Here is a 67895-nt window from a genome sequence, read left to right as displayed (position 1 = left end):
CAATAAATTTTTATTGATTCTGATGACCGCTGGATTTCTCCATTCCAGTCTGGGGCCAGGCCCACGCTACCAGCCTATTGTCTAGAGGCCCTCAAGCCTCACATGTGTATCAGAGCCGATCCGCTCAGCTCAAAGATCGGGCTCCAGTCAGATTATTCAATCAGGCCGGCCCAGCTCCTTCGGCCCAATGAACAGATCCCCTCTGGGCCTAGTCTTAACCTTATCTTCCGGCCCAACTCGAAACCAGGAAGGAATTCAGCCCATTCGCCTTGTGGGACCATCCGCATGCGTGCCCGGGGAGAATCAAAAGCCGTTACGCATGGGGCAGCGATCTGATTTCCTCGTACGTCCATATCAACGTGACAGGGATAGGTGGCCCAATGACATACATTCTGTTACACGTCACTAGCGGACAAAAGAAAACATATAAAAGGAGAAATACTCTCCTCTAGGTCTAGACTTTTTCCAGTTTTACAGAACCCATTGTAAAACCCTCTTTTCTGGATCTCAGATCATCAAGTGGCGCCGTCTGTGGGGATTCCACTCTAAACAAACCCACTGAGATCCATGATGGCTAATCACAACGAAGACAACGTCACTCCAAATGACCTGAGCTCTGCCCAAGAGGGGCAGCAGTTCTCCTTTTCCAGTCCTACAACTCCAAACAATCAACCGCCCATCTCTTTCAACCCCTCGCCAAGCCTGGCAGGGAATGCTTCTGCCGTTACCTTGTCCAACCAGGACCTCCAAACCATCACCCTCCAACTACAAAACACTGCCCACTGGCTGGGGCAGATAATGCAGCAATGGGGCCTTAGCACCCCAGCAAACGTATTGCCAATGGTAGAGGAGCCCCAGACCAATGACCCTCAACCATCCCCAAACAGTTAGTCGAGAAACCGAAGAGAGGGAGAGAAGAGCTAGGGAAGAGGAAGAACCAGAGGCCAGGGTTCATGGAAGGAGGATGAGAGAGATGATTGAGAACGATGGGGCCGACAGTTATTCTGCCGGAACAACCAGGTGGACGAGAAGCGAAATGGAAGAGGAAGAGTACCACCTGGAGAAGAAACCCAGGCAGGAGGAGGAAAGTGTAGACCAAAAGCTGCGAAAAATGAGAGAGCAGCTCTTGGCCGAGTTGGGAACGAAGGATCAGAACCAAACTCTCCTGCCCACCTCTTCACCCTTCTCGAAGTTGGTGCAGCAAGAGACTGTTCCCAAAAAATTTATAATGCCACCTACGGTCGCGTACGACGGAGCTGGGAACCCCCGAGAGCACGTCTTGAACTATAAGACCTTCATGGGGCTGCAAACTCTTTCAGATGCCTTGATGTGCAAGGTATTCCCTACGACGCTCTCGAAGCCAGCACGGGCGTGGTTCAACAGCCTTGAGGGTGGAAGTATCAGCAGCTTTGGAGATCTGGCCACTCGCTTCATCAGCCGGTTTATCGCCGGGGGCCCGCAGATAGGAAGACGAGTTACCTGGAGACGATCAGGCAGAGGAGAGACGAATCGCTCAAGGAGTACGTCGCTCGTTTCAACATGGAGGCCCTGCAGATTCCCGAACTCGATGAGGGAAGGGCGGTGGAGGCCATGCAAAAGAGGACGACCTCTGCCGAGTTCTTTGGCTCATTGAGCAGGAAGCCTCCGACCTCACTGGCCGAGCTGATGAAGCGGGCTGAAAAATACATAAGGCAGGATGATGCCTTGGTGACAACCAGGTTCGCCAGGGGAGCGACAGATAAGGGAAAAGCACCGGAGGAAGGGAGGCCAGAAAGACACGAGAAAAAGCATGGCAAGAGGCCTGAGCCTTGCAGACAACCCTGGGAGCAAAGGGACCAAAGATCTCTCCCTCTTCGGGTCTCAGAACAGAGGCCACTCCCTCCGTGGGTTCCAGAGAAGTCGACCCACTCAATGCCTCTAGAGCCGAAGTGCTCATGGCCGTCCAAGACAAAGAGTTCCTCCAATGGCCCAGGCCTATGAAAACGGAAGCAAATCAGCGAGATCCTGACAAATATTGTCAGTACCATCGCACGCACGGCCACGACACTAATAACTACTTCCAGTTGATTGCTGAGATCGAGAGGCTGATAAAGAGGGGACACCTCAAGAACTTTATAAAGAAACCGAAAGGACAAAGGCCTCAGCCGAACTCAGCAGTGCAGACACTCAGGAGAATGGGAGCAGGGCTAGTGAATGATGGGTCCAGTGGAACCATCAACATGATCGTTGGAGGAATAAAAGGTTGAATGAGCTGGTGAAGCAGAAGAGGTACTTTCCTTAGAATATTTATGAAAAGAACTTCTTGTACTAGGAAAACATGAGTAAATGGAATAACACCATCTTATAACAGTACAATGATTATCTCTATTATTGTGAATATTAACTCTCTCAGAAAAAGAAAAGAACAGATATCAGAAGACCTCCTTGAGACATAGAGACCTCCCTGGCGCAAAAACGATCAGGATCTCGTAAGATCTCCTGGAGCAAAAACGGCTGGCGGGATCACCAAGATCTCCCCGGAGCAAAAACGGCCAGGATCCCGTAAGATCTTCTGGAGCAAAAACGGCCGGCGGGATCACCAAGATCTCCCCGGAGCAAAAACAGCCAGGATCCTGTAAGATCTCCTGGAGCAAAAACGGCCAGGATCCTGTAAGATCTCCTGGAGCAAAAACAGCCGGCGAGATCATCAAGATCTCCCAGGAGCAAAAACGACCAGGATCCCGTAAGATCTCCTGGAGCAAAAACGGCCGGCGGGATCACCAAGATCTCCCTGGAGCAAAAACGGCAGGCGGGATCACCAAGATCTCTCCGGAGTAAAAACGGTCAGGATCCCGTAAGATCTCCTGGAGCAAAAACGGCCAGGATCTCGTAAGATCTCCTGGAGCAAAAACGGCCGGCGGGATCACCAAGATCTCTCCGGAGCAAAAACGGTCAGGATCCCGTAAGATCTCCTGGAGCAAAAACGGCCGGCGAAGATCTCAAAGATCTCCCAAAGCGACAAAGGCTGGGATCCCCAAAGAATTCTCCGGCGTCGTATGCTCCCAGCAAACAGCGGTATACAATGACAACACGCAAAAATAACTCATAAGAACATAGTTCCGACCTCACATAAAAGATTGGGGCAAGGGACCCTAAACGAAAAAGCTAAATTCCGACCTCCCAAAGGAGCTCGAGTCATAAGGTAAAGAGACTTTGATCTCACACAATAGCCAAAAGCGCCAAAGCACCATGTCGATCTCAAGAAAATAAGCTCGGTACTGGTAAATCCAATAGGCAGACCGAATTAAGGCGAGGCTACAAGTTTATAAAAGAAAGCTGAAGCCGAACAAATAAGCAGTCAGACTGAGACATAGCCCATATAAGGCTCGACAAGAAAACAAGAAATTAAGTCCAACTTCACAAAGGAGCTCGGGGCATCAAAGTGAAGAAAGTGAAAATCCGAACTCCCGAGCTCGCGATACAGGCAGCGTCACAGGCTACAGGCATAAAAGCCTAAGCAAAAAGCAAAAAACCGAGCTCCCAGCTCGGATGAACTCGCGACATGAATAAAGATAAAAGAAATAATAGAGAACTGAGCTCCTTCTATGAAAAGGCCCACAAATGTAGAAACACATAAAAGGATAAACGAAGGCAAAGGACCGTGCTCACAGCTCGGGTTAACTCAACATAAATAAACATTTAATAAGGATAACCCAGGAAGAGAAAAATGACAAAAGACTGAGCTCTCTATCCCAGTAGAGCACGCAGCTCAAACTGTACTGACTGCCAGAAGGTTATCTCCAAAGGAACAAGATATTATGTATCCGAGCTCACAACAAGGACGAGGTTGTGAGTCAAAAACAGAAATGCCCTCATGGGAATAAGAAAAACTCGTAAGTCATAAGCTTAACCAGACTCCGAGCTCTTAGCCCGGGTCAGTTCGACTAGCAAGGTCCCAGTAGAGCCAACTCGGTCCCTCAAATGAGTAAAATTGACAAAGCCAGAAGACAGTCTGAGTAGAAAATAATGATGAGGCACAGGCCGAGGTGAAATATCATTCATCATCAAGAACACATCTCCAGATCGCCATACATTTAAACACCAAAGTAAAGAGATAAAGAAATAACGCAAGTAAAGGACGTTTTGACAAAAACTGTTTTCGAGCTGCACGGTCATTAATGGAGCCCAAGTATATACCCCTTCACCAGCCATGGAATAACTGCTGAGGAGGTAAAGGGGCAACCCGACGAGAAATCCAATGGCGTGAGCAGATGAGACCCCAGTTTCAGTTCTTATCAAATCAGAACTAAAAGCAAAAAGACCAACTCTGCTCAACACCTTTAAAGGTACATGATCTAACTTATTATTATTATTAAGCAAAGGCTGTATGCCCGAGCTCATAGTAACGAAGTAATAAGAGAAAAATGAGGATGTCCTTACATGAATCATAAAAACTCAAAGGTTGAGAGTTCAGCCCACTGTTAAAAATAGAGCTCATGGGTACGGCTAGTCCAGCTCGGAAAGAGCTTACAGATAAGAATGCCTTAGTGAAATAGATAAATTTATAAGTCAAAAGTTCAGTGAATTGATAGAATTTTAGTTCTGATGGGCTTGAAGGCAAAAAGGAAAAATAGATTTGCGAAGCACATAGTTTAAGTATTACATTTTTAAAAAGTAGAGGTAAGAACAGCTCAAAAATAAATGAAAAACACAAAAGAATTCAAATAAGCAAAAATAAAATTTCATTAAAGGTGAAGGAAAACTTACAATCTAATCATCTAAGATTATTGGAGGGAAGATTGTTATCAAAGGACTTACATTTCTAGGCGTTTCACTATTTACATTGTTATTCTCTATACTAGCATTTGCATTACCGCTTGTGGGAGGTCTGGCGCCCTCTTGCTCAGATCCCCCATCACCCACATAAAGTACAACCTCCAGCCCTGGAGGCCCGGTATCTTCGGCAGCCCTTTCATCCTCTTCTCCTAGCTCAGTGTCCTTATCCGAGGGCCCAGCTGAAGTATGAGAAGTTCCCTTAGGCAAGGGCAGGTCATCCTCTCCGTAGAGAACATCCTCGCCATCAGAGTCCACCTCAGCAGCTTGGAGCTTCGCTAGCGGAGTGGAAGGAGCCTGTCTGGCCTCTCTTAAACCTCGATTGAAGCCAGACACGAACATGTGTAGCTCTATCTGGAGAGACTTGGAATGCTCCCGAGCTGCCGCAAGGTTGCCCCTAGCATCACTGGTTGCAGATAGATTCTCCTCCAGGCGTGCCTCCTCAATCCGGCGATCTATAGATTCCCGGAGAGAGTGGTCGCGAGCATCCACCTCCATAAAGAGGCCCATCACCTGATACAAAAAGACAACCATCAAGATAAAGAATTCAAAAAAGCTAAAGCGAAAATAAAAAAGGGGAGTAACTTACCATCAAGAGCATTTCCCTGATCGTGTCTCCAAGCTCCCCTCGAGGTCGAGACCGAAATGCAGCCTGCTCCCTAGTGGAATTGGCTAGAAGACCAGTAAGGGCAAGCAAGCGTGGGTCTGAAGCCTCTGTGACGCCGCCAAACATCCGCCCCTTAATGATTTTGGCAACTATGCTCGCAGGAGACTGATGAGTGATGTCCTCCGCGTTTAAGATGTCGTTGTCAGAAGCAGACATCAGGGGCACCATGGGAACATCCTTCTCCTTCTCGAGAGGAGGGAGAGCTGGAGCTGCCTTTTTCTTCTCAAGAGGAGGGAGAGCTGGAGCCGACCCCTTGGAAGCCCTGGATTTCTTCCGAGTAGGAGCAGGGGCAGGCTCTTCAGAAGGAGGAGGACGCTTACTTCCTACCTCCTCCACTACGACCTCATCATTAGCCGGACCGGACCCCCCTTCTTCAATCACAGGGGCAACTTCAGTAACATCCCCCCGAATATCTCCCCCTGCCGGGCTGGTCTCTTTCTCGCCCCCGGGGCCACTGACGTCGGCAAGGCATGTCCCAGGCATCTCCTCAGAAATACCCCCAGAAGGCACAGCCAAATCTTTCTTCGCCAGCTCGACGCCCTCAACTAACCCGATGGCTATCTGGGGAGTCTCCTCCGCTCTTGGAACTGAAACTCGTCTAGATGCTAGAGCCTGGGAGGATGGAACGGCCGAGCTTGATCTGCTGCGGCTGGATGGTCTGGAAGACTTGGCTCCTCGGGAGCTCGACTTAGGAGCTCGGGAAGAGGTCAGAGCAGGAGGTCGGCTAACTGTCCTGGAAGAAATAACCTGGGCCACCTCCTCAGTAGCCTCTGACACGTGTCGCCCAGCTCGGAGGGCATCCAGCACCGCGTTCATGCTTTCCCGAGAAAGAACTAAGTTCTTCGGGGGCTTAATTTGGTCCATTTTGACGTCAGAAGCTGCAAAAAATACGAAATCAGAACAGGTTAGCATAATCTCTAGTAGAAATCACAAAGAACAAGCAAAACGGCTGGATAAGGCACAATACCCGCATCTTGGATATCCCTAAAATTACAGGCGAACATACACTTCTCTACATCATACTTCTTGTCGACGGAAGTCAACCGAAGGTACCCGACCTGCTCGGTGAGGCTCAGCTGGGGCAGGTCATTGCAACCCAGAGAAACATCCTCCCAGTCGAGCTCCACCCCCCACGACCGGCCGGATTCCTTCTTCAGCTCCGAGACTACAAAACCCTCTACCCAGCCCTTTATGGAATCTTTGTAGCCCGTGAGGATGGACAACCCCCCACGGGGGGCAAAGTAATAAAAGCAGTTACTTGCTCTGACAAGACGGAAAAAGGTCACGAACAGACGCGCCGTGGGCGTAAAGCCCCAGCTCAGGCAGATGGATTCGAAGGAACACATGAACAAGATAGAATTTGGGGACAGCATCCGGGGGGTTATCCCGAAATACTGAAAAACCTCGATGAAAAAAGGAGTGAACGGAAAAGTCAGACCGAAGTCCTGTTGTTTAACAAAAAAGACTATGCTACGATCTTTCTGAGGATCTACTAAACCAGGAGGGGGGGAAGTCCGGAAGAACAATCCTTTCGTTACGGTGAGGGGCCCGGATAAGGTAAAGAGGAGTATCCAAATACCTCAGGGAAATGAGCTTAGTTATGGTAGAGGGAGTGATATATGACTCAAGATTAAAAACTTCAGGAAGCTTAGGGATTTCCATGGTGGTAGAAGAGGCGTACCTGAAGAGCGGTATAGCGGATGAGCAGAAGAGAGCGTAGAAGAACAGGGAGCAGGAGAAAGCAAGCGCTCCGAAGAGACAGAGGAAATTCAAAATGTGAAAAAGTAATGAGACGAAAAGTTGCTCTGCACAATTTTGTCCTGGGGTGGCGCGGTCATTATTACTCTCGATATTTACCCCCTCATCAGTCAGGCAATAACTGACGAGAGGGTAAAGGGGCAATTGATAACTGCTGAATTTCTCCACCCCGGTCTGGGGCCAGGCCCACGCTACCAGCCTATTGTCTAGAGGCCCTCAAGCCTCACATGTGCACCAGGGCCGATCCGCTCGGCTCAAAGACCGGGCTCCAGTCAGATTCTTCAATCAGGCCGGCCCAGCTCCTTCGACCCAATGAACAGATCCCCTCTGGGCCTAGTCTTAACCTTATCTTTCGGCCCAGCTCGGAACCAGGAAGGAATTCAGCCCATTCGCCTTGTGGGACCATCCGCATGCGTGCCCGGGGAGAATCAAGAGCCGTTACGCATGGGGCAGTGATCTGATTTCCTCGTACGTCCATATCAACGTGACAGGGACAGGTGGCCCAATGACATACATTCTGTTACACGTTACTAGCGGACAAACGAAAACATATAAAAGGAGAAATACTGTAACAGCCCGGAAACCGAACTGCCACCGGCACTAGGATCCAGATCGACTTAAGGTCGCCGGGACCCGTAGTAAGCCTGCTATCCTGTCTGTACCTGTGAAATCCCATACATGATCATACATTTTCTGTAAAACACATAAAACTTTTCTTCATTCCAAGGCTTAACCTGTGCATGCACTCTCTCTGTTCTATACTAATCCCTACTAGAGCTCCTCATGGCTCTAGGCGGATCACACTCATAATGTTAAGCCTGGTTTTGCTCATAAACATACAACAATATATGTAAACATAAACTGATCATGTGAAAAGAACAAGGGATTACAACTCTTATAGTCAAGCACCATTCTATACACTGTACATATACACCATCTCTATACATTTATATGTCCACACTAGCTATTACAATACTCTGTACTCTTCCTGTACCCTGCTGACCTGTCTCTGACCTCTGAACCTGCACAACTGGAGTTAGGGGAGAGGGATGAGCTACTATAGCCCAGTGAGTAGAATAGTAAATAACAGGTGATAAAACATGCTCTCATGGAATGCAACACATAAGCACATCACCTCGGCCGGACGGATCAAAACTCCCTCTATATCATCTGGGGTACCGGAGTACCATGTGCCTGGTCCCCGTAGGGCTGTTCCAGGTCTTTGTGCCTGGTCCTCGTAAGGCTGTTCCAGGTCTTTCCTCTGAGGGCTAATGAATCCTCACGAAGTCCGTGCCGTCTCACATAAGCAATGTACAAGGAGCAGTGCCAAGTACAAGGATAAATGCAATGCATCATCTTTGTGTACACTAATGCACTCACCCTATAGCATATTCATGATGCATGAAGCATGATAAACTATTCAGTTCTCATATTAAAACATTAAGTTAAATTCCACTCACCTTTAGTTATCTCTGAACTGACTCTGCAGGTTCTGACACTGGACTCACTGCTGACTTCCCTGATTCCTCTGGTCCGTACCTACACAGGTGGACGCAAATGAGGGACTAAACTCACTCAAGAACATCTCTACGAAACTCCCCAAAACCCCTCTAACCAATCCTAAACCATCACATACAACATGCAAAAGAAAGCTGGACAGGGCACTTTCGGCGGCAGGTTCGGCGGCCGAAACCCCACTCCAGAGACGAAACTCATGCATGTTCGGCGGCACCTTCGGCGGCCGAAGGTCTCGTCCAGAGACGAAACTCACACACTTTCGGCGGCCGAACTCCCTCTTTTCGGCGGCCGAAAGTCCCTTTCTAAACAGAAAGCCTAGCTTTTGGGGGCAACCTTTGGCAGCCGAACTGCCTCCACAAGGGGTTCGGCGGCCGAACCTTCCTTCGGCGGCCGAACCTTCCTTCGGCGGCCGAACCTGGTTTTGCCCGAAGGACAGAACCCTGCTCTGTTTCATGCAAACTCTGCCCAAAAACCTACCAACATGCAATCAACTACTCCCAACTAGCATATACACATATATATGCACAAAGGGGTCTAAAACTACCCTAACACCCCAAACAAACATAGCACATAACACTTAAACATGTTTGAACACCACAAATCACCAAAAACCTCACCTAAACCTAAACATGCATACTACCCATACAAACTTCATAAAACCTTTCAAAATCAACAAAGAAGCTCAGGATCTTCACTTACCTCTTACACAACGTGAGGATGAAGGATCCTAACGTGGAGATATGAAGAAAAGCTCTTCCAAAGCTCCAAGCTTCAAAACTTGGTTCTTTTGCTCAAAACCTTCATAAGTCACCAAAACTCTTAAAACTCTTGAAAGATTGGATGAAAATCATGGAAAACATGAAAGTCAACGTAGGAGAGGCTGAAACTCACCTCTGGCTGCAAGTGGAGGAGAAATAACCTCCTTCCACCGACCCTTGGCCCTTTTATAGGTGGCTGGCCAGACCACCTTCGGCAGCCGAACGTGAAGCCGCAACCATGCAATGTTCGGCGGCCGAACCTTTGCATTTCTCCCTTGTTGCTTTTCTTTCAAAACTCACTGCTTTTCACACTTCAAAACATGAAAACAAGTGAAAATACCTTAGAAAACATATGTATTACCCTTCTCGAGGGTTCCGACACCCGAGATTCCACCGGACTACAGGAATTCTGATGCCGGACTCGAGCCGGGTATTACATTCTCCCCCCCTTAAGAACATTCGTCCCCGAATGTCCCTAACACAACATAAACACACAGAAAAGGGGAAAACCTAACCTTAAAACAGATATGGGTATTGCTGGAGCATGGACTCCCGAGTCTCCCAAGTGCACTCTTCTAGGTTGTGGTGGTTCCATAGCACTTTCACCATTGGTATCTCCTTGTTTCTCAACTTTCTGATCTGGGTGTCCAGGATCCGCACTGGCTGTTCTACATAGGTGAGATCACTTAAGATTTCCACCTCAGGTTCACTAAGAACCTTCTCTGGATCTGACACAAACTTTCTCAACATAGAAACATGGAATACCGGGTGAATTCTTTCCATAGAAGCCGGTAAATCTAGCTTATACGATACAGGCCCGATCTTCTGCAAGATCTCAAAGGGACCAATGTACCGTGGGGCTAGTTTACCCTTCTTTCCAAACCGAACCACTCCCTTCATCGGAGACACCTTAAGCAATACCATATCCCCCTCCTGGAACTCTATCTGCTTCCTACGGATGTCTGCATAGTTTTTCTGTCTGCTTACAGCTGTTCTGATCCGCTCTCTGATGATAGGCACTACCTTGCTGGTTATCTCAACTAACTCTGGCCCTGCAAGAGTTTTCTCTCCTACCTCTTCCCAGCACACAGGTGTTCGGCACTTCCTCCCATACAAAGCTTCATAAGGAGCCATCCCTATGCTAGCATGATGGCTGTTGTTGTAGGCAAACTCCACCAGAGGTAGATGCTGCCTCCAAGAACCGCCAAAGTCTAACACACACATTCTCAGCATATCTTCAATGGTCTGGATGGTTCTCTCTGACTGACCGTCTGTCTGTGGATGGAAAGCAGTGCTGAAATCCAACCTTGTGCCCATTTCAGTTTGCAGACTCCGCCAAAACCTGGAGGTGAACTGAGGTCCTCGATCTGATACTATCGACACTGGAACTCCATGCAACTTTACTACCTCGTCTACATACACCTGCGCCAACTTGTCCACAGAGTAGTTACTCCTGACGGGAATGAAGTGAGCAGATTTCGTGAGTCTATCCACAAGCACCCATATGGAGTCTAGTCTGTTAGACGTCGCCGGTAACCCCACTACAAAATCCATAGCTATGTTCTCCCATTTCCATTCTGGAATCGGCAGTGGGTTAAGCATTCCAGCCGGCTTCTGGTGCTCTAGCTTCACTCTTTGACATGTCTCGCAGGCTGACACGAACTGTGCCACTTTTCTCTTCATTGCTGGCCACCAATACACCCTTCTCAGATCTTGATACATCTTGGTGGCTCCCGGGTGAATGCTATACCTCGCATTATGAGCTTCCCTCATAATGTCTGCCTTCAAACTGCTATCATCTGGTACACATAACCTCTTACCGTGCCGAAGAATCCCCTCACCGTCAAATCTGAACTCTACACTGTTGCCCGACTGAACAGTCCTGGCAATCTTCACTAACTCGGGGTCTTCGTGCTGTTTCAGAGCCACTTGCTCTAGAAACACTGGTGTCACTCTCATCTGTGCGAGTAAAGCACCTGTACCAGATAACTGCAACTGTAACCCTTCTTCCACGAGCTTGTAGAAATCCTTTACCACCGGTCTTCTCTCTACTGCAATGTGGGATAAACTGCCAAGTGACTTTCGGCTTAAGGCATCAGCGACAACATTAGCCTTGCCCGGATGATACTGGATCTTACAATCATAATCACTGAGCAATTCTACCCACCGTCTCTGCCTCAAGTTTAACTCTCTCTGACTTAAGATGTGCTGCAGGCTCTTATGATCCGTATAGATCTCACATTTTACCCCATAGAGGTAATGCCTCCACATCTTAAGTGCAAAGATAACAGCTGCCATCTCCAGATCGTGTGTCGGGTAATTCAGCTCGTGCTTCTTCAGCTGTCTAGAAGCATAAGCTATCACTTTGTCATTTTGCATCAACACACAACCTAATCCCACTCGGGATGCATCACAGAACACTGTGAAATCTTCATCACTGATCGGCAGAGCTAACACCGGTGCTGAAGTTAACCGTCTCTTCAACTCTACAAAACTTTCCTCACATTCCTCTGACCACACAAACTTCTGATTCTTTCTGGTCAGTCTGGTCATAGGAGCAGCTATCTTCGAGAAATCCTGAACAAACCTCCGATAGTAGCCTGCCAAACCCAGAAAACTCTTGATCTCTGTCACTGTAGTGGGTGTAGGCCAGTTGGCTACTGCCTCTACCTTTTTGGGATCTACTGCTATACCGTCCTCTGATACAACATGTCCCAAAAAGGAAATGCTCCTTAACCAGAACTCACACTTGGAGAACTTGGCATATAAGCCATGCTCTCTCAAGGTTTGCAGCACTATCCGCAGATGCTGGGCATGGTCCTCGGCATTCCTGGAGTACACCAAGATATCATCAATAAAGACGATCACAAAACGATCCAAGTACTCCCTGAAAACCCTGTTCATGAGATCCATGAATGCTGCAGGGGCGTTAGTCAACCCGAACGGCATCACAAGGAACTCATAATGCCCATATCTGGTTCGGAAAGCAGTCTTGGATACATCTCCTTCCCTGATCTTGAACTGGTGGTATCCGGATCTCAGATCTATTTTCGAAAAACAACCTGCTCCTGCCAGCTGGTCGAAAAGATCATCGATCCTGGGTAAAGGATACTTGTTTTTAATAGTGACTTTGTTCAACTGTCTGTAGTCGACACAAAGTCTAAGAGGTCCATCCTTCTTTCTGACAAATAATACTGGAGCACCCCAGGGTGAGGTACTCGGGCGGATGAAACCCTTAGCTACCAAATCCTGTAACTGCTCTTTCAACTCTCGCAACTCTACTGGTGCCATCCTGTAGGGAGGAATAGAGATCGGTCTGGCATTGGGCATCAACTCAATCTCGAACTCTATTTCCCTATCCGGTGGTAGTCCTGGAAGCTCTTCAGGAAACAAATCTGGGAAGTCTCTAACAACTGGTACTGAGGCTGGTTCCCTAACCTGACTGTCTAGCTCTCTCACATAAGCTAGGAACCCCTGACACCCCTTCCTTAACATTCTACGAGCCTGGAGGGCTGATATCAAACCCCTAGGTGTCCCTCTCCTGTCTCCTCTGAAGACACACTCTGACCCATCCTGGTCTCTGACACTGACTACTTTGTCTCTACAGTTCAGGGTAGCATCATACGTAGATAACCAATCCATCCTTAGAATGACATCAAAATCTGTCAACTCTAGAACCACCAGGTCAGCTGGAAGGTATCTATCCTCTATGCACACTGGACTGAACCGACAGACTGACTCTGTAACAGCCCGGAAACCGGTACCCTCTTTGTAACGGCCCAAACTGCTCGGCACTAGGATCCAGATCGACTTAAGGCCGCCTAGACCCGTAGTAAGCCTATCCTGAACTCTGTGTACCTGTTAAAATCCCATACATGATCCGACTGGACTATTACTTTTTAAAACTTGTCTTTAAAACTACCAGACTTAACCTTTAAAACACTGTACTATAGGTCCAATCATATGAACCAAATGCTCAGATATACTAATCTGAACTAGCCCTCTGGCTATCTATAATACACCAGTGACACGTTACCAAGTAACCTCCATGCACTATGCGCACAGCAGCACAGAACCCACTCTGTAAGGGTCAGCATATCATAAGTTAACTTGGTTACCATAGAGTCACAGGAATCAAACCTGGTCTTCTCTATATGCCTCTCTATGGATCACAGGAATCAAACCTGGTCTTTCCTCCGCACTGGTCTTGGGTCAAAGGAAGTAATCCCTGTCTTCCCTCACAGTTATAATTCACTGGGTTTTCGAAACACAACATATATTAAGCCTGGTTTGACTCATTGCTCATCATTAAACTGAAAACAGGATACATGCATAGACAAGGGATAAAACATACTATAGGCAAAAGCACATTCTAATACATTTATACCTTAACTGACTAACTTTTACATCACTTTACATATATCCCTTGACATACATCATGTCCACACTATACTATTACATATGCAATCCTTTAGCAACTCTGATGCTTCTACCCTTCCCAGCTACTCTGAACCTGCAAAACTGGGATTAAGGGAAAGGGATGAGCTTCTAAAGCCCAGTGAGTAGAAACACTGAAAACAGTTCATTCATACGCACTATATATGAAAATGCATCACAACACAAACATCTCAATATATCTTGGATTAGACATGACCCCAAAACTCCCTCGACGGGCTATTGAAGTCGCCTTGGTCCAATCCCCACTAAGGTAGACATGACCCCAAAAATACCCTCTGTCAACACTGGCCCCCCCAAAGGAGCTACACAGGGCATTCCAACAAGTAATTGCCCAACTGACCTGACACAATGACAGGAGCCGAAGCTTAGGCTATTGGAGTCGCCTGGGTCCACCTAATCTCTGATCACATAATATGCAATGCTTCACATTCGTGATTCTAATGCAATCATCCTAATACATATCATAGCATTCATGATGCATGAACTATGCTAAAGCATTATGTTTCTTTAATAAAAGATTATGTTTAGTTCTACTCACCTCTGCTCCTCAAGCAGAAACCTGACTGACTCTGCAACTGCTAATCCTGACGACCTCCCTGAACTGTCGGGTCCAATCCTACACAAATGGACTCGAATGAGGTGTCACACATATTCTTATTAACTCTTAAACAACTCCCCAAAACCCCTCTAAAAACTCATAAAACAATCACATAAAGTATGCATAGGAAAAGCTAGGCAGGACACCTTCGGCGGCACCTTCGGCGGCCGAATGTGCTGGACAGATCCGAAAGTCCATTCTTTCGGAGGCAACCTTAGGCAGCCGAAACTGCCTTCACAAGGGGTTCGGCGGCCGAATCCTCCCTTCGGCGGCCGAACCTGAGTTCATCCAGAACTCAGCTTCATGCACAACCATTTCCTGCCAAGCACCAACTCTACACAATCCTGCATACACAACTCCTCAACTTGCAGATACTCTGGTATATGCTCAAAGGGGTCCAAAACTACCTATTAACCCCAACAAAACAGCAACTATAACACATAATCATGCTTACACCATTAAAACATCAAAAACTCAACTTTAAAACCTAAACATGCCACTCTACCCTTAACCTCGTAAAAAGCTATTAGAAATCATTAAAACAAGTATAAAGACTTCCCTTACCTCCTGAAATCAGAAGCTGGACAACCTGAACACCAAGCTATGCACCAACACCTCTTTTCCTTCACCAAAACACCAAAACTCTCTTCTTTTGTTTCAAAACGTTCTAAACACTTTACCACCCTCAAACCTGTGCATGAGTGATTAAAAGTGTATAGATGAGTCATGGGAGACGTGGCATAACCTCTGGGAAGCTTAGGAGGTAACATCTGTCCCAAAACAATGACTAAGGAGTGCCCACACAGTGGCTGGCCAACTCAGCTTCGGCTGCCGAATCGCATGCAAAACCATACAACTTTCGGGGGCCGAACATAAACTTCGGGGGCCGAACATTGGGCACTTTCGGCGGCCGAACTTAACATTCGGGGGCCGAACATGACAGAAACTCCTTTGGCCATTTCTCCCGAAAACTCAACTATTTCCTAATCAAACCGTGAAAATACTTTAAAACATTTTAGAAACCTTCACTCTACCCTCAGGAAACCTCTGACATCCTTGAATCCCACCGGACGGTAAGAATTCCGATGCCTGGTTTAGCCTGGTATTACAATCTACCCTCCTTACAAAAACATTCGTCCTCGAATGTTAAAAACAAACAAAGAACATCAAGCTCTTAAACTACTCGTAAACTTCACAGCTTCCGCTGCGCTACTCTGATCATTACTCCTCTTTCTCTTTATCTTTTCTTAACTTTCACTTTCTAACTCTCAATAGGTGATACTCAAATCTCTGATCATATCACAATAATAATAAACTCTTTTATCAAATCAGCTAGTAGATCATTCTTAACTAAACTAATCTCTTGGTGAAACTCTCAGTTGGTACAATTGGTACTCACTCTCACCAGACTATTCCCTTAAAGTGGGAGGTCAAGGGTTCGAGCAGTGGGGGAGGCGACCTAATTCCCAGAGGAAGGAATTGGGCCAAATCCACTCGGGCTAGGGCGGGCCGTAATGGCTCCCCCGAGGGACAAATCCTGCCTGGAACCCGTGAGGGTGAAGGGATGTTAAGAGCTGCTCACAGTGGCTGGGCCCAGAGGAAGGTCACGGGCTGTGAGCGGTAACAGGGCCGGTCGTACGGGGCCGGGCTGTTACAGACTCTACCAAAGATGGATCACATTTGGGTCCACTGACCCAGAGAGGACACTCTAACTCAGACACTATCAAACCCAACCTCTCTGCAGCTCTAGAAGAAATGAAAGAGTGAGAAGCACCGGGGTCCATTAAAGCATACACCTCTGAACACCCAATGATGAGATTACCTGACACCACCGTGTTCGACGTGTCTGCCTCCTGCTGAGTCAGGGTGAAAATCCATGCTGGGGCTGACGGCCCTGCACCTCGGGAACCCATCCCTGATGAAGAGGCTGCCCCTCTTCCTCTTCCTCTGCCACTGCTTGGTGGTATGGCTGAAGCTACTGGCTGTACTACACTGCCCGTACTCATCTGCTGGGATGGTGCAACCAAAGTCGCCTGAGGACATTCCCGTGCATAATGTCCCTCCTGCCCACATCTATAGCAGGCTGTGGATCCCAACTGACAAGCTCCTCTATGCTGTTTGCCACACCTCTTGCACACTGGAAAATCTGCGCCAGAACTGGAGCCACTACTCATTCCCAGACCCGACTTAAGCCTGTTCCAGAACTTACCTCTCTTTCCTCTGAATTTCTCCCATCTCTTCTTACTTGCACTTGCTGTACCCTGTGAGGAGGAACCTGGTTTAACACCAGAAGACTGTGCCTTGACTACACCTTGACTTAGGGCACTGGCCTCCATCTTTCTAGCAGCATCCACAATAGAGTGGAAACTTTCCTTCTCCGCATGAAGAATCAAAGAGAAATACCTGGGATGAAGCCTTGTGGCATATCTCTTTGCCTTCTTCTGATCTGTATCATATGCCTGACCGACATATGGCAATAATTCCAGGAACTTATCTGTATATTCATCAACGCTCATCTCCTCCGTCTGTCGCAACTGCTCAAACTCCACAACCTTTAGTTCCCTGGAACTGTCAGGAAAAGCCCATCCAGCAAACTCGTTGGCGAACTCTTCCCATGTCATACTCTCAAGTCTCGGGTCCACATAGTTCTTGAACCATTCTCTAGCTTTCTTACACTTTAACGTGAACCCTGCCATCTCAATGGCTCTACCATCATCTGCTCCCAACTCACTTGTTATCATTCTGACTGCACTGAGATACTCAAAGGGATCATCTCCTGTATTGAATTTCGGAGCATCCAACTTTAAGTATTCGGTCATCTTCACCTTACTTCCCCCTGAAGAACTGGGTTGCTGTGCTTTCACAACAGGGGCTACTGGTTCAGGAGGTGGTGGTGGAGGAACTGGTTCCCTCACTTCAGGCTGTACTAGACTTGGATGAACAGGTGGGGGTGGATACATATGATATGGTGGATAAAAGGAAGGATAGGGCATATATGGCATGTAGGGTGGATATGGGGCAAAGCTGGAGTAATCCGACGTGCCTCCCATCGGATATTCTGGGCCCTGTGGAAAGGGTGGATAGCCAAACCCCGAGGCCTGAACGCCTCCCTGGGACTCCCCCATACCTTCTTCTGACCTTCCTACACCCATGCTTACATCTCTACTCTGATCTTCTTCCATCACACCTCTTTCTTCTACTGACCTTCCCCCTCTGCTTACTCCTCTCCTGCTCTCGTCAGAAGATCTTCTAGGATCTCGTGACGTTCCTTCCCTGCTTGACCTGTGAGATCTTGCCCTTGGCAAAGCAGGTGGACGAGCAGCTGTACCCTCACTTACAGGTGGGACTCCAGTCAATCTCGCGGATCGACGAGTTCCTCGCATCTTCACTCTCTGGCAAACAACAAATCACATAACACATCAGCAACACATCAAAAACATGCACATGCATAACTCAGGGCATGGCACATCAGCATAACATCCTATCCTCGTGGACATGTTTTTCCTATGGTGCTTGACCTACTAAACCTCTCTATGAGCCCAACTCTCTCTCTCTATAGGTCCGACCATGTGAACCTAGGGCTCTGATACCAATCTGTAACAGCCCGGAAACCGAACTGCCACCGGCACTAGGATCCAGATCGACTTAAGGTCGCCGGGACCCGTAGTAAGCCTGCTATCCTGTCTGTACCTGTGAAATCCCATACATGATCATACATTTTCTGTAAAACACATAAAACTTTTCTTCATTCCAAGGCTTAACCTGTGCATGCTCTCTCTCTGTTCTATACTAATCCCTACTAGAGCTCCTCATGGCTCTAGGCGGATCACACTCATAATGTTAAGCCTGGTTTTGCTCATAAACATACAACAATATATGTAAACATAAACTGATCATGTGAAAAGAACAAGGGATTACAACTCTTATAGTCAAGCACCATTCTATACACTGTACATATACACCATCTCTATACATTTATATGTCCACACTAGCTATTACAATACTCTGTACTCTTCCTGTACCCTGCTGACCTGTCTCTGACCTCTGAACCTGCACAACTGGAGTTAGGGGAGAGGGATGAGCTACTATAGCCCAGTGAGTAGAATAGTAAATAACAGGTGATAAAACATGCTCTCATGGAATGCAACACATAAGCACATCACCTCGGCCGGACGGATCAAAACTCCCTCTATATCATCTGGGGTACCGGAGTACCATGTGTCTGGTCCCCGTAGGGCTGTTCCAGGTCTTTGTGCCTGGTCCTCGTAAGGCTGTTCCAGGTCTTTCCTCTGAGGGCTAATGAATCCTCACGAAGTCCGTGCCGTCTCACATAAGCAATGTACAAGGAGCAGTGCCAAGTACAAGGATAAATGCAATGCATCATCTTTGTGTACACTAATGCACTCACCCTATAGCATATTCATGATGCATGAAGCATGATAAACTATTCAGTTCTCATATTAAAACATTAAGTTAAATTCCACTCACCTTTAGTTATCTCTGAACTGACTCTGCAGGTTCTGACACTGGACTCACTGCTGACTTCCCTGATTCCTCTGGTCCGTACCTACACAGGTGGACGCAAATGAGGGACTAAACTCACTCAAGAACATCTCTACGAAACTCCCCAAAACCCCTCTAACCAATCCTAAACCATCACATACAACATGCAAAAGAAAGCTGGACAGGGCACTTTCGGCGGCAGGTTCGGCGGCCGAAACCCCACTCCAGAGACGAAACTCATGCATGTTCGGCGGCACCTTCGGCGGCCGAAGGTCTCGTCCAGAGACGAAACTCACACACTTTCGGCGGCCGAACTCCCTCTTTTCGGCGGCCGAAAGTCCCTTTCTAAACAGAAAGCCTAGCTTTTGGGGGCAACCTTTGGCAGCCGAACTGCCTCCACAAGGGGTTCGGCGGCCGAACCTTCCTTCGGCGGCCGAACCTGGTTTTGCCCGAAGGACAGAACCCTGCTCTGTTTCATGCAAACTCTGCCAAAAAACCTACCAACATGCAATCAACTACTCCCAACTAGCATATACACATATATATGCACAAAGGGGTCTAAAACTACCCTAACACCCCAAACAAACATAGCACATAACACTTAAACATGTTTGAACACCACAAATCACCAAAAACCTCACCTAAACCTAAACATGCATACTACCCATACAAACTTCATAAAACCTTTCAAAATCAACAAAGAAGCTCAGGATCTTCACTTACCTCTTACACAACGTGAGGATGAAGGATCCTAACGTGGAGATATGAAGAAAAGCTCTTCCAAAGCTCCAAGCTTCAAAACTTGGTTCTTTTGCTCAAAACCTTCATAAGTCACCAAAACTCTTAAAACTCTTGAAAGATTGGATGAAAATCATGGAAAACATGAAAGTCAACGTAGGAGAGGCTGAAACTCACCTCTGGCTGCAAGTGGAGGAGAAATAACCTCCTTCCACCGACCCTTGGCCCTTTTATAGGTGGCTGGCCAGACCACCTTCGGCAGCCGAACGTGAAGCCGCAACCATGCAATGTTCGGCGGCCGAACCTTTGCATTTCTCCCTTGTTGCTTTTCTTTCAAAACTCACTGCTTTTCACACTTCAAAACATGAAAACAAGTGAAAATACCTTAGAAAACATATGTATTACCCTTCTCGAGGGTTCCGACACCCGAGATTCCACCGGACTACAGGAATTCCGATGCCGGACTCGAGCCGGGTATTACAAATACTCTCCTCTAGGTCTAGACTTTTTCCAGTTTTACAGAATCCATTGTAAAACCCTCTTTTCTGGATCTCAGATCATCAGATTCTAATATTTTAAAATTTAATTAAAATATTTTAACATTAATTAAAGTCCGATCATTTTATATTATCAAATCAACAAAATATTATTAGTTAATCGTTTCGATTGGATTTTATTAATTTTTGGGAAAATTACTTTTTAGTCCCTGAGGTTTAACGTAATTAACACTTCTGTCCCTCTATTTTGACGATCCAACACTTAAGTCCCTCACTTTCACTTCCGTCCAAATTCGTAGTCCTTCCGTCCAAAACAGCCGTTTGGGACACGTGAATTGACAAAATTAACCCTCTTCCTTCTTTGTGGACCACTCGAGGCGAAAATGAGTGCCGATCGCTAGCGGATGCATGACTGATCTGTCTGCAGCATGCTCGCCCGGTGATACTTGCCTGACTGCAACGGCCGCGACATGGACATGGAGCACGTCGGTCCCCACGTTCGTAGAGGTCGAGATCGAGATGGTCTCGGTTTGGGCTTTCGTCGTGAGCTGTCATCAACAAGGTGAGGTCCGAGTTGGCTCAGCGCCGACAGAGGCGCAATCGTTGCTCGATCCGCCGGTTTAGGGGCTGTCGACCGACATTGCACGGACGGCATACACAGTGGTAGCAGGATGAACCTAGCAGCCTCGACGTCGCCGGGGAGGAAGTTGCTGTGTGAATCGGCGATTTGAGGAAGACCGAAGCAACCTCTCGTGAGCTATCGACGATGAAGGCAGCCAGAGATGGTTCGTAGCGCCGACGGTGGAGCAATCGTTGCACGAACTGCTGGAACTCGGGCTGGCGGCAGCATTTGGCGATCATCGGGCGTACGGCGTGAGAGGGGCAACGGCGAGAGCATCTTCTCAAGGTAGAAGATGGACTCGCTAGCCAAATTTAATTTTATAATTTATTGTTAAAATTAATTTTTTAATATGATTAGAAATTTAAATAAAATTATTTTATTTATAAATTATTTTCATTTACACTTCTTCTTTCTTCTTCTTCCTTTTCCTTTTCTTCTTCTTCTGCAACTTTCTTCTTCTTCTGCAACTGGAGAAATGCAACTGGAAAAAACATGAAAGAGAAAAACAAAAAGGAATTTCACATTAAGAGAAGGGTATTTCTGGAAAAAATTATCATCTCTCACTTTTGACTCTTTGACCAAACGGATTAAATGGACGGAAGGACTACGAATTTGGACGGAAGAGAAAGTGAGGGACTTAAGTGTTGGGTCGCCAAAATAGAGGGACAGAAGTGTTAATTACGTTAAACCTCAGGGACTAAAAAGTAATTTTCCCTTAATTTTTTTATTAAAGCTAAATCCAACAAAATAATTTTTTTTTAAAAATTAAATGTTAAACATAACTGAAATAAATATAAAATTAAATTAAAAATTAAAAATAATTTAATTACATCCGTTATTTCATTTAAATTAAATATTATTAATTCCTAGTGTCATGCTCTTTTATATAAAATTATTCGAATTTTATAGATTGGGTCTACCTAATTTTATTTAGAAATTTATTTTTTTAGGCTTGATTTTAAACTGAGTCTTGTATCTGTTTCTTTATTTTTAACTACAAACTATGTATCTTTATTCCATCTAATGAAATATTTTGTGGTTTAAAAAAAGGCCTGTGACACTAGTGGCTGTATTTTTTTATAGAATTTCTGAGTGGCCACTGTGAGCCCGACGCATAAGATGCTATATAATTAGCCATGATCTCAATTATCTACTGCACCAAAATTCTTATTTAAACCGTGTTTTATAAATTTATAATTTTAAATGAGAAAAAATTCACAAGAAAACTTGTACATTTATATTATGAAATTTATATGGATATGGGGTTGGATAAGGTTTTTCTTTAGCAAATATCTAATATCTGCCTAGTAATTTGGAAGTCGCTTCCTCTCCATGCAACTTTCCACGCATTTTTACGATAAAAGAAACTTTCCACGCATTTTATGGTGGGAGATGGGCCAGCCAGAGTCCCACTACATGTTAGTTGTAACGTCAGTGTCGGTCTGGAGTCCCATTTATCACTCGCTCACAAAAGGACACAGCCCACACTAAGGTCTATAAAAGCCCACCAACTACAAACTGCTAATACCCTATGATAAAAAATGAGGCGTACATATCTCTAGTTTGTGTGTGAATCGAACCCCATCTCACCTCGACCGTCCATTTTCACGGCCATCCAATGGTGTTAGATTCACGCACAAACTCGTGATCTGTCTCGTCCACGATGCCATACCCCCGGCTGCTTTTGGCGCCATTTCTTCTTATAATTTTACGATTTTCCCTCTAATTTTCAGGAGTCGTAGAAAAGGAGAAATCAGTCAATCACACTGTTTCAGGGAAGTAATCAGATCAGATGGCCGGGGAGGAGTCAACAAGCGCGATCATGGATGATCATGAGACCCTGATTTCGACGACCGACGTGGAGCTCTTGAAGAGAGCTTGGCGTAATGAGAAGGCTGCTCCAGAGATTCTTCAGTACGAATCTTCTCTGGTTCAGAGAATCAAGGAGCAGATTGAATTGGTGGTATTGTTTGTTTAAACAAACCTATTTTTTTTGTCATTTAACCAGAAGAAGAATCTAATTCAGTACTATTTCATTCACTCTGTTATTTTTCGAACAATCGAATGGAAAATAAGTTGTAGATTTAGCTATTTTATGAAGGTTGCTAGTATTTTAGATTTTAGGTTCCCCACATGTTCAGGTTTGAGTCCTTCTAGTAACATTCATTAACGGAGATGACAGTAGGAGTGTGAAATTAGCTATTCTGTTTTTTGAATTGGAAGTTGTGTGAAATTTGTATGTTTTATATGCCTATCTTAGCGATAATTTCAATAAATTTAGAAATTTATAGGCAAGTTGGAGTTATTTGAAAGCCTGGAAAGTATTCTATTCGTGCTAAATTTTGATGCGAATTCGGTGTATCTCTACAGGAGCAAAACGTGGAGATGTTTGAAGGGGACGGAATTGATCCCCTTACCGTGTCACTTTACCAGATGGACCTCGATAGGACTCAATTTCTGTTGAGATCGTATCTCCGCGTTCGCCTCCAGAAGGTGGCTACATATTATAATGTTCTATTAGTTTGTGTTTGGATGGGCGAAGTTGAATCTGCCACAAAATATCCCATCCCAACTGCCAGTTAAATTTTGCTTAGCTATTTATTTATCAAGCTAGTGTTGTTGCAGATTGAGGAGTACCTGTTCCACATTTTAAAAACTGATGAGCATCTGAACCGGCTCTCAAAGCCGGAGCAAATGTTTGCGCGAAGGTGAAGACATCAATTTCTTCATTTACTCATGCTGGTAGCTTGTATTTGGGGGCATGCAATTGTGAAGAAATTGTGTGTTTGCAGGTGCACTGATGATCTGGGAAATCATCTGGATGAGACTGTTCTGTCAAAGTTGCCTGATAATTATCAGTCTGTACTAAAGCAATCCATAACGAGCGAAGAGGATGATATGGGTAATGGTTAAAATTTACCGTCATTTTTTATTTCACTAAACTTTACTGCCATTTACTATATATGTTGAATCACTTTTATTTAGTCTAGATGCATTCAAGGCAGCTTCCCATAACTGGTTTACAACTTATAATAATTAAAAGCTTTGTATTTAAATTTGTTGATTTCAGAATCTGCATCCCCAAATTTATTATTCAAGTAGTTCTAGACTTCTAGATGTGGGTTTTCTGTAAAACATTTAGTGGCCCCCTCAACCAAATTATGCATGTTCTGTAATGCTTTAACTTCTAGTAGCCTAATGAAGAGAAAATTATTTGTGGGCAAACTTGTTCTGCTTGTAGCCTACAAAATTGTTAGTATTTCAAGCATCCTGCTCAACTTTTTTTAATTGGGATATGGGATCTATAATTTCGCTAAATGAGGTTATTCTTTGATGATAATGGCAGTCCAGTCAGATTGTGCATGAAATGTGCTAGCTAAGCCAATCACAGGATGTGACCTGTTAAGCATAAACTTGCTGCTCTTATATCTTATTGATTCCTGAGTTGTCATTTCCAATAATATTACCCAAAGGGTTCAATTAATCTGTTAATTGGTTTTTGGATGCTTTCACGAGTTTACTCTTTGAAATTGAGGCCAATCTAGTCAGATCCAACTCTTGCAATGACCTTGCTAAGCCAATCGTAGGAAATTTACAAATGCACTGTGTTTATTGGAATTTCTTGTCATGCAATTTAAGGCACTACTTCCTTGATTTGTCATCATTCAAGCAATATATGATGTGGACATCTTAAGCATCAACATATAAAGGCATCTACAATGCCTGGGAGACAGAGGAGAAGTCATTTTTATTATTATTAATGTTGAAGGCTACTTAGTTCATTTTATTATTGAAATGAATACAACTGCTCAGCAGCATCTGAAATCTTGTGTTAGATTTCACCTTGGTCTTTGGATTTGAGTAGAATTTTTTCTCTATTTTTGACTAATATTTATAGCTACATATAATCAACAAAATTATTGTTGTTGTTGTTGCTACTGCTCCTGCTGCTGACATTATTGTTGTTGTCGTGGTGATTTACTGTAGTGATTTTATTTAAAAAGGGTTTTTGAAACACAAGACAGATTTCCTAGCTTGTTTCTGGGATAAGGTTCAACAAGCGGCTGACTTGTCTTTCCTTGGTTTTACTCATCATATGCATATGGGAGACACATGTTCTAGCCTCTATTTTGTTTAAATGAGTTTATCTTCACCAGTAAATCTATAAGTTGTAATTCATCTGGTTTGTGTGATGGATGTACAGTGCCGGCACCACGGTTGGACACATTCGTTATCTGCAAAGCCAAGCAGTATCTCTCCAGTATTGACTTTGAGCCAGAGTATAGGTAACTTGATGAGAATGAAAAATATTTGAGTCTTGCCTACTTTGTTATCTTTTGAAAAGAACAGTGATTTATCTGCTTGCTGGCTGATCAAAATTTCCATTCTGGCAGCATGGAAATTACAGAAATGGAGCGAGATTTACTTACCTTTGCATGTTACAAGTTCATAAAGAAGCCTTTAGAGAAGGGGAAAATAGATTTGGTCTAAGCATCCAGCTATTGTATGGTATAGTTGTCATAAAGGAAAAGAACTATCAGCGATGGCGCAGGTTTCTCCTTTAAATGATTTCATCATATTACTTGTCAAGTTTGGTTATGTATTAGCAGCCTATGGCAATCTTGGTAACAAAGTGCTTATTTATTTTACAACTCGAGTCTCTAGTAACCAATCTTTTGCTCATCTTTGTATAGATGATGGTAACAAAGTACTTACTTATTTCATCATGGATCAGGGTTCGGAGATAGACCGGTTCAGTTTGAAACTAAAAACCGTCAATTTCAGATTGATTAGAATCAATCTTAGAATGGGCCAGAATTGAATTCTTTAGTCTAGTTTTCAAATTTAACAGGAACCGAATCTTGGATTGAAGCAATCCTTTGATCCGGTCTTGATTAGTTCAAACCCTTAAATTGGAATCACCGGTCTTGATTGCTAGTAAAAGTTTGGAGCTTGAGGATACGAATTCATTACCTTTATATCTGCATGTCCTGAATTTGAATATGAAAAGTGATCCTAAGCTCTAACATCTTATCTACATCAAATTGATGAATGCAAAGCTCGTTTTCCACTGCAACCTTTAACTTCAAAGTTTACAATATAATAGTTTTATTAGGATAGTTGGTCGGGATGTGTTTAATCATACTAATAGTGATAAGCCACTGACTAAACTTATAGCCTCATATAATTATTATTTTCTTCCAGTTTCTTAAATAAATTGCCTGTGCAACCATATGAGCCCGTAAGCGTGCTCTAGATGTCTATACTTTGTGGTGCCTTGCAGCCAAACCAAAATCTTGCATTCAACATTACCAAAGAAGAAATAGCTTGTATTGAACGAAAAATTATACACCACAAACACATGTAATAATGTTACTGGACAAAACCCAAAAAAGAACAAAGAGAAGGTAAAACACCTGATAAAATTGCAATTTCTTATATAAACATTTATGTAATAGAAAATTAATAAGAAAAAAAATGATAAATAAGTAGATAAAACTATTCAATTAAAAATACTCATTGTAAATTTTTTTTATATTAATGGCAAAAATCTTATTAAGTTTTTTTTCTTAAAAAAAAAAGAGTCCTAAAAATTGCTAAACAAAGAGACAAAATCATCAAAACATACACCGCCCTTGTCATCCCCGCCACCCAACTTCATCATGGTCTCAATGTCATTATCGCTGACATCAAACCCAGCCCACTGCATGTAACTCTTCAAATCATCGCGGCTCAATTTCCCATCCCCATCTTTGTCTATAAGCTTAAACACATCTTCCAAAACCTCCTTATTAGAACCCCTCGTCTTTCCATTAACATCCAAAACACGCTCGAATTCCTCGTACTCTACGAACCCATCTTTGTTAAAGTCCGCCACAGACATCATAAACCCTATAACATCATCGTCGACGTCAACGCCGCCGCTGGACAATCCCACGTAGAACCTTCGGAGGTCATCTCTGCTTATCTTCTCATCATGGTCTGTGTCAATTATATCAAATGCTGTCCTAAAAACCGATGTCGGTTTGGTGCTGACAGAGGGAAACATTGGTTTTTTTTTTATTGGTATATTGATTGATGAGCTTAGGATTTGGGGGAAAAATGAGAAAGCTGGCTTGTTATATATAGGAGAGGTGGAAAAGTAAGCTCAAGCGAATTTGGAGCTCCACTCGAGGAGACCTGTTTCTCGTGCTCTCATAGACTCGTACAGCAAAGTTCGGCGATATATCAGTAAGTTCCTTCATATATATATATATATATAAATTAATTTTAATTTTTAATCTTCCACTTTTTGTTTTTTAAATTAATTAAACTAAAAACTTTTTTTTTTTGCCGAAAAAACTTTTTATTTTGATATTTAACTAAATTAGAAGTTTTTATTCCTATTTATTTATATTAATCTTCAATTTAAATAAAATTTTGAAAAATAATTAAAAAAGTATGAAATTTATTAAAAATGTGACTTCCACAAAAATTACAAATTTATGCTTTCTTTTAAAAGATTCAATATTTTGGTCTATTTTTTTTATCCTTTATAATTTATATCAATCAAGACTAAATTTAATTAATTGCTACAATTAACTTATTTTAAATTTTATTATTACAATTATTTATAAAGTTTATATAAATTTTAAATTCTTATTTTTCTATACTTAAATTCTTTTAATTAAAATTTTGTTTTATTACAATAAAAAAACGTTACTTTCACTTTATAAAATTGAAATTTTAAATAATGATTTTAATGTGCAATGAAATATTATAATTTTTTAAATAAACACAAAAAAAATCCTTTTTTCCGTTTAATTTGATTTATATACAAATTGATTAACAAATAAAAAATAAAAAATAATAAAATTTGTACTCTATTTAATTTATTGATAACTATAATGTATCACATTTTAAATATTCTTTTAATTAAAAACCAATGGTTTTTTATGAGGAAAAAGTTTAATGTTCATCTATGTAATTAAAATGATGATAAATTTTAATTTTAAAATTTTATATAAATAAATTTTCAATGAAAAAAGTGAGTACAAGAAAATAAAAGAAATGTATTCAAAAAAAGAAGAAGAAATTTTAACTAATACATACATTGTTAATACCTTTTATAAAAGCAATATAATATTTATATAATATTAATAATATATGTGATTATATATGATGAATTTAAAAATATTTATCAAAATTTATCCTAAATTAGGAAACTAATTCTTTTGTATATATATTATTATAAATGGTGAATTTTAAAAATATAATAAAATTATATTGTTCTTTTAAAATGAAAATGAGGTATTCAACCATTAATATTCATATTTATGATTCATTTCAAAGATTGTGCTAGCAATTTTTAATATTTTTATATTTGTATAATTAGTTGGAATGTGTAAATGGAAATCAAATTTCATGTTTAAATTAACATGATAAATATATTTATACATTTCTAAATTATATAAACTCAAAAATAAATACATTTTATATATAAACATTAAAAATTTGTTTAAAATTGATAAAAATAAATAAATATTGTTGAAAATGATAAAATAATGTGCAACGCACATACTAAAAAACTAGTTTATGTAGTTATTGATTAACCAAATTTTAATTCGTAAAATTAAAATTATAATATAAACTCAAATTATTGTTTTAGCCAAAAAAAAGAAATTTTAAATAAAATAATTTCTTTCTAGATCCTTCTAGGAAAAGATTCTCTCTTTCTTCTAGAGAGCTTCTTCAGTCCTTAGGGGCAGGGAAAGTCGTTGTGGCCAATCTCGTTTGTTCCTTTCCACTCTGATGGAATTATAAATAGTTTTTCTTTTTTTTTGTTGCAGGTTGTGAAATCTATGGAAAACACATTTATATCATTTACTTAGCCTTCTAGTGATTTGTTAAGTCTTATGGTGATGGTTGCTGGACAGATTCAGTTCTGAAGAAGTTTTGCTGCGTTGTCTCGGACTCGATTTGGTGAAACTTTTGTCGAATTTGACTCAATTTAAGAGTTTTCTTTTTTACAAGGACCCTTCCTTTTCTCTGCATGTTAAGTTGCTTTAAAGACCTAAGGAAATCATTACTCCTATGTCCGTTATCAGCAAGTAGGCCATGTAGCCTTTTTAGACATAGTTTTGTTTCATCTTCGACATTGCGAAGTAGTCCTCCTCCTCCTTATATTTGGTTCTTTATTTTTCCTTCTTTTAGATATCCCTTTTATATGCTCGACACCAAAGTGAAGCCTCCCTTGTATATATGTTATGAGTAGCCTACCCATGTCTACTACTTGCTTGCTGTCTTATTGATGTTTTCATGTGTTTGAATGGAGAAATATCTTTTCGATGACACCATTGAGTTGTGTATGTGGTCTGCAGTGGGGATGATCCCTTGCAACAACATGTTACATTTAGAATTTCCTGTGTTTTGGACGTTTTGACCTTCTATGTTCAGTTTTTCTTTAAAATGTGGGTTGATTTCTTTATATATTTAGGTTTAGACTTTTTATCCATGCATATTATTATCTTTGAAAAAAAAAATTACTAAGACTACTAGTAATATGCGGTGAATTTACAGATATGAGAAAAAATATTTAATTTGATTTATTTTAAGTTAAAATGTAACATGCAAATTCACCTGTTTTATATGGAATTTATTACACTATATATAAAGAATACTGTATCCACCATAAATTTTGGGATGAAAAGTGAACATTATTCTAAAATAGCCTAAATAATAAGCAAACTGATATTCCAGAAAAATGCTTATCTCATGATTGAAGACCATTCGATGAACCAATTGATTGTGTTGGAATCGAACGTTGCAGCAAAATTGAGCATTATATAGGCCTATCAAACAAGAGAGGAATTTCGTCCAAAGAAAAAAGAAAGAAAGGAAGCAGATTAAATGAATTTTTCATGCACTATCTTGAAAAAATGATAGAGTGAAGTAAGTTTTGGAAGAGTAGAATTTTAAAAGTTCTGGTTAATTTTTTTCTCTAAAATATAAATATATAATTTCAGAACTTAAAAAGAAAATTATATTATTCTCTTATAAAAACGAGGTGTAACACATTGCAAGCCCAATGGGTTCCTATTGTGGAGAGATGTGGGCCTAATGACTGGGCCCATCTGGATTTGAAATAGAATTTGACTCACCACTGGTGGGTTGGGCTGTCTTGTAATATCCATCACAAGGGGGAGGACTTTTTAGTAATTTGGAAGGACGAAAGCAAAACCCTACTAGCTCTACAACTCCTTCCAGTATATAAAGCTTCTCACCGTTCATCTTTCCTCGATCACACAGAAGGCGAAGCTTATAGCAGAAATTGGAGAATCTTCCTTTTGCTTATATTTCTTCTCTATTGTTTATTTTCTTTCTCCTGCGTTATTGGTTATTTGTTTAAAAATGGCTAGGGATGCCTCTTAGCAGGAACCTTTGATCCAATTTCAGTGTTTTTGGGGTTTCTTCTTACTTTTTATATTTTTAAGAAGAGGCTAAGATTTGATGCAGGTGTTGAGTCACTTCGCCATAGTAATCCACAGGCGCAGTGAATAAAATCCTGCAAGATTTTTTCCTCAGTTGTTTCTTCTTTTTAGCAACTTTATTTTATTTTGTTGGAGAATGGGGCTCCGATGATGGCATGGAATCTTTGAGACCTGAATTCATGTAATTTGATGAAAATTACAAGCTTAATTACTGAGGACCCCATTAGTTATTTATTATGTGTCTAATGATTTAAGAGGTTTCATATAGAGATAAGTGTGTAGATGATGAACATGCACTGGGCTCTGAGCAAGCTTTTAACAGCTGGCTAATTTGATGCATATTTGCAGCCTAGAAAGCTATGTCTGATATCTTCAATTAATTTTATGTTATTTTTTTTTAATTTAATTTTTATATCCAAATATAAACTTAAAGCTCCAATAGAGAAGTTACTTCTGCAATGGACGCTATTCGGGAAGTGGAATCGAATTTTATCTCGTTGGCTCACTGGCTCTCGGAAGCACGGGGATGAGATTGAAGGAAAGCAGTCGTCAATTTAAAAGAAACTGTTAATATTATGGACGAAGGAACTTTCCACGAAATGTTTGGCCACTAAAAACATGCACGGTTTGATTCTAATTTGAAGTTGGACTTGTGTGATCGAAATCAAATTTAAAATCTGAATAGATTCCACAGAAGTATGTTTTGAACTAAAATGCTTTCTTCAAATTGTATTTGAGATAGCATCAAAATTTCAAAGTAAAAATTCTCTAAAACGATAAAAAAAGAAGGTCTACTTTGAAAATTCAATATTTAACCTTTCTTAGGTTTTTTTACCTTAATGAAAGGTTTAATAACTTAAAATTATGCTTGGAAGATAGCATGAAAATAAGGTTTCTAAAAGTTTTATAACCTTCCACAAAATTAATTGTAAATTAAGGGTTTTTAAAGTAAGTTTTAAAAAAAAGTTTAGCTTGTAACAGTTTTCATGAATTTTTAATTTTAATAATTAATAATTTTTAATTATTTGATAAGAATATTTTTTAAATATTTATTTAAAGGTTTTTAAGGTAGAAAAACTTAATTGGTGGATTCCAAAATTAAATTTCGAGGTTTGAAAATCTTCAAATTAGTGGGAAGAATATAATTCTGATGGGTTGAAAAAGAGAACTATTTAGTTTGGGAGAAGGTTGAGTTAAAAAGAAAGGTTTTTCAAGTAAAATTATTCATGATTTTTTAAGTTTAGTATTTTATTTTTATAATTTTAATTTATTTATTTTTATTATCTCATTATTATTATTATTTTAAAAAATATAATAATATATAGTTTAACTGTTATAACTATATTTTATTTTATTTTATTTTTAAAAAATTTCTTAAAATTCATATTAACATTTAGTAAAATTCAATGCATTTAAAATGGGTATAATTAAAAAATTAATAAAAAATTATATAATAAATAAAAAATTATGAGATAAGAAAGAATATTTTTTATTTTAAAAAATATTAATTTTATAAAAATATGTAAAAATTTTTAAGAAAAAATCTAATTGTTGTGTTGAAAATAAATTTGAAAGTTTTGAAACACTTTAAAAAAAGTTTTAAAAGTTCACTTCCTTCAAAATATAAATTAAGGCTTTTAAATTTTGACAAAAACAATACATTCACCCAAATATATAAATGTCCTAATATCTTAAAAAAACTTTATCAAACAATAAAACATTATAAAAAAAAAACTTTCTCATAAAAATATACTTTTCAAAAATCTTATTTTCAAAGATAGGGTAAGAATTAGAAAGAAAGAACATTAATAGGTTTAATTCGCTAAAAACGTTACGATAGTTGGATTTGTTCGTCAAGCTACGGACACGGATCGTTCATGCTCCTCCGTGTCTCTTTAACTTCAATTCATTAACCATTTCCAAAGATAAATTCATTCATCTGGAAACAGAGATGAGAGGAGGAAGGGGGAAAAAAAAACTGAATTTTCAAATTCTCTCTCCTATTCCGATACCAAGTAGAGAAGAAAAAGGAAGTAAAAGAAGGCAAATTTCCATTTCTCAAATCTTTTAATTTAGTTTAAATTATTTTCCTCTAAAATGAATCCAAACGAAAGGCTGGAGAAATTGGTTTTTAAACATCAGCACATGAACAATTTAACATGAAGGTCGAGTAAGAGAGCAAATATGGCTTCTGATAAAATCAGCAATCACTGTTATTTGTACTAAATACTACAAAAGAAAGTGAAAAATCATTTTCTCGTATAGGCATTTTGTTTTCTATCCTAGCCCATAAGAACTATGCTTCGAAAAAAAAAATTAATGAAGCTGTCTGTTGGCATCAACGGACAGGATTGGAAAAGAAAATGACAACAAAATATACGAAAAACCCGGCAAGAAGAATCCCCCCATATATATAAGTTTGTGAAGAGTGAACTGGATATTTGTACTCAATTTCACAGCATTTCATTTTCTCCCTCTCAGTTCGCAAAACATGTTCCACATACCTGCAAGCATGCACAAGTTTCTATTAGAATCAACCACAATACCCGCTACAATTTAGAAGTGCATCATTAGAGGCAGATAAAATTAGTCCGAGAAGAAAGCTTACTGCTGTGTAAACATAGAGCTCTGAAGAATTTCTGAACTATTCAAATGTGCATCTTGTAACCGGTGATCATATAACAAAGAAGACAGATCTACTAGCTGTTCCTCGAGTCCCTGTGTCATTAATTTTGTTGGAAACAGCAACGTTATAATCTCCCTGTACCTAAAGCAGTTAGGTGGTCAAGATTGAGTCACTTACATCCAGGTATTTTTCCAATCTGTCAACTAATTCATGCGGAAAAGGTTCAGGCAAGTTGGTCGTCTTCTTGTAGAATTTCTCTAACCACAGTTCTGTGGTTGTCTTGTTTTTCTTGCCTTTCACAGGCTCGCCCAGAGGGGTTTTCAGATGTTCAGCAGCAAAAGCTTGCACAGCCTGCAAAATAGAAGGATTTCATAAGCATTAAATTATGAAAATAGTAGTCATTTGTTTGCTTAATGATGCATCAAAACCAACTTACCTCCGAAGTATCACGAATTCTGCGGAGAGCAGAATCCACGCGTGCATATATTGTGTTCCTCTGACAAATATAAATGATTTAGACATAAGTTAAAAGATGGAATCTATCAAGTAAATACAAATTAACTAACAGAGATGTTAATAAGGATCAATAAATTGCTATTCAACATGACCAAATCTAGTTGCAACCAGTTCTTTTAGTGATAATAATTTTTATTTAACTTTATATGCCCAAAGAATTTTGCCGAGAATTTAGACTTACCAAAGCAACATCCTTTAGCAATTTACTAATTTTTGAAGCATTAGAGAATGGCCCAAATGGATGACAACCAGCTGCCCAGAGCCAGTTTACAATTGGCCTTTCATGCAAGTGAGATGCCTTCTCATATGGTGCACTCAGCCCACCAACAGTAGAAGCAAGTCCAGCCAATATGTGTCTCTGTGCTAATGATGGAAGGGCATGCCTTCTCTCTGTCTCTGAAACATAACTGTCCCAGGAAGCAATTCAGTAAGATATATATCAATATTGAAATGTTTTGGAGAATAATATATAAAAAAAACAGAGAATGTGAGATCTTTCAATTTGTCTATGAAGAACACAAATATTTTGCTACATATAATGTTTATAGACAATTAGACTATGCAAGAAATATGAAGTGGCAGCAGTTCTTTAGGAGCAGAGCCTGATCCTTTAATCTGTGGGAGCATCATAGATGGCCAATGATGTCATCCTTCTGTTACAAATATATCAAGTTTATATATACCATGGGACATAAGCATGCATCTGCAGTGCGAACTTGGCAAATCAGAGAGGCAAGGATAGAATCAAACATGGCCAATAGATACAATATGTTACAAGAAAAGTAAACTTGCAAATTGAATGATGTCCGTGAAGTTCCTAAATTGTCGCTTGATTGGTGGAAATTTAATGCATTGAAGAAAATATGGAATTGGACAGCTACACAATGTCAGCCATGCTTTGTTGTAGGAATGTACAAGTTAAAGAAAACTAGAAATACAGGTATATAACCATAGCTAACTATTACATATTATGAAGGCATAAGGTTTTGAATGTGAAGACAATACCAACCATGCTACTAAGTAGAAAACTTTGATTAGTGTCACTCACCTCAAAGGTATATTTTCATGCTGATGCTGAAGTACAATGACAACATCATTGCTTGTCCAAACAAGGCTTTCATCTTCCATCATAAGCTGTGGGTCCACGTCAGCCAATGACAGCACAAAACTACACCACAAAGCAAAAATTAAAAGAAGGTATACCAATCATTTAAAAATTATTGACTGAAAAATGATAATAGGCCGTCTCTTTCCATCAAATGTGCCTAGCTGTGGTTAGGAAAGTAAAACTGCTTCACAATTTAGTTAAAAACAGCCACATGAACACAATTTACCAAAAGCCTGTGTGTCCAGTCAAGGAATGAATCAGAAAAAGGAAATCTATAGAATTGCAAGGCTTGCTCCTATATTAAGTTGGAAAAGCACAATTATACAATTTTAAAGTTCAAAGACCACATGCTCACACTGGAATAACTCTTGTTCCATAAGTGCGGTATAGATCCCCTTGTTTCTTCTGTGCTTTCTTCATCTTCTTCTTCTTCTCCTTGCTGAGTCTTGAATCATAACTAGCCCATAAAGGTTTATGCTTAACAATGGAGTCACCTGAACTATCAGATTCATCCATCCAGTTCTGTGGGAAACATGATTCATTTTAGCATAGAGTATATTCCCAAAATATAGTAATTAAATAACAATGATTAAGTGAAGAAACCCTCATCTATCCCAAGTAAGTATGCATTTCAACGGTTATAAACAGACCTGACGGAGAAAAAATTTACTTGAAAGAGACGGATCAGCCAACTCAACTAAACCTGCAGCAAGTACATCAGCAGACCGTTCCATCTCCTGCAATGCACAATTCCAAGAACAGTAAATAACAGGCAATAGAGCACATAAAACATCATTAAAAATTATAAGTCGAGACAGCATTATGGTTCAACAAGATTGCAACCAAAAAGGATTTGAGATGTGGCACAAGCAGTTTGAGAACTAAACAAGATTATTTGGGCACTGTCTAGGGAGCATTGAATGTATTACTAGTGCCCCTTGATGATCATTAATGGCAACGGGAAAGCCAAGTCTACCTCATTTTTATAGTACACTTCTGGGAAGAATAAACACTAAATTGTAAACAGTTATGCTTTAAACAACAAACAAATGCATCACAATACATGGTCATTCAACAATGAAACAATAATAGCATTCTTTCAGAAAAAAAAAATGCACCTCTTTAAGTATAGCGCCATCTAGATATGTCTTTGTATGAACATGGAAACGCCCATCCTTTTTAGTTTCTTGCAAAGAATGACCTCGCATTGCTTTTGAAACAGCAATAGCCAACTTCTCATGGCGATGCAATGCATGTGAACCACCTACAATTACAACTTCTTGTCCATCATGAACCATCTCCTTCACCTGTAACAGGGAAGAAAAAACAGATATGTAAAATTTTAAGGCATTTCTCGTGATGGGTTAATAAGGAATCCTGTGAATTTGGAAGAGATGCTCAACTTACAATAGGGGTGCAATTGAATTGAGCGAGCCGAGGTTTGCAAAGATCAGGTTTGTTTATAAAAAAAAAATTAAAAGCTTGAGCTCGAGCTCGATTTGAGCTTGGCTAGTAATAAACTCGTAGTTCAGCTCAATTCAAAAAGTTCGAGCTTAAGCTTAAAGGTCATTTAAAAATGAATTTAACTAAAGATATTTTTTGTTATAATCGTTAACTTTGGACCAGCCCTAACTCACGTAAAAGCTAACTCAAGGGGGAGGAGTGCCTATAGCTCGTATAAGAGGCACATTACCCTTTCCACAACCGATGTGGAATGCCCCTCACGCCCAAAATTTTACTGGTGCGTGACATGATGTTTATGAAAGTCTAACATCGGATGGGAGGCCCTGATACCATATAGAAAAGCTCACCTCTGATTCAATTTCTTCAATATTTATGCTGTAATTATGACCCTTCTCCATAATATTATACCTATTATGGTTTTGGAGCACGATAATTGGTATGAGCAACCTTGTTGCAAGGTCAACAGTCTCAAACCTATATCAACAGATCATTACAAGTAATCAGCTGCAAAAACAAAAGACTCTACAAGTATAATAATGAGATTAAGATGCTTAAGGTTATTGAGTAAAAAGGACTTCATAAAATACCTAACATCTGGAGCTATAACATGCTCAACCGTGGTTGCTATTAAAGCAGCAAGTTGTCCAACAAAAATGTCATGAGAGACATGATCTCTAATTGCACCTAGACCTCTTGGAAACATCACACTACGTATCCGTGGCAATGTTCTAGAACTGACACTTCCCTCTTCAGTTTCAATCTTTCCATATGTGCAAGGTCCTGCTGACAGGTCGATCACAACAAATCTGAACATTATAGGAAAAATGTTAGAGCAAGTAGAGAGAGAGGGCTAGGGTGGAGAGTGCACTTTGATGAAGTTATCAAGCAGTGAATCAAATTCAGAAATTAGTGAATCTAACATATAGAGTACAAAATGTGTTAACTCAATATGAATTGCATACAGGATCTAGGTTATCCAATGTCAAGGAATATCTTCAAAAAGTAATTACAAGCAAGAAAGTAAAGCACAAGGCCAAAACCATCTCAAATATGATTTTCTCCATATACATATGACTTCATTCTCAAGATATACAAATAGTTCAGTGATATTAATACCTGTCTGAACTCAGCCAAACTTGAGTTGCTCCACCTCCATTATATCGATATCGATAAACATAGTTTCCCTCTTGATTACTAATGTCCTCATTGGTCAACGGGGGAAGCTTTCCATACATTAAGCTATCAAGATCAATTTCCTTGTTTCTGGGATCCATTCTTACCTGTACAAGAGATGATAGACATGGATTCGGAAAAATATCTCAGCATTTATACTCAACAAAAAAGTTAATATCCAGATAAAAACGTAAAACAAATGATCTCTATATTTCTACAACAGGGTGGTGAACCACCAGAATGCAAACCATACCTTATCAAAATTGACAATAAAAATTGCATTGGGGACAGGTCTATCATTCTCCGCAGCACTATACCTCATATTCTCCATGTCAAATATGTAAGAATATAATTTGTGAAACACAGGCTCCACGATTGTTGCCTCCACCTCAAACAGAGGCACCTCCCTCCCAAAATCAGTCTAGAAAAATATTGCACACACCAATAATTAGAAACTTACATGAGGGAAAATGATATATATGACATATACCCGTCATTCAACTCACCTCTCTAGCCGTCCCAGCAGGAACCATAGCTTCCTTCAGCGCCTTCTCGAGAGAAATCAGCTCCGGCTGCCCAGCCTATTACAAGAACACAAAGCAATATAACAACTTCCAATATACATAATTAAGAATTCCAAGTTGCAGAGAGCTTACAGGAAATGCGTTAAAAGCAATGTGATGTTCAATATCGAGAGGGTCGCCGGTCTCTAGGCATGAAGGTCTGTGAGATGGAAAGCTAGTTCTCAGAAATTCTTCCAATTTGTGTGCATCTAAGATGAACCTATAGCCTCCATCTTCATTAAATCCAATGAGCACCACATTCACTTCCAATGGAACCTGGAATGGAACCTGCAAAAAAGAAAAAATAAACTCCGATCAACTTAATAGCTGCGGTCAAGTAAATCTCAAAAGACAACAACAGGCAGTATCGATCTTCACCTCCGCGCGAGTGTGGAGCATGCGGCGGACGTCTGAACGGACGCTGTCTCTGACATCGTGAAAGGCGCCGTGGTGCCACTGAGGATGCCCTGGGTCTCTCCGAAAGGCTTGAGGTGCCGAGTCGGACTGACTCACGAGCAGACTCAGTGTGAGGATCGACGCGTAATATAGAAATGAGAAGCTCGAATTTGACTTGTTAGACATAACTGAAGAAGAAATGAGCAGGAATTCTTAACTTGGGAGAAAAAAAAAAATGAATAGCCGATCATCAGCAGCTTTACCAGCGTGTTTGTCTGCGAGAGAACACTTTTAGGCTGCGTTCGGTATGAATATACAAATAAAGGTACAACTCCGAATTGACCCATTATAACTAGCAGTCCACTCAGTTTGAAGTCGGATCTTTATCGACCCGGTTCCGCCATATCCGATTTGGATCACAATTCCCGAAATCAACTTGAGCTCATTTTTTTACGGAAAAGTAAAAATATCTATCATTTTATTGATTTTTTTATTTTTAAATTTTTCACTTTAAAATTAATAGTATGTCACAATAATATATTATAACATGAATTCAATATTAATTTATATGAAATATTATTTTAATACAAAATTAACTATATATTTTAAAATAAATTATAAAAGTTAAAATGAAAAATTGATAAAAACATAATATATTTAATATATTTTTAAAAAAAATTATTTCATTAATAAATTTAGTATATAATTAATGTTTTACCACCTCAGAAAAAAAGTTTTTTTTTAAAAATAATATCTTCATTTACAGTCTCTCTTTTAGTCACATAATTTGAAAAATAATGTCACGTTCTAACAAACAATGCAACAATATAAAACTTCAATCAAAAGTCTTGGATTGAAATTAAAATCCTTTAATTTCGCATATTATTTCCTTTTTGAATGGCATTTCCTTTTCATTTGGTCAAAAGAAATATGGATAATGAGAATGGAAACTGAAAGATAAAATTGAAGTAGATTTCAATCAAATTAAACTAAACTAATTAAAAAAAAAAGAACATACAAATTTTTGAGCCTCTCACAATGAGGAGGTTCAGCTCTATATCCATATAGATAAGACTATGGCGTCCAAATATATATATTTTGGGATGAGGAGCAGAGGAGAAGCAGAGAATGTGAGGAAGAGCTTGAATAATCAATCAGTGTTCGAGAGCACTTCGGATGGAGAGTGGAGGGTCTTGCACTGTGCCTCTGGAAACAAGATCGTGATTTAAGAATAAAACAATGACTGTTATATCATCATGAAAATGGCGTCGAACCTTCTTGTCAATCCTACGAAGATCTGAATATCGCATCTCCCTTTTTCTTGCTGCTTCTTGGAGTGCAGCCTTCACAAGTCTTTTGGCACTTCCCTGTATTAATGCAAGTTCAATGAGCAACTACACACCAAGCCCCACATAATTATGAATGATGAGTATTAGATAAGTTCTGCACTAAACAGGAAAAAGGAAGAGAACAGAAGCGAGAGAAAACAGGAAGAGACAGTTCTTTTAACAGCATCATAAATTCTTTCTCATACTACATAGTTGATAGCCTGTAGCTGATAGCATGTCTTAATTAAATGCACACTCAACAATATCCCCAATATGTGTTCAACCATGATATCTTTTATAGCCATTGTATATACAAGGAAACGAAGGTTGCATTTTTCAGTTGCCTTCTCTGTCAAATAAAAGAGGCCATAACCCATGAGTAACCTATGTGAATATGCATGGTAGAATTGTCCAAAACGATGCATTTCTTCTGAAAGAAGTTCTACTCTCATCATCAATAATGATTGATTTCTTTGCAAAATGCACCAAAGTGTTCTTTAGAATATTTGAGAGAAAGCTTAAACGTTGAAGGGTTTAGCAACTAGAATAAAAATCAACTTCAGTGCACAGAAGAAGGTTGAAATAGAGGAGCAAAATCTTACTGCATGTGGATGACTATGGACAATATCCACAGCTTTTTCATTACTCAAGTGTTCCCAAAGCCCATCAGATGCAAATATAAGGAAGGAGTCATTTGGATGGAGAGGATGAGAAAGGATTGTTGGATTAGCACTCAAGACAGGCATGTTCATTGGTTCAGGGAGTCTGAATTTTGCATTAATTGGTTCTCTGTTATACTTTGCATGCTTCATATACACGTCGCCTATAGATCTGGAAACCTGCAACAAACACAATGATGAAGATTGTGACATAAGATCTCTAGTCACACAATGACTTCCACATTAACATAAATCTCTCAGAAAATCAGGGGAAGGGAGAACGGAGACTTGAATTCCTTTTCGTGATCAAATACACTTGTTTACTTAAATAAATCAACAAACAATACATCACATAACTTCCAGCTATATAGGCCATGCAATTTATGTATTAGCAGAATTTAGTAACTTAAATGATGCTGAAATTCTGAAGTTACTAGAAAAAAAAAAAAATCAAGCAACTTATTAGCTTTTGTCTTTTTCCCAAGAAATCATCTCACAGCCTGAAATGCCTTCATTGCATATCCTCCAGTGCAAGAAATGACAGTGAAATTTCTTTGCAGTAATCACTGTAATAAATGGTTCATTAGTTCCCAGAAGCATTTACAACTGAATCACTTATCATTAACAAAATAATTCTGATCTTCAGTTCACATCCCAATGATTGCATAATTTCTCAGGACTAGCACAAACATAGAAATAATATTTAAGATAAGAGGACATGTCAAAGAATGTAAGAAACAGCTTGAATTTCAAAAAGCATAGTGTGAAGGATAAACTGGGTTTCTGAAATAACCTGAATAATCCCCTTTACTCTCCAAACTCCATGCTTAAGGACAATAATCTGGGGATCATTTGGATGTAATTCCTTAAGTTCCTGCCTGACAGCCTCATTGTTTGCATTATGTTCTGTTGATAACTGAATAGCAGCAATTTCTCCAGTGTTACCAACTTTCTTCCCCAACACGACTCGAGAATCTCCCAAATTTGCCACAAAGAGGGTCTGCTGAAATATGACTCCAACTAGACAGCAAGATCCAGTAGTTGCAATTTGGGGATAAGTATCCCATATCTCAGACACAAGAGCAGTAAACCCTTCTTCAGTTGCATGAAATGCTCTTTGAATAGTCTCAGCAGTCACAACTCCTTGAGCCTCAGCTGATATGGCTGCATAACCACAAAGCCTAAGAATGCCAAAACAAGACCAGCTCCTCATTCAAAGTTAAAACAACAAGAAACATTTCCTAAGAAAGGGAATGACAGAATATTTTTTGTGAATCCAGTTTCTGTAGCAGGTGTTTTCAAGCATTTTGAATTTTGGTAGCATTTTCTTAGCATTCAAAAGAAAGAACTTCAATACGCTTCAGTCCTTTAGTGCATAAAGAAGAAGAAAAAGTAATTAAAAAAAAACTATGTAAAAGGTTATGTTGGTAACTTTTTGAAACCAAAAATTCCTCTCCTATGTGCTGAAATAGAGCAAATTGTAATTAACCACACTTTTCCAAGTTTCAGCTGTACAGTTATCTGATACTCTGAAGCCTGAACAGTTATTCAATCAAAACAAAATCCGCATGGAAATATTCTCAACAGTTATCTGATACTCATAACAGGCTCAACCAAAAATCTGCCTTCCAAAATCTCAAGGGGAAAAGAAATAAAGAAATTCATTGGAAATCACTGCTAACAGTTCCAATCCATGAACCCACAAAAGTTTACTGAAACGTGGCTGATTCAAAACCACAAAAGAATCCAACTAAAAAGGGGGACAGGGGAGTGGGAATCCATATAAAAATGAAGAGGATTAATCAAATTTGAATAATAACAGACCTTGAAAGTTCCTGAACAAATGATCACAAACATAGCGAGAGGCATCAGGGCCACCATGACCATCATAGACGCCAACAAAAGTCCCAAAGGATCCAGATTCGATCTGGCTCTGATCCTCGAGTACTTGATTAGCTTGCACAACAGCCATTGAAAAATCTCCAGACCCATATCTCCCAATATCTTTATACCAAAGCAACCCGTCTTTCCCTTCCCTACCAACAGACTCAAACTTGCCACTTGTGCGGCTCTCATGCCCAAACGGCCTAAAGCATGAAGAAAGCAGATTCATCAATGCCTGAAGCATCCCACATCTCTCAGTTAAGCCAACTCCAATCTCCTCTCTCAAGATATCCCAATCTCGGTAGTTGACATAATGATCCAATTTATCTTTGACAAGAAAATGGGTATGCAGGATAAGAAGAGAGAAAGGTGGTGGTGATGATGGAGGGTTGTGCCCGGTAGTAGAGGGACAGGAAAAGGGTCACTCCATTGTTGGGTAGAAGGAGAAAGGAGGAGATGGTGTGGGGAAGAGTCTTGTTGGGTGTTGTAATGCCTTTTGTTTGTATTCTGGTGTGTATATAACATTAACCATCTACTTGATATACGCTAAAAGGCAAGTGTTCTTGCAATACCTCTGACTCTGAGCTTTCTTTCTTTAATTTTATGCATTTTCTTTTCTCGGAATTCTTTTTCTGTCGCTTTTTTTAACCTGCCAAGTGAAATACTTTAGAAAGGATCCCACTTTCTGTGATTCTCACCTCTCAAGCTTTAGCCTTTGGCTTTAGGTGACTTGCCCCGACTAATTTTTAGCTAGTTACTGTCCACTCGCATGAAGAAGACCATTAATGAATTACTGAAATTTCGGTCAAAATCAAGCTAGAGAGAGCTTCTAGAGATAGGCCTGACTTTCAATATTTTTTTCCGTGTTGCTTTGAGGATTTGAAAAAAAAAAATAGTAGACTTGCTTATCAACAAGGTTGATTTAGTTTCCATAATGAATAACAATCGTCTAGGAAGCAAATTCCAGAATCTATGATGTGTCTGCTTTCTGTAGGTTTTTTAAAGAGAGAGAATAATCTCCCTTTCTGATTTTCTTCTTCAGAGATCAGTCCCTTCTCTTTGCTGCTTAGAGTGTAGCCTTCTCTGGTCTCTCCAAGCAAGAGAGCGTTTTTCTAACACGAAACTTTAGTTTTATTCTCTGAGTGTTTATGATCACGTGATTTCCTTAGTTTCATTTTTCTCTTTTCTAGTGTGTTACCGAATGCTCGTAGTAGAATATGGTTTCCAAGATTCCAAGCTTAAAAGAATTTATTAGCATAAATTAAATCAAACTAAACTAAAGACTCAAGCTGACTAAAGTAGATTCTATGAAATTCAAATTTTTTTAATAGTAATCATGACAATTTTGCTCCTTTGACTTTGATTGACAGGAGTGGCCTAGATGACCTTCATAAGTAGAGGCTCTCATTCAAGCATCACTACTTGGGGACTGAATTAATGGGGGAGGAATCTTACCACTCAACTATAGAAAATAGATTTCGTCAAGCCAATTTGAAAATTAGCCACGCACCATAGGTCACCATCTCAAATCTTTTATGCTAGGAAATCAGGAATTTGTCAAAGGATATATAATTAATCATCAAATTATTTATTGATTAATCAAACTTATTCTCCTTTGAATTTCTAATTATAAATTTAGGGATAAGTTTTAAGTTTTTTGATATCTTGCAAGTATAAGTTTTAAACGTGTGAAACTACTCAAGCCATCCCATTTGGTTGAAAAAATAAAAATAAAAATAAATTCCATTAATGGTAAAAGAATCATATTTGTGGAGACAATAGAAATACAAAGATTGTGACGTGCACTTGTTTATTTTTATAATTGCTTATAAGAAAAAGTTTTATTGTATAAATTTGACATGGAAAATAGCTAGTTTCTTGTTGATTATATGGAAAACAAAGACTGTGTCGCTGTGTTTCCTCTCTTCGGAGCTCTCTAGAGCTGGGTCTCTGCACACTTGTTGAAAGCTCCGAGATGGGGCAAGCATGAGATGGGGCCTATAAGGTGGCAACTTTAGGAACATAATTTCTAAGGGATTCGAAAAATTGGGGACCATCCATGAATTTGGACAATTAGCCTTGGCATGAGAGGTTTCTTGTTATTGTTGGCTGGTCTCGTCTTGGGTTGTACAAGTAGCCCTAGTCTTCACTCGTGTTTTTTTGGCTATCGTAACCATCAACATTTTGGGTGACAAGTGGCAACTTTCATTTGGAATATACATTCATTTTTTTTTCTTGCATGATTATATGGGAGAGAGTTGAACTCGAAACTCCTCCTAGTTCAATAATATACAATTATCACGGCTATATTTAAGATGGTCATAATCAAATTAAGCAAAAATAAAATTAAAAAAAAAAATCAAAGATAATGGCTAAGGACATGGTTAACCGATCATGAAATCAATTTTGAGATTCTTAAATTTTTATTGGATTGGTTTCCTTCTAGGTTTTAGCCTCACTAGCCATTACTTGTCTAAATCTGTTGGGGAGGGGAGAAATTCAATTCCACATGGATTATTTTAAGTCCATAATTTATATAAAAAAATAAATCTATTTTTACATATTTATCTATTTATTATTAAGTTGCCATTTTTTACAATATACGTATGTAAAATAGCAGGAATACGAAAATCTTTATGCTGTATAATGGAACTAACCTAGTCTATAGGCTTCTTTTTAGTCTCAATTTTTTTTTAATGATCTGATTGGTGGCTGTAAATCAGTCAACTTGAAGATTCCCACACCTTAATCATCAAGTTAATGCCTATTAAACGTTGAAGTTCAAGACTAAAAAAAGCGTTCAAGAAAAATCATTTAGACTCTTAAATTGGTAATAATACCTGGTCCAACTTTAGTTTCAGAATATTCCTTCATCATACATCACAGTACAAAAAATTAATCTCTTAGAGTTTGTAGCTGTTCTTTGTAAATAATATCGTCTATAACAATTAAATCTAAGTTCGAGAGTTTGGTGGGCGTTACAAATGTACCCAACACTTAAAGTTCACAAGCTGGTTTTTTTGATACCCACATTTTGGGCCAACTTGCCTTAGAGCCTGCAGTGTGGAAGCCTCTTTCATTATATGAGAAGAGGTACGGGTTTAAGGAGGGCCAACAATTGCATGGCCTTCCCCAGCTTATTAAGTTCTCATGCAAATTGGATTACACGTCCCTTTGAATCATGAATTATTAATTTATAATCTATATATAAAAGTACAAATAATGGGTAATTTTGTCTAAAGCTTTTAAATATATACATATATATTTGATCTTATAAGAGGCGTCAACACTCAAACTTAAACTTTTATTTAAAATCGACATATTTAAATTCAGCTAAAATCTAAATTTGCAGGATTGGAAATTTGGAATTACAGTTCATATGTGATGGAAAATAAGAAATGGCAATTTTAGCTCTCCAAGAGAAACACTTACAACGTATAGTATTTGTTTGGCCTAATTTATTTCGCAATAAAAAATGTTTAATTTCATATCAATTGAGAAAAGAGGTAATTTACCTTCTTGTATGGGTTCCAAACACTCTGCCTCTTAAACTAACTTGTGGAAAATTAGATCGGATTCAAATTTAACTTGATATAAAATTTTTTAAATTAAAAAAAAAAATTTCATTTCAAAAATTGAAATAAGAGGAATCAACTGAATTAAATACTTCCACTAAATCAAAGTTGAGAGAGTTGACGAATGTTCATCGGTGAAATATCATTCAAGTCACCGTCGGTTAGGCGATTTGCGATGATGACATTAGCAGCATCAGAAGGATGATATGGATCCCAGAAAACATACTTGGATCTGTCTACACAAACTTTAGATGTTGGACCGCAGGGTACTAGGCCACCGAATCTCCCAGCCACATAGCAGCAGGATGCATTTCCACTCTCAAACCCTGCAACACATGAAAATCCTCATCTTATCAGGAATGATTCACCACAACTTGCAAAAATATCACAAGTAGAATAAGGAAACACAGGGTGAATTAAAATTTCATCACGGAACTTTGCCATTATCAATAATCTGGTCCCTATATTTTCAAAAAACTCTCTAAAACGTCCATTAATTTTGATTCTAGGGATGAAATGTTTGACATAATGAAAATTTAGAGGCCATTTAACAAGTTTATGAGAATGTAAGGACCAGCTTATTAGTAATGGAAAAACCCAAGGATGAAATTGTAATTCACCCGAAAACTTTCATTTGTCTCTCTCTGACCATATGATTTGTAATTTTGCAGAATGTCTTCTACTATTCGATAAACATCTGCATAGATGAAATTGGATCCCACCAGACTTGTTCTACGCTCTTCGATTAGTCTTCTCAACTCTTTGTTGTATAGCTGAACTAACTGATTCTGAAAACCAACACAATCATTTCCTGCAGAAGGATTTGTGTCTCTTTCAAATGGTATGCATCCAATAGGACCCACATTTGCTACTACGATTTTTCTAGCACCCAAATTGTAGAGTCTCTGCAAGTAGTACAGAAGTCAGAAAGTAGCATTTTAGCATTTCACACGGACTAAGTGCAGAGGATTAAGAAAGAGTTGCGAGCAAATTTTATACCGTAAGTTGTAGTCTGAATCTTGCGATCATGGTGTTCACAAAGACTTGTGGAGGAATTAGCTCTCGCTTGGGGACTAAGCCCACAGGTGTGAAGTAGTTGTTAATGAAATCGTTGGAGCCAATGGTAACAGAAAAGAGAGCCCTCTGAATCAGATTAAGAGCTGCAGGAGCACCAATGCTTGAGATTATGTCTTGCCTGTTGTTTTCGAAGTTATCAATCTGTGCATCCAGATTTATTCGTCCACCCTATGGACAAAAGTTAGCTATGGTCAATGGCAAAAGAGACACATGCGCGCACATTTAAAATCCCAACAACCAACCAATGACCCCACTGGAGCCAAATGCTCAAGAACCGGTTACAGTGCCCTGCAAATTTGCAACTATAGCTTCTTTGCTGATTTGGAACCTGGGAAGCTTAGCAATGGAAGGATTTATTAACATTCTAGAAGGGTTTCAAACTTACAAAAATCTTTCCCGTGAGATTGAGAATTCCACCTCCACCCGAAGCATAATTGACACCCTTTAGAACAACAGGTCCTGCTGTTGTGGGAGCCAAGTAAGGAGGAGTGAGATCTTCAAAGCCCACTTCCTGACCTGTTAAGACAAAAAGATTCCAGAGCAACAAGGCAAAATTTACTCAAGTTACATAAAAGTACTAACAAGAAGAAACGAAACACAAAGTTAACTTGCCTATAATATCAACAATGGTCCTTCCATTGGTGTATCGACCTGTTGGCCTTCCAAAATCAATCCCATTTGGGAAATAATTGGCCTTTGAAAGTGATATTATATAGTTGTTATTTCCAACATCAACCAAGGAATCTCCAAAAACAAAATTTGCACTAAAATTGATTGCGATACAGATCTCTGATAAAAGCAAGATGATCAGTACTTGAGATGCAATCCTGATGACTCTTTTACGGATCAATAGGAAACCCATTTGCAAAGAACAAGGAAAATTTTCTTCAGAAAGAAACTAAGATGTTTGTGCCGCCCAATCTCTGAGGTCCCTTCTTTAATATCCAAGGCCACAAAGGAGCTAAGCAAGAAAACTATCAAGAACGTGCTAGGATCTTACAGTGCTTTAAATGTCTTGTCAGACTAAACTTGGATATTCACATATATAGATTTCTTGGTGTATCAAGTGGACTAGTTTGAACCAACGCTGCAATTGAAAGGCTACTTGCACTCAGAAGGGAGAACTTGGAGATGACATTGTTAAGAGGGACAGCTACGAACCTAATCTTTTGTGGACTGTGAAACGGACACGGTTAAACTAGTTTGAGCAGAGCAAGCCACAATCGGAGCCAATTACCATTTCGAGAAATGCTTGTAATGAAAATTTGAACCCAATAAGATACAACCATCAATGAGCTCAATTAATATAGAAACTAACTTGTCAAAGGTGCTATTAATAGGATATTCTATATAGAGTATGAGCCAAAGAACAAGATGGAGCAAAGTATCCACTGATGCAGAAATTCAGTTCAGGACCAATTTAAATAAGTATTTTCTGTTTTATTATTTTATCGATTTTTTTATTATTATTTCAAAATTATTATTCATTTTCTTTTGTTATAGTAATATATAATTAACTATTATAATACTTTTCAAATTAATCTGTCATTAATTATTATTTTTTAAATAAATATTCAAAATATTTTTTAATATTTAATAAAATTTAATATTTTAAAGATAGTATAATTAAAAAATTAATAAAATAAATTATTTTTTTAATATATGTGAAAAATTTATATTCAAAAAATAAATTTTTATAAAAAATAATAAATTATTTAATTAAATCATTGTTATTCTCATCTCTTTTTCATTCATTAAAATATATTTTTAATGATATTGTTATTGGCATTTTACAAATATAAGTTATCAATTAATTATTTATGATTTATTACTATAGAATTGACTTTTAATAATATTTACTGTAAAAAAAATTATTTCCGTCATTTTTGTAATCTGTAAATTTATAAAAAAAATATTAAAATAATATAATATTTTAATACAAGATTTACTATTGAAATTTATTTTTTTTTAAATATTCTAATCCATTAAAAATTATTTTTGTATAAATAGATTAGTAATTAAGTGAAATAAATAAAAAATTATAACCAAATAATAAAAATGGTATATAAAAATAAATTAAATAACAAGGAAATAATCTAAGAAAAAATTTAAGTGGAGACTTGAATTTAAAATCTTGAAAATGAGAAATAAATTTTTTAAATTGAAAAATAATATAGAAGATGAGAGATTAAATAGTAAAATTTTTTTTAATAAATGAATTAAAGAATTTAAAATTATAAAATATAACAATGATTTAATTAAATAATTTTAAAATAAGGATTAGCTGATAAGTTTTTTAAATATGTAAGGATTTAATGATAATTTTTTATATTTTAAGAAAAATTATCTACATCTTAAAAAATTTCAAAATTTTCAGAAGGGGCATGACCATGAATGGGTCTGTCTCTGGTTCCATACATCCCCTTCCTTTCACCAATTTTGTATCTAAGTGCGGTTCATCTCCAAAATTAGTGTATGCGTATGGTGTTCATTACTAATTCTAATGGATTTTTATTTTATTTTCCCAATGCATGGCATTAAATTTCTTAGAGGTTAGAATTTCATATTTACGAATGCAGGTCGAATACAGACTGATTTAATGTAAATATAATTTAATTTCAAAATTAAAAATACTTAATTTTATATAAAAAAAATATTTAAAGATGTTGATTTAGTTGAAATAGAGGATCTCACTTTCAAAGTAATTTATCAATTTTAATTAGTATTGTTAACAAAAAAGATGGTTAACTCCTGTTTAGACTAGGATAGTTACTCGGCCATTAGAGCTCTAATGAATGATTTCATGCAACTTGGCCTGAAAAGAATTGCCATAAGAAGCTAAGAGTTGTGAATTTGAACAGATCTATTTGACCACGAAACATGAAGAAAAGGTGACGAGAAGAAGAAAATGAATGAGAGTGGTGATTTATTTATTAATTTACTTGCATGGCATTGAATAACTCTGCAGAAGATGACCGCACCATTGGAGTCCCAAGGCAGAGTACTATTCACATGCTTTGCCAACAAAGCACACATAGAATATTAATTTTTGCAACCGCTAACTATGCGGTTGAAAATTCAGGACCCCGTGTTTGTAATTTAATGCAGTCCCTCGTTGCAATCCAGGACATTAGATGGAGGAATAAGCATTTGTATTTGAGGGAATGATCTCAAATAAGTAGAGACTTGTAGGGGGTGAGCAGTATTCGGTTCAAACTGAAAAAATCGATTGAATCGAATCGATTTGAAAATTTAATTCAGTTTTTTATATATTTCGGTTCGGTTTTTAATTTCAGAAATTTCGGTTATTTTGGTTTGATTCAGTTTTAATCAGAAAAAAATTAAAAAAACCGAACCGAACTGATTAGTGATAATAATATATTTTTTCAATAATATAGAGAAATTAAATCATATTAAAATTAAAATATTTTAATTAAATTTTAAAATATTAAAAATAAAGTGTAAAAAATAAAAAAATTATTAAAAATCGAAACCGATCAAACCGAATCGAATCGAATCAGACCGGTTCGGTTCGATTTGATTTCTGACCAAAATCGGTTCGGTTCGGTTTTCATAAATACTAAAATTTCAGTTTTCGGTTTATTCGGTTCGGTTCGATTTTAAACCGAACCGACCGAATGCTCACCCCTAGAGGATTGTGAACTAACCAGAATTTACATAATTATAATCCATCAAATAGTTTATTGCATTTTATTGTAGAAGATTTACCATTTAGATTTTATGGCTATTAAAATAATTAGTATTGTTAAGTAAAAATTAAATTTTTTATAAAAAAATTTATTAATTAATTTTTCAATTTATAAAAATATCTAGTAACAGTTTTTTCACATCAAAGCGGTCTGAATTTTTAATTTTTTATTATATTTTTTTAAATTAAAAAGATTAATAAATTTTTCTAAATAATAATTTTTTTATTTTTTTTATACTTAATGCCATTAAATTTTTCTTTATTTTATATTTAAGACTCAGGAAAATAAAAAAAGATAAATAAAATTAGCAACGAAAGTTTTACAAAGATAAAACGAAAAAAAAAAATTGAGTCACGTAGAAGACAACTGAATCATGGATAAAAAAAAATGTAAATTATTATGTAATTTACATAATATATAGGTAAGAATAATTAAAACGTAAATTAAAATTTTTACCTTCCATGATAAATTGTTTATGGAACTTTTTTTAATACTATAAATTGCTTAATGATAATAATAAAAATTAAACATATAAAACTTTAAAACTATTTTTATAGGCATATAAATTGAAATAGAATTATAATTATTAGCTCAATCCAAATTAAATAGAATGAATACAATTTTAAATAGTAATAAAATAAATTGTTTCATTCATATTAAATTATAATTGATTAAATCTCTTTTTACAAATAATATTAATTGAATATAAATGAAATTTGATTATAATAAAAATATGATATTATATATATATAAGAATGAAATATAAATATGAAATATGAATAAGGAAAGAAATATGAAGATAGAATTAAATTAAATACAAAGAAGGAAATATAACAAATGAAAATAGTTATAAATTTTATCAATTTGCCCCTTATTCATGCTTATGTATTTTACTATTATCAATAATTATAAAAAAAAAAATCTTATAATACAATTTAAAATTTTTAAATATTATATTTTTGAAATAGAGATTAAATATTTTATAGAATTATAGAAATTTTAAAATAAAAATATTTTAATAAATTATTGATTAGAAAATATAAAACTAAATTAGTTTAGATAATTCTTAGGTAATAAAAATAAAGTTTGAGATAACCACAAACTGCTCAAAAATAAATTTCAAGTAAATTTAAGATACGTTCACATTCTAAAATTAATCATTAACTTTAAATAAAAAGATTTTGGGGATAGCTTATTTATTACCATTCCTAAATCCATTGAAAAAGAAAGAAAAAGACAGCTAAAAAAAATGACAAGAACCACACAAGTTACCGTTGAAAGCCTTCTAAAAAAATAGAGGTGTTTCCTAGTACACCCAATTCTTCCTTCCAAAGCAAACCACAATCTCACACACACACACACAAAAATAATCTCCATTTAAACATCAATTTTACTTAATCTTTTTAAAAATATTTTCTTGATGACCCTCAAAGCACAATTCATCAAAAGCCTGCAATCTCTTTGAAAATGCCTTTGTCATCTCTTTCTTCTTCCATGTTCCTTAAGGTAATTAACGTTGCCTTGGCAACCATTTTAGCCACAGCCTTGAGCTTTTCACGCAATGTCCAGGCTGATTTCGTGAAGCCGGCCGTCATAGACGCTCCTTTGTTGACGGAAAAAATTGCCACAAATAACACCATCTTAGTTGATATCAATGGCGAAGGAGATTATCGCTCTATCCAAGAGGCCATAGATGCCGTTCCTGAGAATAATTCCAAATGGGTCATCATCCATATAAGAAAAGGAGTCTACAGGTTTTTATATACTCTTTCTTGCTTTTCTTTTTAATTCATAAAAATTGAGTAACAATGAAAAATAAGAGTTTTTTGTTTTTCAAAAAAAAAAAAATCCAGAGAAAAGGTACACATTCCATGTAATAAACCTCATATATTCATGAGAGGAAATGGAAAAGGAAGGACGGCCATCATCTGGTCAATGAGCTCAACTGATAACAAGGAATCTGCCACATTTACTTCAGAATCCCCTCACCTTGTTGTTTTTGGTATCAGTTTCAAGGTACATATTACTCGCTTTTTTTTATTATTATTATTATTTAATTGGCTTCGGGTAGGACTCAGAATGTTTTATATGTAATTTATATATTTGAATCTTGTTTTGACAATGCAGAATGAGGCTCCCACAGGGGAAGCGTTTACCTCTCAAAACCAATCGGTGGCAGCATTTGTAGGAGCAGACATGATTTCATTCTACCATTGTGCATTCTACAGCACACACAATACTTTATTTGATTATAAAGGCAGGCATTACTATCACCATTGCTATATACAAGGCTCAATCGACTTCATCTTTGGCCGTGCAAGGACTATTTTTCATGTGAGTTGCTGCTTTTTTCCCCATATCATCTTCTTTAGATTCAAATTTAATAATTGTGTTGGTTATGTATTTGCAGCAATGTGAGATTTTTGTAATTATAGACATGAGAGTGAAGATTCTTGGATCCATCACAGCCCATAATAGGGAATCAGACAACGATAGTGGATTTGTTTTTGTTGAAGGGAGGGTTTATGGTGTTGGTCATGTTTATTTAGGAAGGGCTAAAGGTGCCTATTCTAGAACTATTTTCGCAAAAACTTACCTTTCTAATGCAATTGCACCACAAGGCTGGACTAGTTGGAGCTACCTTGGAGGCACTAAGTAAGAAGAAAACATTATAACAATTTATAATTATGTTTAAATATTTAGCCAATTCGAAATCTGACTAAAAGAAAATGCTTTTGAATTGAAACAGAAATATTTTCCAAGCGGAGTACAAATGCCATGGACCAGGAGCTTTTACGTTTAATCGTGCCGATTGGGCGAAACAACTCACAGATGAAGAAGCTGAACGCTTCATGTCCATTGATTTCATTGATGGCAAGGAATGGCTGCCAGCCTGGATGTGAAGTTGTTAAATTGTAGCATACACCAAATTAATTTTGTTTTATTTTTTATTAATTTCTCTACTGCAGATTTATGTATAGATTTACAACTATTTCTTCTACTCAAAAAATGCTGATGAGAAAGGAATCCGCCAAGCAGAGTTCAATTTATATGAAATAAGTGCTCCTTGCTAGTTTTTGTTTATATATTCTTAGCTATCAATTTTATATGGCAATAGATTTCATCATCACTAAATTAATTATTTACATTTAGATTTAATTTTACACATATAGTTAATCAATTATTAATTTTGTTATATTACTAAGATAGTATTTTTGCATGGAATTGTAAAATTGAAATGCTTTTTATTTATCATGGTCGATGGATGTACTCTTCGCATCATAATATTGGCTTACTTTCTTTTTTTTTGCCACCCCATGCAAGCATTGTAGGAAGCTAGCAAATTATTTGAGGAATTAATGTCGCCCACCAATTCCTCCACCACCACCACTGCCAAAACCTCCTCCTCCTCCAATTCCTCCACTTTTACCACCACCAAGTCCTCCTCCCGCACCACCTCCAATTCCTCCACCACCACCGAGTCCTCCCCCAGCACCACCTCCTACTCCCCCACCTTTGCCTCCTCCAATTCCACCACCACCACCGAGTCCTCCCCCAGCACCGCCTCCACCACCAAGTCCTCCTCCAGAACCACCTCCTACTCCCCCACCTTTACCTCCTCCAACTCCGCCACCACCACCGACTCCGCCTCCAGCACCACCTCCAAGTCCTCCTCCAGCACCACCTCCTACTCCTCCACCATTACCTCCTCCAACTCCACCTCCACCACCAAGTCCTCCTCCTGCACCACCTCCTAATCCTCCACCATTACCTCCTCCAACTCCGCCTCCACCACCAAGTCCTCCTCCTGCACCACCTCCAATTCCTCCACCACCACCGAGTCCTCCCCCAGCACCGCCTCCACCACCACCTCCTACTCCCCCACCTTTGCCTCCTCCAATTCCACCACCACCACCGAATCCTCCCCCAGCACCGCCTCCACCACCAATTCCTCCTCCAGCACCACCACCTCCTCCAACTCCGCCACCAATCCCTCCTCCAGCACCACCACCGAATCCACCTCCAACCCCTCCACCAAAACCACCATCAAGGCCTAAGTTATCTGCATTTTTGCCAGTAAATTGGTCCTTTTGGAATGCTCGACATTCAACTAACCCTAACACCAATGCAAAAACCACAACTATAACTCTTGCATGCTTATTAAAACGCTTCCCCATGTTTCTTGTTATTATAGAGAGCAAAAGAAAAGAACTTGAAGAATACAACTCAAGCTTGAGTTGCTATAATTCATAGAATTAACAAGAACAAAGGGTCGTTATTTATAGTGTTAGCAAGTAAAATCAATGCATTAAAAGATGTAGTTGAGTCTATATATGTTGTGTTTACGAGAGTTTGGACTTGAGATCTTTGCTTAATGAAATGGCGCAAAATTCAACTCTTTCTTTTTGGGCGGTGATTAGTTATTCCCAACTACTTTTTAAGTGCTAACCTAAATACTTCTCACCTTCCCCTTGCATTAATCAAGGAATCAAATTTCTGCATTAATTCTGACAAGGTATATATGTTAGTTCATCTCAATTGCTGTGCTTTTTATTTGCCACTTTCAGCCAAATGAATTCACTGTGGAAAGTGGAGACCAGCTCCTTATAGATTGGGCAATTCATAATGTAAGAAAGTCATCTCAATTTTAAACTCCAATTATGTTTATGGTAATAAATTCTCTCAAAACATATGTCGAGAGCATAGGAGGCAAAATCCACCTGTAAGATGTGATTATGAGGAAATAAAATTAAGCAAAATCTTCAAACTTTCAATTAATTATCAAAGTGCATTGCATGTGCATTTGGGTCCCCCCAAGCTTTCATTTTCTTCTTAATTTGTTGCCATGGTTAATGAACTCTTACTATACAGGCCTACTCAGATCCAACTGCATTAGAGAATGAAAATAATTTGAAACTAACTTAAAAAATAATTAAAATTTGAAAAATTAGTTCACTATTTTGAAATTTTATACATGAAATATATCCAATAAATACAAACATATTTTTAATTCTAAAAAATACTCAAAGTTAATTAAACATATTATATGATAAAGCTGAGTTCTCTATTCTATAAGAATTGGAGATATCTCAATTACACTTTTAGTTTACATAACCTAAACCCTAATGGTACCTAGATTGTACCTTCTACTTGACTTTAAAAAAATAACTATCATATATTTTAATTTTTTACTAAATTCATTAGTTGGTTTTATTTCACACTACACTGAAACTTCTCCATAATTGAATTTTTTTTAATTCTATTAAAAAATTATTAATTAATTTATATATTTATATTGTTTAATATCTATAAATTTAATCATGTTGATCTCTATAATTTTAAATATACATATCATTTAATTTTTCTCATTAATATTAAAACAAGTTGATTAGCAGTTTATTTGACAGAATGATTAAACAATTTAATATTTTAATTAAATGATCTTAAAATAAAAAATAAATTAATAAATTTTTAAAAAATATAGAAACTTAATAGTAATTTTTTAAAAAGAAAAAAAAAGCATTTATTTTCCATCTCCCAGCGGATCCAGCCTATGCCTTTATGGGCTTGGGTAACACTGGTCCATGAGCGGGAACCGGGCGAATCAAGCACAGTGAGCAACTCAGAACCACTTTAGCTTTTCGTGTTCACGACCAGTTCAAGAAAAGAGAGGCAGCATGCAGCCACAGCAACATCGCTTCATCTATGGGGAAGGTAGAGAAGGAGCGGAATGTGCAGGGGGAGATCCACAAGCTAGTGTTCAGGATTTGGAAGCAAATCCGTAGTTTGAAAAAGATAATGGAGGCTGCATATGAAGGTGCGACAGAGAGAATTGTTAATTCTAAGGACTTGCAGCAACAAAGCAAAGCCTTCGATGAACTCAGTGATAGTGTTGAAGATCGCCTGCTCGATTCCTCTCGCGTTCAAGAGGTTTATTTTCTGTTTTCTTTTTCTGTGTCGGATTCTAAGCTTTAGATTTCTAAGGTGTAATAGGCAATGCGTGTTGAGGAAGAAAAGAATTTGGATTAACATTTTAATTATTCGGTTGCCATCAAAATTTTAGATTTTGCAAATGAATTCTAAACTAACTGGCTAACAAGTTGAAAATAAATTTTATGGTTAATAAATTCCATATTCATTTCATCCAAAACTAGCTGAATTGTGCAGGGATTGGAATTTCTTTTGTTGTGTGCTTTTTCTTGACTTTCTGGATTATGGTTTGATATGAGTAGGCTATGGCATCCATTGCTGCTTCTGCAGAAGCCGATGGGAATGTTATGAGAATGAGGTACCAATTGCTCCCCTCTCCCTCAAATTTGAAACATTGAATTTTAATTGATGTATCTGTTTTGGAAGGTCTGATTTATCTCAACTATTTTCGATGTTGCCCATTGTTTTTCATGCAAATGTTGTCATTCACACAGAGAAATAATTGGCTGCTGTTAAAATCAATGCCGCTGATGTTGACATAATAGCCAATGAACTAGAGGTTAGTTTTCAATGCTTATGAACATGTTTTAATTTCATGGTGTGGCAACTAACAGTTTCCTTTCATTGATGTGCAAAACAGTTGGACAAGAAGGTGGCAGAGAGAACTTTGAGGGAACACAAAGGTGATGCTGTTGCTGCTATTCAACACCTTCTTCGCTTGAATACCATTGTGATGAATCAAACATTGTGATTTAACTTTTTTTTTTTTTTTTAAATGGGGATTTAGAGATTGGGGAGTGGAATTTGAGATCTTTCCGATATACTCAAATGCACTTACTATCAGGTTATACATGTGAGTGATTTATCTTCAAACTTAAATCGTCACGGGCCCGCATTTTGACACTCATTTGGGACCATGCGATACTCGACTTGAAAACTTTCAAACCAAATCAGTTTTAAGAATCACCCGATATTCTGTGAGTATGAATACCTGATTAGTCAAGGTTATATAAGCGAACAACAAAATCAATAGGTAACATTCAATCAAAAGCCTGACAGTAGGCACAAAAGATAAGAACTAAACATGAGAATTCATGAACAGACTACTTATTTTATTTCGAGAGCAAAATAGTAATTACATATTATCATCGATACTATCGTTATAATAATTCTTACCTCCGTTTGTAGCCAATTAATCACTCCCCTAAGACTTTCTTAAAAACAACTTAGTTTGTGGCAGGAGAAAATATCAATATGTCTCAAATGACACACTTTCTAAATAAATAATCTAAAAGAAATTTCAAATATTTGACATGATCCTTAACTAACTAATATTTTACACTAATTTATTTTAATATTATTTTTCGAAATTTTTACTGTTAAAAAATTATAGTTTTGATCCTTAAAATTTTAGGATCTTAACTCACCTGGTCCACCACGTCCAAAAAAATTTTTCCATCTTGAATCGGGAGGTAGAGTTTAAGAGGGAGCTGCCAAGCTTATTTGGTAGTTATACCGATGCTCACTAATAGCCTAGCGAATGCCTCTGACCGTGGCTTTGCTGGCCCCTTAGGAGTGACCCAGACTTTCTGCCAATCACGCCGGACGCTGGAGTAATTTCAGCCAATTACCCGGTTGTTTCAATCCTTTTGTTTCTCTCTTTATTTTATAGATGTAATACAACTGATTAAATCATCAAGATTTTATAGTTAAAATCATTGGATGGCCAGTAGGTGTTGTTTAATAGGCCTGGCCTAGCCCGGCATGGCATGGTCTGGTGCAAAATCATTTGAAATTTAATTTTTTAAAAAAATCAATTGTTAAATGTAATCAAATCAGAATAATTTTTTTCCCTATTTTATAATACCCATATGGAAATTAAGATAGAATATGCCAAAAATTTAAAGTATCAAACCCAACAAGTGGCGACAATGGAACATCCAACAACTCTGGCTTTAAGCAAGACATATATCTCTCTACTTTTATGAATTGAAGTTGTGTTCTGTACAAACTTTTCAAAGTGGTCCTAAGCATCATCTTTCACAAAAATACTACTGATTTAGTATTAATATTATATTAACCCAACCAGCATAACTCCAATCACACACCACAACTGATGATGATTATGATGGATTTTGAAGATCCATTCTAGTGGTCATCAAATAAACAAATATCAAAATCAACCAATCACCTTTATGCTTAGCACCTCACATGTATTGTATCCCAACTACTACTTCCTTTTTCTTTTCTCCTTTCCTTGTCTGCCTGCTGTGGAGCTTTCTATGCCAGTGCTGGCTATCTGTGTTGCCCACTTTCTTACTGGTGATTGCCAGTAAAAGCAAAAATGTTGCTTCATTCTGCAGCCATGTGGACGAAACAAAACCAGAAGCAAAAGCGAACTACAATTCCCTTTGTGTGTTATCTCCAGCTGCAGAACGGGCTGCCTGAAATTGAATGGCGTATTGTCTTTGCATATCTCTAAGCTTTTCCAGCAGTTCTTGGAATGTTGGACGACACTGAGGATCACTGGTTTCAGCAGAATTACAAATTAAAAAAATTAGCAAGCTTTATCAACTTAAATATTTTTAAGAAGCAGAGAACCATAAAAGAAAGAGACAAAGATAAAACAATTAATTTCACCTTTGAATACAATTATGTCTCAATCAGTACCTGTACTGACCTAATCTGTGCATTGCTTATAGCCATTACAACTAAAAGAAATTCACAAAATCAACCTCAAATATCTCTCAACAGTGCAAATGATCAACGGCTTACTATGGGTTAGATTAATTTTCCATATAACTACCTCCATTTGGCTATATCTAGACCATAACTCATATTTTAATGGGTACACATCTATGTTGATTGAGAAAAAATCTTCACATGTCAATGTCAGGTAGGAAAAAATAAGGGAAAAAGAGAGAGAAAGAGAGAAAAAGATAAAAGGAATTATACTCATCAAAACAATATGAAAATAACACAGCCATAGACCAAATTTATTGTGCATATGCACCACAATTAATTTAGTGTAGTGCATGTCCAGTAAGCATCCTGAACACCCATTAAGCACTTTTTATAACTGGGTTGTCTTTATCAATGCTTTCAGTTGATTTGTTACTCTAGAAAATGCAAACAAAAGCAAGCAACCATCGTGATGAGAGAACGCACCTGTGCCAGCAACTCTCAATTATAGAAGCCCACTGTGGATCCACGTCTTTGGGGATCTCTAACCGTTGATTCATGAACCCTACAGCTCCAATCACCTGTAAATGTTAAACAAACTATTGATCATAAGTAATGTGATCTGACAAGCTATTTCACCTTTTTTTATAAAGAAATTGACAAATGGATAATGCATTTGTACTATCCACTCCAGTTTTTGCCACAATGGCACACTACTGAAGGATTATGTCTGATCGCAATGGTTGATTTTTTACTTTTGTAAAAAAATCATCATAAACTGTTCAAATGAAAATTACACACCTGCATTGAGTTGAGATTATCCCAAGGAATCTTCTCAGTTGCAAGTTCCCACAGTATCACTCCAAAGCTGTATACATCGGACCTAAATGATCCCAGGCAGTAAGACAGGCACATTAACTTCAAGTTGGTGGCCTAGATATACACTTTTAATCAGGATTCAAAGTTCTAACTGTTTAATCCAAAGAGTACATACTTTTCATCAGAGGGTTCATTACGTAGAACTTCTGGCGCCATCCATTGAGGCTGCAGGACAAGAATTTGATAGGCTGAGTATTTGAAATAAATTTTAAGCAGCAACATGTGAAATTATTTAGACCAAGTAGACTGAAGAAACTGAAAAAAAAAAAAAATACCGTTCCCTTGCCAGTCTTAGTTGTCAGGTAAGTTTCATGCTTTAGACGTGATAGACCAAAATCACCAACCTGTGAAACAACATTCAGATAAAAATACAGAACTTTCCAAGCAAAGAACTAAAACTAGAAAAGGAAAACTTGTAATTAATGACAGACCTTTACAGTCCAGTTCTTATCAACCAGAAGATTTGAAGACTTCAAATCACGATGAATGATGGGTGGATTGCAATGATGAAGGTAATTCATACCCCGTGCCTGCAGCATAAATAAAATTAGGCATTGCGGTACATCAGCCAAAAAGCTGGAAAAATTAGCCGAAAGTGGAAGCAGTGAGGCAACAACAGCAAACGCCTATATATGGTGCTACAAGATCAAACCCACGGTAGTCTTCTCAACATAAATAAATAATTTCTCCCATAAAGTTCCTGAAACTCACTATATCTGATGCCATATGGACACGTCGCCTCCAGTCCAGTTTGGTTGTGTTTCTCTGGAGTAAGCGAAACAGACTTCCACTGCAGCAATAGGAAAAACAGAAGAGATGTGCATATCAGTATACCAAATTTATTGTTATTGTAATTATTAGAATTCTTACAGCTGGGAAAAGAGAAACATAAAACAGATGGCTTGCTATTGCAGTTTAGGGAAATAAAGTTTGGAATTACCGTGGAAGGAACTCTGTAACAATGCAGAGACGCTGACATGAAGTGACAGCACCCATGAAAAGCAATATATTTGGATGTCGAAGTCTTTTCATAAGAGACACCTTTAGAAATAAAACAATAATGTGGGGGTTATTGCTTAACTACACTAAGAAAAGAAATAGCAGGGGTTTTTTTTTTTTCTTTCTTTTTCTTTTTTTTTTTTATTCAGCGGGGGGATGATATGTACCTCTTGTCTAAATGAAAGTATAACATCTTCTGAATATTCTTGCTTGGAGAATACCTTGACAGCAACATCCTGAAATAAAATGGATATTCACTTCAACCAACACAGATAATTGTCATAAACGTAATATTTTTGCTCCTCTTTCCCTGTTCCATCTAATAAAAAAGACAACTAGAGGTTGATTAAGATCCAAGCCAGCACTGCAACATGTAAAAAGAAAAATTGGGCAGAGTCCAAATATAACATTCATAAACAAATATGAGCATGCACGGAGAACTGATTAGGCTGTTCAGAATTCACATTAGCGACTTGTTATATTCTCACAAGTCACAGTTCAAGTTTCATCAAGTCCAAAGTGTACATAATCTACTGATGAAAAACCATATATTTGATTAGATGGCAACCAAAAGGCTGCATCGGATCTTAAATTACTCAATCTGGCTCCACATAAATAGTGTCTATGCATTATCTTGGGAATAAAGTTGTTAAGAGAAAGAGGAAAGAACATACTGATCCATACCACAGGGCATGATATACAGTCCCGCAAGAGCCTGCATAAACAGAGGTTACAACAGCAAAAGAAAAATCAGAATGGATATCAATCAAGCAAAATATCACAACCTGAACTCAGAAACGAGGAACCTACGCAAAAATAAGTGAAATCAACATTAGATGTTTATTTGTAATTCCCCAATTTCATTAAGATAAAACAAATTTTCAGTGCAGATGAAAAACTTGAATTTCAGCAAGAATCAAATGCAGGTAAATGGCTTCAGCTAAGTACACTTTTAAGTTAATAATTCCAACCTACATTTATGCTCCAAAACCACAGTTCTAATCAAAAGATTATTACCTTGTCCAATCGGTTCTCCAATTATCAAGTCTTCCCACAATATTTCATAATCTAAGCAGTCAGTCTCCATGTCCACCTTATTAATAGCACTGCTGCTGGTACTTCCACAGCTGCTGGCACTGCTTGTGCTGTTAACATTGACCGAGGACCACGAACCAGAGGCCTCATTATAGGTAGACCGATTACCCTCATTTGCCAGGCTTTCAGGTTTTGCACCTGAAGTGGGACTCCTCAAATGAATTGTTTCACTCTCTTGATCATTTTGCAACCAGGGCCACATAAAACGGGTCTTTGCATCTGAGCCTTCCCTTTCATTTCCTTTCCAGGGCCATGAAAATCCTTTCTTGCCCATCCAAGCCTCAGCTTTTGAGGTAATAATCTTGTGAATTGCAGGTTTTCCTTCACCCTCATCACCAGAATCTCTGGAGGGTTTCATAGGGGACTTTTCCTCAACATGAGAAGACATACCAAAATGAGATGGATGCATATCTCCTCTGGGTGTGCTAGCTCCACTAGAGTTTGCATCCTCCTTATGGTCAGAGAGAGCTGCATCTGAGAAGCCATGGTCAGATTGATGACTATCACTGCTTCCATATTCACGATCCAGGCTGTTATCTGTCCGCATTTTTGACTTCACTTTGTTGCTCACCTTGGATGCCTGTTTTGGTGATTATTATAATCAAGCTGTGCACATCACTTACTTAAATTCACATTAACATAAGAACCAAACAGACTAACCAAATTTGATATCTTAGATGCAATTGCTGCTTGCAGAGGCTGCTGAGAATCAAGACCAAGTTTTGTTGTGACCATACTTCTAGGCCGACTAAAGCTTGAATCTGCTTGTGAATTCTTTGAATCTACCATTGGAATCCTCATTTCTTGAAATGGCCTTGAATCACTCGATACACAGATAATTCCAACCAAAGTACCGTCATCATCAAAGAATGGAGTATTAGTTGCAACAGCTGTAAACCTCTCTCCCATCCTGTTCTTGACTGGAAACTGACCTGTCCAACTCTCTCCCATGGTGACACGATGCACTATATCATTTGCCACTGGAAAATCCCGAGGATCTACAAGTAGCTCAATGGCATCCTGGCCAAGAGCCTCTGCCGCAGAATAGCCATAAAGGGTTTCGGCAGATCGGTTCCTGTAGAATCGGATAGAAACTAAATACACCAAATTCCATACAAAAATAATATTGAAAACCAATCTCTACGCATAATTAAAGCCAAAACCAGTACCACGCATTCAACACTAATTACGGTGAAACTTTAAGTCAAAGCTTTATCTTTCTCACTTGTACAAAGAAAATTCATCATCTCAATCCATAGCAGCCAACCAGCGGCAATCTACAGTTCCATTCAACATTAACTAACAATTACCCATCCAAACATTCCCTAATAACACCTCTCCCCGCCCCAACCAATCACACAAAAAAACTAAAACCCACGAACAAATGATACGGAAACCTGCAAAACAAGAAACGAAAAGGTAAATTATGCAGTATAAATCAACAACTCACCAATAAATGATACGGAAACTAAGATCAAAAATATGAACAGCTTGCCCCATAGACTGCAATATATTCAAATACTGTTTATCAGTAAACTTGACAGCCGATGGCCCGCAGTTTGCTCCTTCTTTAGCGGCATTAGTACTACCCGTGCTCCGGCTTTCTCTCTGCAACGGGGATGAATGCCTAAACGAAGTCGAACCCTTCTTCCAAGGTGCAACAGCCTCGAAACCAGACCCCACCCCACTGCCCCCTCCCCTCCTCCTAGGTCCCGTCCTTTGTGGCGATATGGAATGGGAGCGCTGGTGAGACTGATGCGGTCGGCGCTGCAAGTGCTGCTCCGATTTTGGATCACTAGTGAGCTTAAGCTTAGACATCTCCTGCTTAAGGTGTTCTTGCCCTGCTTCCAGCTCCTGGATCTTCCTCAGAAGCTCCTCCGCTGGCGGAGTCTCCATTTCCAGAATCGAAAATCAAACACAAACCCACTTCCACTTTCTCTGTCTATAACTACCTGATGATGGTTTTGAAGCTGAAACGGATAAGGACATAGAGATTCAGTGCAGTCCCATCAACATCAAGCAAAGAAAATGAAAAACCTCAGTAAAGAGTTGAAATTGATATAGAACACACACCCAAAAAGCAGTCTCTCTTCTCTTCTCTGACTTCTATCTTTCCTCTTCTCTTTTCTCTAGAAGAATTCTATAGAGATAGGAAGGTTTCTTTCTCCTTATTACCATCACCTTCATTTCTTTACTCTTTAATTAGGCTGCTATCCTAATAATGCAATTAATTATTCTTCTACTTTATCTAAAAAAAATCAGACCTTTGATTTTCTCTCTCTATCAAGCCTTTTGTCTTTGGGCGGTTACCTGTGTTTTTTTTTTTCCTTCTCTCTTCTTGTTTTGGATTCTCTTTCCATCTCATCATTATTTATACTAGAAAAAAGCAGCTTGATTTTTAGCTTCACGCGCTACGAAGGTACGATGATTGTTGTAACCAATCATAGTACTAGACTTTACATTCGTATCCCATATAGGAATTTCAGGTGGGCGGATTTTTACGGGTATCCAATCCGTCTAAACTCTATTAGGATGAATTTAGATTTTTACAAAATAGATTTGAATGGATTCAATTTTGAAAAATTTTATCCGTTTTGGATTTGATAAGGTTCAAAATTAAACAATCGAATATTCGTTACCCGAACTCGATTAGTATATAACTAAATTAACCCTAATCCTAATTTTTAATTCTTTTTTTCATTTTCGCTTCCCTCTCTCCGTCAGTGCCTCTCTCCCTACTTTCCTTCCTATAATTTTCAATCGGCCTCTCTCCTCCACTTCACTGACGACTGTCGGCGCAGGCCCGGTGGACACCAGCAACGTCTCCTTTCTCTCTCTAGCGACGATAAATCTTTTTCTCCCTTCTCTCCAGTCGGCCCACAGTCCCACTTTCCAGTCTAACGCCTCTCTCCTCCACTTCATTGACGAGTACCGGCAACCCAATCGAATCTACTTTCTTTCTCCAGTCGATATCTCCTTCTCTCTCAAGTGGCCACATCTCCCACTTCTCAGTCGGAAACAATTCTTCCCTCTCCCCGGTCGGCATCGGCTACATCTCCTTCTCTCTCCTCAGTCGTTGACATCTACTCTCCGATTGACGCCCCACTTCACTGACAACTACAAGAGATAACTCTTGCCTCTCCACAATTGGCTGGAATTCTCTTTAGGTTTGCAATCAAATTTTTTGATAATCAAGATCTTTTATATATATGTTGTTAAAGCTATTAAAGAATTTTAGAATTTATGAACTATTAATTTGATTATTTGGATATTTGTTGTTTAATTATTGTTCTCCAATGTTTCTACTGTTGGGCATTTCTCCAATATTTCTACTACTGGATTGTGCATATCTTAGGAATAGTTTTACGTTGAATAGATAATTGAAGTTGATATTCAGGTTATGCAAATTTTTTAATTCAGGGTTTGATATTTGGGTTATAATATTTAAATTTTTAAATTTTTTTCATTGAATTGAATTTTAAAAAATCGGATTCGGTCGGGTTCGGTCATTATACGGATAATTATTAAACGGATTTGAAACGGGTACGGATAATAAAATTAAAATACTAAACGGATTTGGGATGAATTCAAAAATTTTGTATATAATCGAATTCGAATTTGAATACTCTCAATTACCCGTTTACCTCCCTAATTCAATCTTGAACGCACTTGAGTTACACTCACATGACATATGGGGTCGGAATTTTGTGTCTCTTGGGCTTTTCCTTCAAAAGGACCCAATAGCCTTGCACAAAAAATAAATAAATAAAAGGACGAAACCAAAAGATGACGAGTTCACGTCCACTCCACTTTTTCATCCTTCCACTCCAACTCTTTTTTGAGGTTTCTTCCATGTCCAGAACTAGTGGCTGAAAAACAAAGCCCCGTTTTGCACTGAAATTTATTTTTAATTTTTAATATTGCCATAAAGTTGATAATTTGGATTGCTTCATTTGGTTCACCTGTGCATGTATTTACCGATAAGTCCTTAGTTCTTTTTTTTAATCTTATTCTATTTTTTTACCCTTAATTTGGGTTTTTTGAAATATCCATTTGTCGAATTTATTAAGAAAAGCTGCAACATGTGAAAATCCTATGAGAAATGGATATGATAAAAATGCAATCAATCATCAAAATTTCAATGATTGACTTTCCAAGACGTTTCTTAGAGTTGCAGATATTTGACTTGCATGAACAGATTAATGCACCAGCACGTAACATAAACTCTTGGGCTGCTTCCTCTGTTTTCATGTATATACTGTTTCTTCCTCTTATTATAGCATCCCATATATAGAAAATTTTACTCATTCTGTTGGATTTTCTTTTCCTTCTTTAGAGGGTAGATGAATCTAATATTTTCAATTTGTAGATGAATGCAATATCTGTTTTGATTTAGAGGAAGGAAAATCAAAACCAATAAATTTTGTATTTACCTGGAATTGGTTTGATTTTGAAAGTTAAAGAAGGAAGCCAATAGAGCCTTGCTTTTGTCCCCACGACTTTTGTTTGCGTGCGCAGCTTGATTAACGGCGAGCACGCAGACAGCTGAAGAGCGACAGAGACAAGAGCCACTCAGTGCCCCCCCGTTCAAATCTTCCTTCTCTTGGAATTTTTTATAATATATTATTACACTAACGCAATATTGAAAAATTACTGGGTGTACAGTTCTAAACTTACAGTGCTCCACTTGGATTATTTCACCAGATTTCTACCTTTTTCTAGCAAAAGTATGCATAATTTAAATGTATTTTAAAATTTTTCATAATGATTTTGTTTTTTCTTTTTAGTAAAAAATAATTTTCAGGAAATTTATATAACTTTCTATTATCTTGAGTAAAAATAAATAAATATGAATAAAGTAAAATTACAGTGTTGTATATTGTGCAATATCTACAACCGTGTAGAAAAATATGATAATTATAAGTGTACGGAATTATTTTCCGTAATAAAAAGAGAGTAAAAAGAAAATAGGAATTGTCAATTAAGTATTGAAATATATATAAATTTAATTATTATTTAGACTATTAATTATCAAAATAATTATAAATTTAAAATAAAATAAAAAATAAAATTAAATACTCGACAGGATAAAATTTATGAAATAATTAATATAAAATATTAGGTATTTTAATTTCACTTTAATCTGATTCAATTAATTTATTTGGTTCACAATTATATTTTAATTATCAAATTTAGAGCACATAATCTAAAGTAGTTGACCATTTCTTTCGAGTAAGATCAATTAATTAATTAAAAATTATCATATATCTTCCAATAATCTGATAATTCTCTAATTAATTTTATAAATACTATGATTATTTTGTTTAAAACTCTACGGTTCAAATCTTCATTTCCAATTTAATTAATATTTTTGTGATATTCAATTTCTAATTCAGTCTTAAAATATTTTCTTTTAATATTAATTTTAAGATAAAATCATTAAGTATTCTTATGAGTACTCAAAAGTATTAATATCAATAATTGAATAATAGATTAATAAAAAAAATTAACTCAAATAAATTAAAGAGAATAAATAATCCAAGTTACATCAAATCCCCTAACCGATCATGTTCAATAATTCTAACTATAAATTCTATTAAAAAGTTATCCAAAGTCATCCTAAAATAATCGTGAACAACAAGTCAAAAAAAATAAGAGAAAAAAGAAAAACTCTAAATGTATGGATTTTTCTTTTCATATCTTTCAAATCTTGCTTCTTGAGTTTTTCGCGATTTTCTCTATGTATGTGAGTTTAAAAGTGGATAAAAAATCTTTTAATTTCTCAATTATAATATATTTATACTCTATTTAGACTTTTAATTTGTGCCCCT

General features: G+C 37.9%; 10 protein-coding genes and 2 non-coding genes across 18 annotated transcripts; 5 read left to right on the top strand and 7 right to left on the bottom strand.

The window, feature by feature from the left end:
- Nucleotides 1-4749: 4749 nt before the first annotated feature.
- On the bottom strand, nt 4750-7141 carry LOC122723326. Its single transcript, XM_043955128.1, has 5 exons — nt 7018-7141; nt 6748-6873; nt 6447-6644; nt 5402-6357; nt 4750-5325 (listed from the first exon to the last, which is right to left on the bottom strand). The coding sequence occupies exons 1-5, from the start codon at nt 7139-7141 to the stop codon at nt 4750-4752; spliced, it is 1980 nt and encodes a 659-aa protein (XP_043811063.1).
- A 15320-nt stretch (nt 7142-22461) lies between these two features.
- Nucleotides 22462-25653, top strand: LOC110610747 (DNA replication complex GINS protein SLD5). Its single transcript, XM_021750806.2, has 6 exons — nt 22462-22892; nt 23300-23422; nt 23555-23637; nt 23722-23831; nt 25134-25215; nt 25324-25653. The coding sequence occupies exons 1-6, from the start codon at nt 22722-22724 to the stop codon at nt 25418-25420; spliced, it is 666 nt and encodes a 221-aa protein (XP_021606498.1). The 5' UTR covers nt 22462-22721; the 3' UTR covers nt 25421-25653.
- A 674-nt stretch (nt 25654-26327) lies between these two features.
- Nucleotides 26328-27004, bottom strand: LOC110612408 (calcium-binding protein CP1). Its single transcript, XM_021753190.2, has one exon. The coding sequence runs from the start codon at nt 26976-26978 to the stop codon at nt 26517-26519; it is 462 nt and encodes a 153-aa protein (XP_021608882.1). The 5' UTR covers nt 26979-27004; the 3' UTR covers nt 26328-26516.
- A 3538-nt stretch (nt 27005-30542) lies between these two features.
- Nucleotides 30543-30618, top strand: LOC122723390. Its single transcript, XR_006350339.1, has one exon. It is a non-coding gene; the product is annotated as a small nucleolar RNA R66 (small nucleolar RNA).
- Nucleotides 30619-30677: 59 nt separating this feature from the next.
- On the top strand, nt 30678-30769 carry LOC122723409. Its single transcript, XR_006350358.1, has one exon. It is a non-coding gene; the product is annotated as a small nucleolar RNA snoR118 (small nucleolar RNA).
- A 1790-nt stretch (nt 30770-32559) lies between these two features.
- LOC110611850 lies at nt 32560-38571 on the bottom strand. 2 transcript variants are annotated; one of them, XM_021752370.1, is made up of 16 exons: nt 38228-38570; nt 37943-38137; nt 37793-37867; nt 37540-37707; nt 37230-37393; nt 36701-36919; nt 36461-36587; nt 35768-35956; nt 35300-35386; nt 35005-35171; nt 34590-34709; nt 33723-33948; nt 33462-33521; nt 33203-33376; nt 33008-33117; nt 32560-32903 (listed from the first exon to the last, which is right to left on the bottom strand). In XM_021752370.1, exons 1-16 carry the CDS (start codon nt 38429-38431, stop codon nt 32738-32740), a joined length of 2451 nt encoding a protein of 816 aa, XP_021608062.1. In that variant the 5' UTR covers nt 38432-38570; the 3' UTR covers nt 32560-32737. The 2 variants fall into 2 exon arrangements, with proteins under 2 accessions (XP_021608062.1, XP_021608063.1); XM_021752371.2 differs by lacking the exons at nt 32560-32903; nt 33008-33117; nt 33203-33376; ... (1 more) ...; nt 33723-33948; nt 34590-34709 and having other exon boundaries at nt 35011-35171; nt 35320-35386; nt 38228-38571.
- A 625-nt stretch (nt 38572-39196) lies between these two features.
- On the bottom strand, nt 39197-42911 carry LOC110610608 (probable protein phosphatase 2C 42). The gene is made up of 4 exons (XM_021750608.2): nt 42057-42911; nt 41026-41396; nt 40176-40412; nt 39197-39612 (listed from the first exon to the last, which is right to left on the bottom strand). The coding sequence occupies exons 1-4, from the start codon at nt 42358-42360 to the stop codon at nt 39400-39402; spliced, it is 1125 nt and encodes a 374-aa protein (XP_021606300.1). The 5' UTR covers nt 42361-42911; the 3' UTR covers nt 39197-39399.
- A 2736-nt stretch (nt 42912-45647) lies between these two features.
- Nucleotides 45648-48067, bottom strand: LOC110612371 (GDSL esterase/lipase At4g16230). Of its 3 annotated transcripts, none has more exons than XM_021753144.2 (5): nt 47381-48063; nt 47154-47284; nt 46691-46936; nt 46341-46596; nt 45648-46017 (listed from the first exon to the last, which is right to left on the bottom strand). In XM_021753144.2, the coding sequence occupies exons 1-5, from the start codon at nt 47628-47630 to the stop codon at nt 45794-45796; spliced, it is 1107 nt and encodes a 368-aa protein (XP_021608836.1). In that variant the 5' UTR covers nt 47631-48063; the 3' UTR covers nt 45648-45793. The 3 variants fall into 3 exon arrangements, with proteins under 3 accessions (XP_021608836.1, XP_043810696.1, XP_043810697.1); XM_043954761.1 differs by having other exon boundaries at nt 45813-46017; nt 46312-46596; nt 47381-48067; XM_043954762.1 differs by having other exon boundaries at nt 45813-46017; nt 46414-46596; nt 47381-48065.
- A 3647-nt stretch (nt 48068-51714) lies between these two features.
- Nucleotides 51715-53500, top strand: LOC110610941 (probable pectinesterase 67). The gene is made up of 5 exons (XM_021751024.2): nt 51715-52232; nt 52332-52494; nt 52606-52812; nt 52889-53133; nt 53228-53500. The coding sequence occupies exons 1-5, from the start codon at nt 51946-51948 to the stop codon at nt 53379-53381; spliced, it is 1056 nt and encodes a 351-aa protein (XP_021606716.1). The 5' UTR covers nt 51715-51945; the 3' UTR covers nt 53382-53500.
- Nucleotides 53501-53703: 203 nt separating this feature from the next.
- LOC110610942 (glycine-rich cell wall structural protein) lies at nt 53704-54656 on the bottom strand. The gene has a single exon (XM_043955126.1). It carries the CDS (start codon nt 54654-54656, stop codon nt 53835-53837), a length of 822 nt encoding a protein of 273 aa, XP_043811061.1. The 3' UTR covers nt 53704-53834.
- A 1455-nt stretch (nt 54657-56111) lies between these two features.
- LOC110612410 lies at nt 56112-57280 on the top strand. Its single transcript, XM_021753192.2, has 4 exons — nt 56112-56409; nt 56712-56767; nt 56904-56968; nt 57050-57280. Exons 1-3 carry the CDS (start codon nt 56185-56187, stop codon nt 56923-56925), a joined length of 303 nt encoding a protein of 100 aa, XP_021608884.1. The 5' UTR covers nt 56112-56184; the 3' UTR covers nt 56926-56968; nt 57050-57280.
- A 1083-nt stretch (nt 57281-58363) lies between these two features.
- On the bottom strand, nt 58364-64409 carry LOC110611210 (serine/threonine-protein kinase EDR1). 4 transcript variants are annotated; one of them, XM_021751387.2, is made up of 14 exons: nt 64138-64409; nt 63515-64034; nt 62725-63139; nt 61987-62644; nt 61644-61684; nt 61137-61205; nt 60911-61011; nt 60682-60760; nt 60402-60500; nt 60246-60314; nt 60086-60135; nt 59893-59974; nt 59578-59672; nt 58364-58935 (listed from the first exon to the last, which is right to left on the bottom strand). In XM_021751387.2, exons 2-14 carry the CDS (start codon nt 63958-63960, stop codon nt 58809-58811), a joined length of 2331 nt encoding a protein of 776 aa, XP_021607079.1. In that variant the 5' UTR covers nt 63961-64034; nt 64138-64409; the 3' UTR covers nt 58364-58808. The 4 variants fall into 4 exon arrangements, with proteins under 4 accessions (XP_021607079.1, XP_021607078.1, XP_043811154.1 ...); XM_021751386.2 differs by having other exon boundaries at nt 63515-64409; XM_043955219.1 differs by lacking the exon at nt 64138-64409 and having other exon boundaries at nt 63290-63656.
- Between the last annotated feature and the right edge of the window lie 3486 nt (nt 64410-67895).

Source organism: Manihot esculenta, chromosome 3 (genome assembly GCF_001659605.2).
Source record: "Manihot esculenta cultivar AM560-2 chromosome 3, M.esculenta_v8, whole genome shotgun sequence".
In the NCBI taxonomy this organism is placed as follows: domain Eukaryota; kingdom Viridiplantae; phylum Streptophyta; class Magnoliopsida; order Malpighiales; family Euphorbiaceae; genus Manihot; species Manihot esculenta.
Note: the sequence above shows the minus strand (reverse complement) of the source record. Positions and strands in the feature narration are given on the sequence as shown.

Excerpts from the sequence above, each read along its gene's own strand:
- LOC122723326 (XM_043955128.1), bottom strand. The coding sequence starts at position 7,141 with ATGGAAATCCCTAAGCTTCCTGAAGTTTTTAATCTTGAGTCATATATC. Across the intron at positions 6,874-7,017 it reads CCTTATCCGGGCCCCTCACC|TATTTCGGGATAACCCCCCG; the intron begins GTAACGAAAGGA and ends GAGGTTTTTCAG. Across the intron at positions 6,358-6,446 it reads TAGGGATATCCAAGATGCGG|CTTCTGACGTCAAAATGGAC; the intron begins GTATTGTGCCTT and ends TATTTTTTGCAG.
- LOC110610747 (XM_021750806.2), top strand. The coding sequence starts at position 22,722 with ATGGCCGGGGAGGAGTCAACAAGCGCGATCATGGATGATCATGAGACC. Across the intron at positions 23,423-23,554 it reads TCCGCGTTCGCCTCCAGAAG|ATTGAGGAGTACCTGTTCCA; the intron begins GTGGCTACATAT and ends GTGTTGTTGCAG. Across the intron at positions 25,216-25,323 it reads GACTTTGAGCCAGAGTATAG|CATGGAAATTACAGAAATGG; the intron begins GTAACTTGATGA and ends CCATTCTGGCAG.
- LOC110612408 (XM_021753190.2), bottom strand. The coding sequence starts at position 26,978 with ATGTTTCCCTCTGTCAGCACCAAACCGACATCGGTTTTTAGGACAGCA.
- LOC110611850 (XM_021752370.1), bottom strand. The coding sequence starts at position 38,431 with ATGTCTAACAAGTCAAATTCGAGCTTCTCATTTCTATATTACGCGTCG. Across the intron at positions 38,138-38,227 it reads TGCTCCACACTCGCGCGGAG|GTTCCATTCCAGGTTCCATT; the intron begins GTGAAGATCGAT and ends TCTTTTTTGCAG. Across the intron at positions 36,920-37,229 it reads GTTTGGCTGAGTTCAGACAG|ATTTGTTGTGATCGACCTGT; the intron begins GTATTAATATCA and ends TATAATGTTCAG.
- LOC110610608 (XM_021750608.2), bottom strand. The coding sequence starts at position 42,360 with ATGCTTCAGGCATTGATGAATCTGCTTTCTTCATGCTTTAGGCCGTTT. Across the intron at positions 40,413-41,025 it reads GAGTAAAGGGGATTATTCAG|GTTTCCAGATCTATAGGCGA; the intron begins GTTATTTCAGAA and ends TGTTTGTTGCAG. Across the intron at positions 39,613-40,175 it reads TCCATAGTCATCCACATGCA|GGAAGTGCCAAAAGACTTGT; the intron begins GTAAGATTTTGC and ends GCATTAATACAG.
- LOC110612371 (XM_021753144.2), bottom strand. The coding sequence starts at position 47,630 with ATGGGTTTCCTATTGATCCGTAAAAGAGTCATCAGGATTGCATCTCAA. Across the intron at positions 47,285-47,380 it reads GACCATTGTTGATATTATAG|GTCAGGAAGTGGGCTTTGAA; the intron begins GCAAGTTAACTT and ends TTGTCTTAACAG. Across the intron at positions 46,597-46,690 it reads GATTCAGACTACAACTTACG|AGACTCTACAATTTGGGTGC; the intron begins GTATAAAATTTG and ends TACTACTTGCAG.
- LOC110610941 (XM_021751024.2), top strand. The coding sequence starts at position 51,946 with ATGCCTTTGTCATCTCTTTCTTCTTCCATGTTCCTTAAGGTAATTAAC. Across the intron at positions 52,813-52,888 it reads GTGCAAGGACTATTTTTCAT|CAATGTGAGATTTTTGTAAT; the intron begins GTGAGTTGCTGC and ends ATGTATTTGCAG. Across the intron at positions 53,134-53,227 it reads AGCTACCTTGGAGGCACTAA|AAATATTTTCCAAGCGGAGT; the intron begins GTAAGAAGAAAA and ends GAATTGAAACAG.
- LOC110610942 (XM_043955126.1), bottom strand. The coding sequence starts at position 54,656 with ATGGGGAAGCGTTTTAATAAGCATGCAAGAGTTATAGTTGTGGTTTTT.
- LOC110612410 (XM_021753192.2), top strand. The coding sequence starts at position 56,185 with ATGGGGAAGGTAGAGAAGGAGCGGAATGTGCAGGGGGAGATCCACAAG. Across the intron at positions 56,410-56,711 it reads ATTCCTCTCGCGTTCAAGAG|GCTATGGCATCCATTGCTGC; the intron begins GTTTATTTTCTG and ends TGATATGAGTAG. Across the intron at positions 56,768-56,903 it reads GGGAATGTTATGAGAATGAG|AGAAATAATTGGCTGCTGTT; the intron begins GTACCAATTGCT and ends TCATTCACACAG.
- LOC110611210 (XM_021751386.2), bottom strand. The coding sequence starts at position 63,960 with ATGGAGACTCCGCCAGCGGAGGAGCTTCTGAGGAAGATCCAGGAGCTG. Across the intron at positions 63,140-63,514 it reads AGTTTCCGTATCATTTATTG|GAACCGATCTGCCGAAACCC; the intron begins GTGAGTTGTTGA and ends CCGATTCTACAG. Across the intron at positions 59,673-59,892 it reads ATAATCTCAACTCAATGCAG|GTGATTGGAGCTGTAGGGTT; the intron begins GTGTGTAATTTT and ends TAACATTTACAG.